Source organism: Pituophis catenifer, unplaced genomic scaffold, assembly GCF_029215685.1.
Source record: "Pituophis catenifer annectens isolate HBS135680 unplaced genomic scaffold, rPitCat1.0.hap2 SCAF_1, whole genome shotgun sequence".
Taxonomy (NCBI): Eukaryota; Metazoa; Chordata; class Lepidosauria; order Squamata; family Colubridae; genus Pituophis; species Pituophis catenifer.
Window position 1 is genome coordinate 92,722,140 of NW_027256881.1, and position 68,812 is coordinate 92,790,951.

General features: G+C 38.5%; 2 protein-coding genes across 2 annotated transcripts; one reads left to right on the forward strand and one right to left on the reverse strand.

The window, feature by feature from the left end:
• The first annotated feature begins 27,903 nt into the window (after nucleotides 1–27,903).
• On the forward strand, nucleotides 27,904–42,687 carry ECHDC1 (ethylmalonyl-CoA decarboxylase 1). Its single transcript, XM_070952715.1, has 5 exons — nucleotides 27,904–28,141; nucleotides 28,665–28,807; nucleotides 33,542–33,594; nucleotides 36,114–36,194; nucleotides 41,688–42,687. The coding sequence occupies exons 1-5, from the start codon at nucleotides 27,904–27,906 to the stop codon at nucleotides 42,091–42,093; spliced, it is 921 nt and encodes a 306-aa protein (XP_070808816.1). The 3' UTR covers nucleotides 42,094–42,687.
• Nucleotides 42,688–46,087: 3,400 nt separating this feature from the next.
• On the reverse strand, nucleotides 46,088–59,398 carry RNF146 (ring finger protein 146). The gene is made up of 3 exons (XM_070952728.1): nucleotides 59,311–59,398; nucleotides 53,707–53,834; nucleotides 46,088–47,816 (listed from the first exon to the last, which is right to left on the reverse strand). The coding sequence occupies exon 3, from the start codon at nucleotides 47,813–47,815 to the stop codon at nucleotides 46,769–46,771; it is 1,047 nt and encodes a 348-aa protein (XP_070808829.1). The 5' UTR covers nucleotide 47,816; nucleotides 53,707–53,834; nucleotides 59,311–59,398; the 3' UTR covers nucleotides 46,088–46,768.
• Nucleotides 59,399–68,812: the final 9,414 nt, after the last annotated feature.

The following is a 68,812-nucleotide window of genomic DNA, read 5'->3' on the forward strand; positions in this document are numbered from 1 at the left end:
CACTGCCACTCAGCCCTTAGAAGAATAAACCAAGTTTATGGGGGCAGTATACTGGCTCTCTATCTTGATTTTGCTTTGTTTTTCCTTCTCCCTTTCTGCGTCATCCAATTTCTCCCCTCAATGTACATTCAGGAAGAAGCAGCCAAGCAAAAGACTTGAGGAACTATTAGGAACAAGAACCAAACATTGGTGTATAACCTTCTCTCACTGCTTATCCTTTAAATACATTGAGACTAGAGCTTCCGTAGCAGCCACTGTCACCACCAGGACAGTAGTTTATCCATGTGTGTCCTCTGTTGGTCTTGGAGTAAAACATTTACTTGATCAGAAATAACCTTGTTTACTGCACAGCTATGCCTCCATAATTATTTGACCTTAACTTTAGCTCAAACTTTACCAACCATGTAGGCCTTTCTTTAATTATGTTAGTAATTTTAGACAGCACTCTAGGTTACAGTCCTGTATTTAAAAATAAAAGTGCTACAGACTGTGAAATTATTGTAAGCAAATGCGCACAAAAGATCTCTGTGCCAGTGTGATGAGGGCTGGGCCATGACTAAGTCAGCCATTTCTCTCAGTCCAGTTTCTACCACACCAAGAACTTCTTTTGGTGGTAAAATGAAGGGAGAGCCTTATTTCTTCACTGCTAGAAATAAAGAGGGATATAAATCTAATGAATAATAACAGTTACTACTAAAGCATAGGGTCAACGTCAGTGGTTGGTTGCTACCGTTTCGCCCCAGATTGGACGAACTGGTAGCGGTGGCGACAGGAGGCTCCGCCCACCCTCCAGACGCTTCTGCGCATGCGCTCATGCATGCACAAGTGAACCGGTAGCAAACTAAATTGAAACCCACTACTGGTCAGCTTCACTGATATCAAAGTAGTGTTTACTCATAGAGTATAAATAAACTGGCTGATAAAACTTAGTGTATTGCCTCCCATTTCCCTTGGCCTATTGGTGTATGCACTTTCTATGTCTGGATCTTTAGTAATGTCCATTGACACCTCTGCTAAAAGATTAGCCAGATAACAGGCTTACATAAGAAAAAAAAGAAGAATGGCAAAATATTGTTTAATCAACCTGATTTCTTCAGTATTTGTTGCTTTATTTTCCCAAACATATTTCCGAAATCCCATTTGACTTTCCAGAATAGTTTAAACATATACCATAAAATAATCAGGGCATATTTCAGGGTAACTTCCCTATTGTCCTATCTGTAATCTGAAACTAAATGCCAAATAGCAATAGCATTGCAATAAAAATAGTTTCCTCACAAACAAGCATAGGTGCTGAAGTATTCTTCAGAGCTGCACAGATGGACATGGGATGGAATTACTGAAAGTGATCAAGTAACACTATCTGCCCAATGCTGACTGGACAAAAAAAATGCAAAAAATGCATGCATGGTGATCACAATATATACAGTGACCATTTACAATATAATGGCTGATTATGATTATTATGATGATGATGATGATGATTATTATTATTATTATTATTATTATTATTATTATTATTATTACTACTACTATTAATTTAATTTGTATACCGCCCTTCTCCCAAGGGGACTCAGGGCGGTGAACAGCCAAAATTAAAATACATACAATACAAAAGTTAAGATAATTAAAAAAGATTAAATCAATCGGCCTCCCATTTTAAAACCCCAAGTCTATAAAATTTAAAAATCCCATTAAAAACCCTTTAGGCTAGGCCGGCTTGCTGGAATAAATAAGTCTTCAGGGCCTTACGGAAGGTCCGGAGGTCCGAGATCAGTCGTATTCCAGGAGGTAGCTCATTCCACAGGGAGGGTGCCCCCACAGAGAAGGCTCTCCCCCTGGGGGCCGCCAGCCGACATTGCTTGACTGACGGCATCCCAAGGAGGCCCTCTCTGTGAGAACGTATTGGCCGGTGGGAGGTTATCGGTAGCAGCAGGCGGTCTCGTAAGTACCCTGGCCCTAAGCCATGGAGCGCTTTAAAGATGAGAACCAACACCTTAAAGCGCATCCGGAAGACCACCGGGAGCCAGTGTAGCTCACGCAGGAGAGGTGTTACATGGGAGCACCACGTCGCTCCCATAATCACCCACGCAGCCGCATTCTGGACCAGTTGGAGCCTCCGGGTGCTCCTCAAGGGGAGCCCCATGTAGAGAGCGTTGCAGTAGTCCAGGCGAGATGTGACGAGGGCATGGGTGACTGTGCATAAGGAGTCCCGATCCAGAAAGGGGCGCAACTGGCATATCAGGCGAACCTGATAAAAAGCCCCCCTGGCCTTATAAGGAACATTCTGACACTGAGTGGAAGTAGAAAGTTTTATTTTATCAATATTGTATCTATATTTTCTGAAGAATAACCCTTCGATTCTTTCTTCTTAGTATTTTATCTTAGCTTCAATTTTGTTCCTATAACACTACCTAGTTGATTTTTATTTTTTAATCTATTAAAAGGCCTTTGAGCATTTTTCTATGATTAAGAGTTTAGGATCAGCACTACATCTAATCTGATTTCATAGTGTTAGTGGAAATTTTGAGTAGTTTGGAGAACTGGCAAATGCCACCTCTGGTTGGTCCCAGAGTGGGGTGGGAATGGAGATTTTGCAGTATCTTTCACCTGGAGTGGGGTGGGAATGGAAATTTTGCAGTATCCTTCCCCTGCCACGCCAACCAAGCCACACCACGCCCACCAAGCCATGCCCACTGAACCGGTATTAAAAAAAACTGGATTTCACCACTGGAGTGAATGCATTGCTAGGTTTGGTGCAGTATCAGTGAAATCCCAATGAAGTTAGCACTCCCCCCCATGACTATTTAATTGTCCTTGATCTGGCATAAAACTATACTAGCTAAACTTTACTGTCCTTACTACTGATTCCTATCCTGCCTTATAACATCAGTTATGGTTTGCCACCAGATAAAAGTTCTCTTGATTACAGGTGTGCAAAGCATGTTAAGCAAAGCCATTTGTGAAACCCTCTAGGTTTGTTGCCATTCCCCTTTCCAAATGTCACTGGTCCATGAGAAACCACCTGCCCAATACAAAACCGTGGTGATTGGCAGATGGCCTTGCCACTTGGGTAGAAATCTGTCAAAACTCAGTATCTATCCATGCCTGCTGAACTGCTGTTCTGGGAGATGAAGGACTGCCCAATAAAACAGAAGAAGCATTAAACCTAATACAAAGAAACAGAAAAGCTCACCAGATGGCGGATAGGGTGAGAAACAGCACATTAAATAGAGGGGCCAACTTTAAGAGATAACTAGCGTCCAGTTTTTTCCCATCCTCTATGAGTCAACTGACTGCCTCACCAATAGAAAATCTGAGAAAGTGCATCAGATTATACATACAGTCAAAAATATGTTGAGTAACTGTTGTTTTAGAGAAAACAGAACTGCTAAGGATAACTTAGGCCTATTACAATAATTACAAATTATTTATGACTATAATAGCGGACAGATTCAAGAAAATTCTAAACCGATGGATACATAAGGATCAAAATGGTTTTCTCCCAGGGAGACAGATTAGAGACAATTTGAGAACAGTCCTAAATACCATTGAATATTATGAACAACACCCTGGAAAACAGATGGCTTTAATGTTTGTCGATGCCCAAAAGGCATTCGACAATCTGAATTGGACCTTCATGATAAACCAAATAGATCTAATGGGATTTGGGACTAATTTTAGGAGGATGATAGAGAATATTTACCAAAATCAGAGGGCAAATATATTAGTCAACGGAGACAGAACCCAGACATTTCAGATCCAAAGAGGAGTCAGGCAGGGATGTCCCCTATCCCCCTTACTTTACATTCTAGCATTAGAGGTCTTACTTAGAAGGATTAGAACTAATGAAAATATCAAATGCTTGAAGATTAGGAAGGAAATATTTAAAACACAGGCTTTTGCGGACGACGTTGCCTTCATAATAGAAGACCCATTAGACATTGGCTCAAAATTAATGCAGGAAGTTCAGAATTATGGAGAAGTCGCGGGCCTTAAACTTAATAAGAACAAAACCAAAATAATTGTGAAAAATATGACAAACCTACAAACGAAAGAATTAGAAGATTTATTAGGCCTCCAGGTAGTTAAGAAGATAAAATATCTGGGAATATGGATTACGGCGAGACTTTCTTCATTAAAAGATGATAACTATATCCCTTTATTGCAGAAAACTAATCAAGACCTTGATAGGTGGAGGAGGCTTAAATTGTCCCTGACTGGTAAAATTGCGGCGATCAAAATGAATATTTTACCGAAATTTCTATTTCTATTTCAAAATATACCGATATCACTAGATAAAAAATTTTTTTTGGATCTGAATAAACATATCAGGAATTTTTTGTGGGAGGGTAAGAAATCGAGGATTTCTCTCAAGACACTTCAAGGGAAAAGAAATTTGGGAGGGTTCGGGCTCCCTGACTGGGAATTATATCAAAAGGCGGCAAAAATAATTTGGATAAAGGAGTGGATCAAATTACAAGAAGGTAGAATTTTGACACTAGAAGGACACGATCTCCTTGAAGGATGGCACGCTTACCTCTGGGATATAAAGGATAGGAAGAAAACTCATTTCTATAAACATAAAATTAGAGAGACATTGATTCGTACGTGGCTGGAAATTAGACAGAAGATATATACCAAGGTTCCTAGCTGGTTGTCGATTATGGATGCTCTAGTGGCCCCAAATAGAAGAGGGAACTATAAAATGGGCACATATAAGGATATCTTGGATGAAGAAGGGAAGCTCAAACCCTTGGAAGTATTGAGGGACCAGGGGTTTATTCTGGATTGGTGGAAATATCTTCAGATTAAGTCTAGATTTCAAGAAGATAGAGATAAATGTGGTATTGAAATGAAATATGGATATTTTGACAAAATTATTTGGGGACCAGATAAGAAAATGCTATCGAAAATCTATAACTTTATATTAGATGAGGATAGAGCCGAGACGATAGCTAAAAATCAGCTAAGCATTTGGGAGAAAAACTTAGGATATGGCCTTAATTTCAATGACTGGGAGATAGCTTGGAACAGAAATCTCAAAATAACGAAATCGGTAACATTCAGGGAAAATCACTACAAAATGTTGCATAGGTGGTACCTAGCCCCGGACAGGCTGGCCAAAATATTTCCAAATTCCTCTGCTTTATGTTGGAAATGTGGAAAGACGGTCGGCACCTTTTACCATCTGTGGTGGACTTGCCCTGAGACCAAAAAGTTTTGGTTAAAGATTCGACTCTGGCTCTCGGAAATAATGGGACAAGAGATAGCCCTGGCCCCGGAATCCTTCCTCTTAGGTATGATTGAAGATGGTCTCGACAACAATAAAACCCAACTGGCAATTCAAATTATTACTGCGGCTAGATTAGCCTTTGCGAAACTCTGGAAATCCAACTCTACCCCCTCTGAAGAAACATTAATAAATAAAATTCTAGAGTGCGCAGAGATGGCTAAATTGACGAGCGAGCTAAAAAATGAAGAGAACTCTAAGTACTACGAAGTATGGGGAATATGGTATAACTGGTTAAAGAATAGGATAAAAATATGATAATAGGCTACGATTTGTTAGACACCCGAAATGGACTTAATTGTATAGAAATGTAGAGAATTGTATAGAACTGTATATTGTATAGTTATGGATGGAATTCACTTAATGTTTGATCTATGAAATGTGTAAAAATTGCACCTCGGATCAAGATTGTGATTGTACATTGTCTTTTTAAAAATTGGAAAATTCAATAAAGTATTTAAAAAAAAACTTAGGCCTATCTAACTCAGGGGTGTCAAACTCAAGGCGTGCAGGCCACATTTGGGGTGCTTAGATCTGGCCCACAGGGCCACCCTGGAAACAGCAAAGGATCGGCCTGCGGTGCCTCTGTCAGCAAAAATGGAGCTTCGGAGGACCACGTACAGCCTCCCTGGGCCCTGTTTTTGGTCATGACAGCCTTCTGCAGCCCTCTGCCAGCAAAAATAAGCTCCGTTTTTGCTGGCAGAGGGCTAGCAAAATAAACTAAAAACAAAACAAAAGGAGAAATGTTTCCCCGTTTGCATTTGAGCATCCAAGAAGGGACAGGAAAGGAGAAAGGGAAAGAGGAAAGACAAAGAAAAAGAAGGAAAGATGGGAAGAGAGCAAGGAAAGAAAAAGAAGCAAAGAGGGGAAGGAAGAAGAAAGGAGAATGAAGAGGGAAGGAAAAACAAGAAAAGGAAGGAAGGAAGGAAGGAAGGAAGGAAGGAAGGAAGGAAGGAAGGAAGGAAGGAAGGAAGGAAGGAAGATTATAATGAGAGGGAAGGAGGGTCTGAGGGAAGTCCTGCCTTAGCACTTGGCTCCCACAGGTACCCTCTGACACAAGTGATGTTGAGCTTGGCACACCCACTCTGGCCACCCCCACCATGCCCTCAAGGGTCAAACACAACCCTGATGTGTTTGTGAAATCAAGTTTGACACTCCTGATTTAACTCATGGGCTGAAAAATCAATGTATTAAATGATTAATTCACTATAGCTGCCCCAAAGACACTGGACAATAAATGGATAATAAATGTAAGAAATAATAATGAAAAAGACCTCATTGGGATATGGCAGAATACTGTCAAGAAACTGATAACATACTATAACTTATAACTAACCATAGTGTGTGGCTTGACACATCACACTTGCCAACAAGCAACTGAACTACCTTATGGTTTAGTATGATGTGTGAACTTGGTGGTGGTGGTAGCTTAGGAAAAACAAGAGTGAATGCTGCAGTGATATTTTTTTTTTTTTGCCAGCTTCAGACAAATCTTTGAAATGCTAAAGCAATTTCCCTGCTTTGCTTCTCCTGTCTACAGCTTACCTTCTGCTTTCACTCAGCAAACCTGTCACCTATAATTAATGCTTCGGTTGCTCCTGTGCTTTCTTGACCTTACTATATATGGAAAGAACACAGCAGCAGCCTTCTTTGTGAGATGAAAGAAATGTTAATAATACTGTCCAGGGAAAGAAAGCTCAGTGCTGCCATGTTTCCATGTGCAGAGTACAGCTGTACGGACTGAACAGCCATCTGGTCACAGACCAGGGTCGGAGTTGGGAAATCCACAGCAGGCAGGCAGTTGAGCTATTTTTGAAGAAGAAGAAAAACCTGGCTAAAATATTAACAGGCATGTTTCTGCTTCTTGTTGGACAGGTGCCTAATTCTGCAATAGCAAAACTCCTTAGCAAATATGTGGGGAACCTGGAAACTAGGAGCTGATCAGATATGCTTAAGCATTGTTTAATGCATAAAAGGACGAATGCATCCTGTTGTTTCTTAGCACATGTAGCACTCCTTTTAACATGTGGATATTGAATTGGAAACAGCCATTTCATCTAAAGTGGCTGCTGAACTGAGAAGATATCTACTTACACTCTGATCTGTCTGTCTGTCTGTCTGTCTGTCTGTCTGTCTGTCTGTCTATCTATCTATCTATCTATCTATCTATCTATCTATCTATTTTGTCAAACATGTGCAAGATAACAGGTATAAGTATAAACATGGACATGAACATAGGAAATGAGTACAAATAAATGGGGACAGTAGGACAGGGACGGTAGGCATGCTGGTGCACTTATGCACGCCCCCTTTACAGACCTCTTAGGAATGGGGTGAAGTATATGGTAGCCAGTTTAAAGTTGAAGCTGTGGGGGTTTGAGGATGTAATAACGGAGTTGGGTAGAGCATTCCAGGCGTTGAGCACTCTGTTGCTGAAGTCATATTTTCTGCAATCGAGTTTGGAGCGGTTTACCTTAATTTAAATTTAATTTAATTTATCACATTTCTATGCCGCCCAATCCCGAGGGAGTCTGGGCGGTTTACAGCAAAAATAATGCGAACAATGAACATAGAAAAATTTAAAAACATTATAAAAACATTTTAAAAACATTAAAAGCCCATGAACAGCATTCATGGCTGGATCTCGCAAGATTGCAACAGTGAGATCAACGGCCCCAGGCCTGCCGGAAAAGCCAGGTCTTCACCGCTTTCTGGAAGGCCAATAGGTCAATATCTTGAGTTTGTATCGATTGTTTGCTCATGTATTATTGAGGTTGAAGCTGAAGAATTCGTTGACAGGTAAGATGTTGTAGCAGACAATTTTGTGTACTATGCTTAGGTCAGATCGTAGGTGGCGAAGTTCCAGGTTGTCCAACCCCAAAATTTCGAGCCTGGTGGCATAAGGGATTCTGTTGTGAGCAGAGGAGTGGAGTACTCTTCTTGTGAAATACCTCTAGATCCGCTCAATTTATTAATGTCAGATATACACTGTGGATTCTAGGCAGATGAGCTGTATTCGAAAATTGGTCTGGCAAAGGTTTTGTATGCCCTAGTTAGCAGTACAATGTTACTGGAAAAGAAGCTTCGCAAAATTAGGTTAACAACTCTTAATGCCTTTTTGGCAATGCTGTTACAGTGGGCTCTGGGACTTAGATCGTTTGAGATGAGTACTCCTAGGTCCTTGACAGACTGAGGGTCGTCTATGAGATTGTATCCACCCAGCTTTTATTTGGTGTTCTGATTTTTGTTGCCAATATGTAAGACAGAGCATTTGTTAGTTGAGATTTGAAATTGTCAATTGCGCGACCATTCTGACACATAGTCAAGGTCTCTTTGTAGGGCAGCAGTATTGTCGGTGGTGTTAAATAGTTTTACGTCATCAGCAAAGAGAACACAGTAATTTCAGACATAACTATTTAATAAACAATGAGTATAGTGCCTGAAAAAAAGTTATATGCTTGATTTTCTTCATCCTTTCTTACATTTGCCACCTTTTAAACCGGACCATCATGTAATAATTTGTGGTACTGGATTCAACTCCCTGTTTGATGAACGTATCCAGATAAAACATTCCTGACTGATGGCTGTCTGGCATTTCCTTAAACATAACCAGCAGAGGGAACTCACTACTCCTCTCGGTGATCTCTGTCATTGGTCATCTGTTTTTACTGGAATATGTTTTCCTGTAATTATTATGCTTATTAAACCATTATGCTGTAAACTGTACCAATAGTTTGCTCTTTTCGAAACAAAGAACCATTATTAGTTTTCATTGGGGAGATCAATCGTGGCTTAGTTTTATTGGGGAGATCGATCCCCAAATGTTTAATTAACTATTCTGAAAATTATCCCCACACTGTTCCGGTTCAGTCAAAGAAATAATTGCAGCAAAAAATAAATGTTTTCCAATCTCATGGAAACTTTAAAGATAGACATGAAGCTTGGGATTCATCCTGTAGTACTAAATTATTGGAGCACGGTTAATGAAAATTAGCATTCTTCTGTATTGTTCTATAGATGAGTCCCTCAGCCAGAAGGCAATTTGTTTTTATTTTAGCATTATCTGTGAAACCACAGATAATGCACACATTATGGCATAGTGTTAAATATCAACCAGGCTATTATCTATTTCTAATGATTTAAGTCCTCCTGATGTGAGAAATACATTTTAAACACATGAGCAAGCATACTTTTCGGGACAGAGAGAAAACGAAATTCCAGCAGGACTAATATTCCTCTCATATTTTGGCACATTCCAGATGTGTTGGATTGGAAATCTCATTATCCCTACTGGAGAGGTTAAGAAAAATCCAAGATGATAGGCAGGACCATGTGCTCAACCCTCCCAATCCCCAAATCTTGATTTTTTTTCTTGAACCTCCCTCCCTTCTGTGAATGCTTCTGATCCCCAACCAGGGGAACCATCATGATTTTGGATTTTTGCTTTTAAGTGCATCAGCATAGCATTTTGCACCTGAAGTACCTTTTAAATCAAAATGAAGCTTTTACACTGCCCTCAGCCCATCTCAGTTATACAGAGGGATTTATTTATTCATTCATTCATTCATTTTTGTCCTTTATTATTTTTACAAATAACTCAAGGCAGCGACCACATTTTCCTTCTCCCATTTTTCCCACAACAACAATTCTGTCAGGTAGGTTGGGCTGAGAGTTGAGTGACTGGTCCAAAATCACCCAGTTGACTTTCATAGCTAAATAGCTTCTAATTTCCATTTTTTTAACCTTCCTCTGTTTTCTTGTTTTTCACCAGGAGCCATCCAAAAAGAAGACACACTGGAATCATTCCACGATGCTGTTTGCCTGGTAACACTAGGATATTTTGTCTTGAAGGCACCCTAATAAATTACTTCTGCTATAAAAATTCACTGAAATGAGATGTTTTCAGTCTGCATTTATCTCAAAGTGTTCCTGCTACCATAGAGACTTTGACAAAAGCCTACTGACTAAATTCTTACAACAGAAGTTATTTTTGCATGAAAGGATATTAAATCCCACCCTTTCCAAGCACACCCACCGGTTTTACCCTACTTGATACTCTTCAGATGTATTAGACCACAATTCTTATAATCCTTCAGTCTGAGCAAAGGAGAAAAAATATGAAACATTCATGGACACTATTGGGTTTGTAATAATTTTAGACTGATGTAGATTTCCATATCATTACAAGAATGTGTCATAGGAAGCAATGTAGGCCTTTTCCCAAGAATTCCTGCAATCCTTCACTACTGCCATGTGTGGCTCACTTATTTTAGAAGAACGTGTGGCGAAATCCTGGGTCAGTTTAACACCAAAATCAATAGTTTTGTGAGGTTTTTTTTCAATATATTCTTTCAAAGTGGAAAAGGTCACAGTAAAATTTACAGACCAGTAGGAGCAGATTATATCAGGAAAGACTTTGATTTTTCTTCAATTTGTATGTGCTTTCATTATCCAGATTTGCCTTTTGTAATTAGATGCCATTGATTCACAATTCTAGTAAAAAACAACCACCACCACCAAAGCAAAATAACATCTGCAATCTGAAGCAAAAAAACAAAATAGATCCAACAAATCTGCCTTCCCTGTATTCTTACAAGGCTGGGTAACATAATCTAATGAATGACCAGGAAGTGGCTGTTTGCTGAGTCAAGTCATAATAATACAATAATCTATTTATCGACTCTCCTATATCAAATACCTCTTTTGTACATTCTAGAATCAAGCGTTTCCTAACTGGAAATTATGCAGATGGAATTAAGAAAGCAGTATTTCTAGAATTCTTCAGTGTTTTTCTTTGAAAGAATGTGTGTGGCCAATTAAAACAGAAATAAGTGATTACCAAGATCAGGTCTATTTCCTGGTGTAAAAATAGAATGTAGAAGTGCTTGATTATCTGCTGACCTATTTATAATTAATTGTTATGTTTCGTGAAGAGCAGTGTGAAATGCGTATTTTTAGAGAATATTCAGGATGTGTGCCTAATTAAAGAGGAACATAGTTCTTGACTGTTGTATTGGTATTGCCTTGGCAGACATGTGGCATCTTTTATGGCTTAACTTTCCTTACCCACCCAGTGTAAAATTCTTTCACTGACTTTCTAGATCCAAGATAACCTCTAAGCCCTCTATCCTCACCCCTCCTCTGGAACTTCCAGCTGTCAAAGAAGTTTGTCTTCTCTATTATTCTTTTCGGTGGTTCTCCTCCTTCCTCTCCGACCGCTCGCAGTTTGTGTTGGCAGGGGGACAGAGGTCGACCTCGAGGCATCTCGCATGGGGAGTGCCGCAAGGGTCGGTCCTCTCGCCCCTCCTGTTCAACATTTATGTGAAGCCGCTGGGTGAGATCATCCGTGGTTTTGGGGTGAAGTGTCATCTGTACGCTGACGACACTCAGCTGTACATCTCCACCCCAGACCACCCCAACGATGCCCTTGATGTGATGTCTCGCTGCCTGGAGGCCGTGCGGGTCTGGATGGGGAGGAACAGGCTCAGACTCAACCCTTCCAAGACCGAGTGGTTGTGGCTTCCGGGGTCCCGATATAGTCAGCAGGTGCCATCGCTGACTATTGGGGGTGAATCTTTGCCCCCCACAGAGAGGGCTCGCAATCTGGGTGTCCTCCTGGATGCACGGCTGTCTTTAGAAGAGCATATGACAGCTGTGGCCAGGGGGGCCTTTTATCAGGTTTGCCTGATTCGCCAGTTGCAGCCCTTTCTGGACCGGGACGTCGTGCGCACAGTCACTCACGCCCTTGTTACCTCCCGGTTGGACTATTGTAATGCTCTCTACATGGGGCTCCCCTTGAAGAGCACTCGGAGGGTCCAACTGGTCCAGAATGCGGCCACGCGGGTGGTTATGGGTGCAACCCATTGCGCCCACGTGACACCCCTCCCGCGCGAGCTGCACTGGCTCCCAGTGGTCTTCTGGGTGCAATTCAAGATGTTGGTCACCACCTTTAAAGCGCTCCATGGCACAGGACCCGGGTACCTTCGAGACCGTCTTCTGCCACCGATAGCCTCCCACCGACCAGTCCGCTCCCACAGAGAGGGTCTCCTCAGGGTGCCATCAGCCAAGTCATGTCGGCTGGCGATACCCAGGGGGAGGGCCTTCTCTGTGGGAGCCCCAGCCCTGTGGAATGAACTGTCCCCAGAAATTCGTAAGATTTCTGACCTCCGGGTATTTCGCTGCGCACTCAAGACCCTGTTGTTCCGCCAGGCTGGGTTAGCAACATAATTTTAAATTGGATGTTTTAAATTTTTGGGGTTTTAAATTAAGCCAAATTTATTTAATATTTTTAAATTATTTTAAATTGATGTTGATTCTGTTTTTAAATAGGCTGTACACCGCCCTGAGTCCTTCAGGAGAAGGGCGGTATAGAAATAAAATTATTATTATTATTATTATTATTATTATTATTATTATTATTATTATTATTATTATTATTATTATTATTATTATTATTATTTCTTTCCACAGTAGTGGAAAGTGCTTTAGTAGTGCTCACCTCCCTGCATATTTTTCTGATGCTTTCTCATACAACCTCCAAATTGTTTCCTAAACCCCAGCTCTTTCGTGGCGCTACCCATTATTTTCTCTATTCTGCTTTACTGGAACTAAACCTAAATACATGCACACTATAAACTCTCATTCCTCTTTCATCTTTGCCTCACTTTCTTCCCTTCCTCCTGTTTTCTCTCCTATAGAATTACAGACCAAAAGGGCCTTGTGGGTCAAAGATCTGTTTTCTAATACTCTGTAAGAATACACTTTGGTTGCTTAACAAGAGCAACAGTGTTCATTTTAGCAAAGATCATAGCTGGCTGTGGGCTAGCAAACTATTGCACTTATAAAGTTGTAGAGAAATGTACATATGCCACCAAGTGGTGAGGCATTGTTCAAACATTCCAGAAATATGACTGTGAAAGAGCTTTAATAAATACTAAGTTATTATTGTAGGCATATTCAAAACACCCTTAAGGTTCGTATATCTCCTTATAAATTGTACTAAGTTAATGAAGCTCTGAGTTCTGGATAGCTGGATAACTTTGTGCAGGAAAAGGTATTTGATCCCTTCCTGTTTGTGTTGGAAGTACTGAGGCATATCTGGGTTGAAAGGATTAGCCGGTGACATCACTGTTGCCCAGGGGATGCCCAGTTGGGGGCTCCTTTCACATCCCCGTTAATGTGCTGATCAAAGTGGTGCCTATCTATCTACTCACAATTACTCGCTTTCGAACTGGTAGGTTGACAGGAGCTGGAGCGAATAACAAGAGCTCACCCCATCACGCAGCAGCACTCAAGTTTCGAATGTGGCTTGCTGATTGTCAACCTAGCATCCTAACTATGTAAGCCACCACGCTCTTATAAGGTGGTTGATTATAGGAATTACTTTATGAAATGAACTCTACAAAGCTGACTGATTTCTGCATGATGTGTAATAGTAGAAGTAGCCTCTTGCTGATATCTTGAAGCTAAGAATGGTTCATTTTTGCCATATAAATCATTTATTTATTTAACAAATGTATAGCTGCACCACTCATAGCTGACATACAAGATAAAAACGATCAAAATGCAATCAAAAGAATTTAAATCCAGTGTTGTCTAAATCCAATCTCAACTGTTATTATACTTGTTAGTCTAGATAAATATATTTGTAACACTATTAATAGAATCACTGATAATAATTGGTTGCTCAAAATGTATTTGTAAGATGAGGTTCTCTCAAATAATAATAATAATAATAATAATAATAATAATAATAATAATAATAATAATAATAATAATAATAATAATAATAATTGTTGTTGTTGTTGTTGTTGTTGTTATTATTATTATTATTATTTGGATTTATATGCTGCCCTCTCTCCGAAGGACTCAGGGTGGCTTACATCAAACAAAACAATCCCAATAAATACAAATTAAAGCAGACTAAAACAGACTAAAAACCAATTTAAAACAGTAGACCCCATCAGTCCTGGCTGGGGCGTTTAAACAGCCAGGTCTTAAGCTCACGGCGGAAGATACAAAGGTCGGGGGCCAGCCGAAGACCCACAGGAAGTTGATTCCAAAGGGTGGGCACGGCCACAGAGAAGGCTATACCCCTGGGGGTCACCAGCCGACATTGTCTAACCGACGGCACCCTGAGTAGGCCCTCTCTGTGGGAACGCACCCGACGATGGGAAGTCGATGCTGGTTGCAGGTGGTTATCCTGGGCCTAAGCCATGAAGGGCTTTATAGGTTAACACCAGCACCTTGAATCTCACCTGGAGGGCAACCGGCAACCAATGCAAGTCGCGCAGGAGAGATGTAACATGGCAGTATCGGGATCCTCCCATTACAACCTGCGCGGCCGCATTCTGCACCAGCTGAAGCCTGAGTGGTCTTCAAGGACAGCCCCAGGTAGAGAGCATTGCAGTAGTCAATCTGGGAGGTGACTAACACATGAGTGACTGTGCATAGGGCATCACGGTCCAAATATGGGTGCAACTGGCACACCAGGCGAACCTGGGCAAACGCCCCTCTGGTCACGGCTGTTATATGCTCCCCAAAACCCAGCCGTGAATCCAGGACACCCAAGTTGCGCCATTCTTCTTCCTTTTTCCCTGGAAGTTTGCAAGCTATAGCCTTGTCTCTTTTATTACTCAGGTGGGACAGGAAATGACTGTATGTGGAATTCTTATTAGTTTAAGAATACTAAAATGAAACACCACAAGACTATTATTTACCAATGGCTAATAGATAGCAAAATCTGCATACACTATCCCATATCTATACATCAAAACCTCTTTAATCAACTTCTTGTCTTCCTCATGGACAGAGCTATATTGAAAATAAACAATATTGATGGAATGTACAGTTGGAGTAGGAATGCATGTGTGTGTGTGTGTTTGTGTGTGTGTGTGTGTGTGTGTGTGTGTGTGTAAAATCTCGGCAATCACCTGGCTTCCCAAGGGAAACAGCACATTCCCAAAAAGTCCCCAAATAAGAGACTGTGCAGTCTCCAGCTGGATGGGTGAGGGTGGGAAGAAACGTTTCAGAGTACCTGCACATTAGAATCTTCTAATCACATGTATTAGGTTATAGCTTTACTCTGGCAAGATTCTTTCTATTAGGTGATGAAGAACTGGACTCAATAAAGAACTGGACCCATTTGGATGTCACTGTGTCATCTTTGGGCTCAAATGCTATCCCGCCTCTTGGGAATCGAGGTAACATTCCACCACAGGCCTGACAACTTGGTTGTGAGAACAGCTGGAGAATAAGATCCATTATTTAAATATGTTAATTCTTTGTGACTCTTGTCTTTTCAGTTCAGTTGAAAGTTTTCTGTTTTCCAACTTGTTTAAAGGTATTGCTGGAACTCACCTCCATATTTTTCAACTCCTTTTTCCCCACTTCTATTGACCCTGTCTTATATTTTTTTGAACCCTGAAATAAGCGCTTGGCCTTATTGCTATGCGCTCAAAAGCCCGATTGGGCTTATTATCAGGGGATGTCTTATTTTGGGGGAAACAGGGTATAAGCAAACATCTTTCAATTATCTGTGCATGAAAAGATCTGTGAATCTGAACTGTTCTTCTCAGAAGAGGGGCAGGATAATGTTTCTTATGGAACAACATTTGTTTCTCCCTTCTTGTAATGTAAAGATTACAAAATTCTCTTTTTGTAAATTTCTAATGCTATAGAAATATAGAAATATATGGACGTGGTGGCTCAATGGCTAAGATGCTGAGCTTGTCGATCAAAAGGTCGGCAATTCGGCAATTCAAATCCCTAGTGCCGCGTAATGGGGTGAGCTCCCGTTACTTGTCCCTGCTTCTGCCAACCTAGCAGTTCAAAAGCATGTAAAAAATGCCAGTAGAAAAATAGGGACCACTTTGGTGGGAAGATAACAGCATTCCGTGTGCCTTTGGCGTTTAGTCATGCTGGCCACATGACCATGGTAACGTCTTTGGACAGTGCTGGCTGTTTCGGCTTTGAAAGAGAGATAAGCACGGCCCCCTAGAGTCAGGAACAACTAGGACATATGTGCAAGGGGAATCTTTACCTTTTACCTTTAATGCTATAGTTCTTGCTTCTTCCTTCTCACTAATGTCCCTTGTAATGATCCTTTTAATTGTGTCACTAGGATCTATTTCAGAACTCAATCCAAAGACTGTAATCTAAAATAGTCTTAGAATGGAGTAAATACCACTGAAATCAATGGCATTCTTGTCTGAGACATAAGGTCTATGTTGTTGTTAGTTGCAAAATTGTGTCCAACCCAGCGCAACCCCATGGACAATGTTCCTCCAGGCCTTCCTGTCCTCTACCATCCTTTGGAATTAAGCTCACGCCTACTGCTTCAGTGACTCCATCCAGCCACCTCATTCTCTGTCATCCTGTTCTTTTGCCCTCAATCTTTCCCAGCATTAGGGTCTTCTCCAATGAGTCCCCATGGACAGTAACCCCATTGACAGCACCAAAAGGGGAAAAAAAAAGGTCTATAAAACCACCCAAACCGCATATAATCCTGAAGTAATAATATGAACTAAGCAACTAACACCATTAATCAACAAATTGAGTTTTGACATTAGTAGGAATTTCTGTAATAATGTTGGAAATTCTGAGCCACTATGGTATGGATTTCCATGTGAAATCTATATCTTAAAAGCCTCTCCAGAAATGATTATTTAAGATTATTTATGTGCATCTCATGCCGACAGAATTACTTTTATACATCCAGTGACATTATTTTTAATTTAGTTCACACTGTAAAAACCTGCTTGCATATAATAAGTATATATATTTCTTTTTCCTCTATGGAGAAAGTATGTGCGAATTTTATAGACAAGTTGCTTAAATCCATTAGTTTTTACTAAAACTGTTTTAACGGAACAGAAATTAAACGGAAAACACTAACAATGCTTATCAAATTATCTGTAATTTTCCCATTATGAGGAAATCGGTTTGTGTTTTTGGAAAAGCACTGTGATACACAATTATTTTTGTTTTTAAAGGCTGTACATAGCATGCTATTACCAAATGCCAAATCACAGAGCTCAAGGGAACCTTCCCACAATTGTTTACGTTCCCTTTTGGTGCTGCGATTTAATTAATGTAAGGGGCAAAATTCCACGATCTACTGAAAGGATGCCTATAAAGTTGCCCCGCTGACATTGATGGACAGGAATTTTGAACAAACTCATGGAGCTCTACTAGGTACTGCTGAATTACAATTCCCAGCATCCATCAGCCTAGCCCTAGGCAATACTGGCTAGGGCTACGGGGATAAAGAATTCATGGATATAACTTCAGATGTCTCATTTCTAATCAAAATAATTATTTTCTTCTCACCGTACCGATCCACTATATGATCCCCCCCCCTCCCCCGTCTCTTGAGCTGAGGATCTTTTTTTTTCCGGAGTGGCGTTTCCCCTCCGGAGCTTATTCCCTGTAACACCAGAGTTTTGCTTTCTGGGAAGCGGCGGCGTGTATTAGAGAAGGTTAGCGATCTGGGCTCTTTCCCCTCACCCCACTCCCAACCCCCACCCGTGGTGGATTCCTCTCTTCTCTCCCATGTTGGTAGCACCTTGTTGCTAGACACTGGGCAGCTTAGATTTTATTTTCTCTTTTGGGCATTATTGGAGATTGAGTCTCAGCTGCCTTTTCTTACTTGTATTCTCTGTTTGTCTGTAGTAGTAGTTTTGCAGGATCGTTCAGTAGTTCATTTAATGCAGAGGTCTTCAAACTTGGCAGCTTTAAGACTTGTGGACTTCAACTCCCAGAATTCTCCAGTCAGCGTAGTTCAATATTGAGCCAGCATCGCTCAATAGCTGGTTAGAGAATTCTGGGAGTTGAAGTCCACAAGTCTTAAAGCTGCCAAGTTTGAAGACCTCTGATTTAATGCATGTAACATTTCTGGTGGGAGGTTGAAAAGAACTTGATCGACTAGACCCGGAGGGGAACAAAGTTTATTATCTTTCGTTTTGAGTTTGTTTCCTGTAGTAAAATCGGGTGTGTGTCTGTGTGACTCCTAGTCTAATAAAGGAGACCAGATTGGCAAAGTCATACTCCGCATAAACTCGGGGAAATAGTTGAAAATTAACCGCTGTACAATATGTGTCCCCAAATTAAGTTTTGTATTCATGAAGGAAGAGAAAGAATTGAGTATTTTTTTCTGTTGGGCTGTGTGCGTGCATGGGTTTGTTTATTTCCCTATATTATTGTTGTGCTTTTTATTCTTGAAGCTTTTTGCTTCTGGTTACAAAAATGTGATTATGCAGCTTAATGATCGAGAGATGATAGATGCATGGAGCTCTGAAGTAGTTTGCATGAGAACATAAAGTTTTTTTTTGCTTTGGAAGGTACAGTCCCAAATTAAATCTAACTCAGAAGTATGTCTGTACTAGGTAAATTTGCCTGCAGATCATCGGGAGACTTTTACAGAATAGATTGCATGGAACGGTCTGTGAAGACCTGATGTTCTGAATCCGATGAACCTAATGACTGAATGAGGTATATAGCAGCTTGGAACCCATTTGATGAGATGTTATCAGGTTGTGATGTACTGTAATAGGATGTTTTATCAAGATGCAGTAATAAGGCATGACATTTATAAGGATCTATATACTTAGGGTACTTAGGAAGCTTTAGTGACACAATGGAACTTACTTAAAAATAAATGCAGATGGGATAACTTTATAATTTGAAGTTTGTCTTGTCATTTGCTCAGGAATTCTTTATACTTCTTTTGTCTTTCTATTAGTTTAAAGATAATTAGAGTTGATGGTGCAAAAATTGGTTTCTTCAAGCATATCCTGAGGCTGTTAACGAAAATCTTTTCCCTTGGAGTTTAATGTGGGAGGATTTGACAGTTAAATGTCTGCATAGGGTGTGCATAGAATTGTAATCACTGTTGGCAAGAAATTCTAATGTTGAATTTTATTATCCAACTTACTGTCAGTCTAATCCATATAAAGCACTGATTATTTCTGAATTGACCGTGCTTTTGAGTCTCATCATAAAACTACCGTATGTTTATAAATATCAGGGGCAGGGAGATGATGTTGAAAATAATATACCGGTATCTAGGAAAATATTTTGTTCAAAATATAATAGGATATACACAAAAATAATATATCTGTTTCCTAGTAAAATAAGATTGTTCATCATTTACTGAGTGTATGAATATATTTTTATATTTATAAAAATGAGAATTTCTGAAAGGTTGCGTTGCTGAAATTTACAAAAGAGAAAAGAAGGTTAGATAATAACTAACATTTTCTATTAACATTTTTGATGTTTACTTATTAAAACATAAATTGCATTTTACCTTGGATGTTTTTGAAAGTAGAGATTTATAAACATGACAATTTTAATAGAAAGAAAAAAGCTGACAATATTGAAATCATTGGCATATTATATATATTGATTTTCTTGGGAATTCTAATAAGTAGATTTTAGAGGGAGATTAATGACTTGGCTGCTGTTTTTGTTTAATAAGTGATACAGTTTCATCATATAAAGAATATCTAAGTTGATTTTAGAGGCTTAACAAGAATCAATCCTAGTTGAACTCTGGAACTGTTTTCTAAAAATACATATTTAAGATAGCATTCTCATAAGGAATATTATGCGCCTAACATTCCCAAAAGTAGGCCATGTGTGTAAACTATTTCTGTTGGCTAACATAGGGCATCATCCAGAAGTTGTCAAACTATTGAGTTCAAGCCCCAAATGAATTTGAAGGGGATTGCAAAATTTGGGGGCTTGCACTCACAAAGCAGGATTCCTGTCAGAACTTGTTCCTGTTTTATCTGGCACAAAATTTGGAATGTATATTAAGAGGGTCTCCGCTTTGGGTACACAAACAGAATATGCTCTCAAAGCTGTATTGCTGTTAGAACTCACTCCTGCGTTGTCTGCGGAAGTTGATAATAAAGTCAAAATTGTATATAATTTCTACTTTAGAGAGCAAATATCAATCTAAGATAAATGTAGAATGAGAAACTGGAATGGCTTTAAAAGAGAGATTTCAGAAATTATGTAAAATTAATCAAGGCCTTCCTTCTATTAGCAATAATGATTTTAAATTTGATTGAATTGTTTATTTTCAATGGAAAAGTTGCATCTTTTAAAGTAGAAATGCCTCATTTTGTTTTAATATATATATTGATTAAACATTAAATATAAAATTAAGTAGTATATTTATTTCTTGCCCATCCCTAGCACTAATAAAATCATTCAGATTCATTTATCATTTTAAGGAATTATGGCATAGTGAAGTTTAAGAAGCTCTGCTACAGTATATATTAATTTTTCTCAAGTTAGTGCTCTCCAGACATTAAGGACTATAACTTCCATTATCCATGAAGATTGTAGTCCAATATAACTAAAGTATACAGTCTTGAAAAAAGCTGGTCTATTATAAGCATTGATTGATTGATTATATGGCATCATAATTGTCAACTCAATGACCATATACATATTCTCCATCATAAGCAATATGGTAAGCAATTAATTTAGTGTAAATTGGAAAACACTTGATTAGCCAACCAAAACATTGAGCTTTTCAAAGTAATGTTTGAAGAACAAAAATCATATGAAGTTAGAGAAATGAACTTACATGATAAGTTTTGAAGGAAAGAAAATTTCATTCTGGTTATGATTACTGCTATTTTAGTATCCCTGTCCCTTACTTCAAAAGAAAGGTTGAATTTGTAAAAAAATATATACTTCTGCACATTTCAGTTCTTATTTGTTTAAGAGCTTAAATATTTTATTATGGGAGTTGAAAGATAGAGTTTTGCTGCCTTCTAATGTAATTTCTATTAAAAACAGTAATATAGTGCTTTAGAAAAAAGTATTTACTGGTTTGAGAGTTTAAGGTATTTCATAGCATAAGGCTGGAACAGAATTATGCTCTTCATTAGTAATTAATTGTTCAGTTATAATTTGAGATAATGTTAATTAAGGTGGAGGTGGCTTTGAGCATACACTTAACCTTCCTGTTCTCTAAAATATCTCTGTGTTGTTGTTTTTTCCTTCTTCCTGATTATTTTTATTCCACTCATATTGCTTGTAGATAGGTATGAAACTGAGAAGGCATGGCGGTATGAAATAAGGTGACCACTTGCAGCCCATTAGATATTGTTATTGTTGTGACCCAGGCCCACGTAGTTGATACTAAATGCAAAACAGTTCCAAAAAACAAACAGATTTTATTAAAACAGTTGAGAATTAACTCATTCTCAGCGTATTCTAAATGAAATGAAAACAAAGTCCTTAAAACACCAGTTTTTAGTTTATCTCTGACCTTGGGATAATTAGGCAAACTGCCAAAGGCTTTTCTTGGCAACAGTTCAGGAGCAGAAGAAATAACTACAGCCAAACAAGAAGCAATTCTCTCAACGGTTGTTTTCCAGCAAAGAGGCCAAGAGCCGTTGCTGGTCTTTTAAGCCTTATGGGAGGGGCCAATCATCTCTTCGCCCTACTCCCGAGTCATCCTCTCTGCTTTAGCTGCTCCTGCCTTCTGGAAGCTCTTCTCATACGTGTACTAGGAACAGGCTCCTCCTGTTCCTCTGCCTCTCTACTGTCAGCCTCTGGAGGCTCCGAAGTCGGCACATTACTCCCTGATGGCCCTAGTCCCATCTCTGCCTCCGATGCAGAGCCCTCATCCGGGCCTTCCCCAGCCTCTAGGACTGGCCCGTGTTCTTCCTCAGCCTCATCGCTGTCTGACTCCACTGCCGACTCCGCAGGCTGCTGGCGGACCACAACAGTTATATCTCAAGGTTCTGTTGTCCATCACCGCTGCCCATAAGTCTAGGAGCTGCTGGAATTAGAATCCAGTAACAATTGAAAGCAACTAGTTTCTCATTTGATAGAACATGTTCTTTTATATGAAGAAACAAGTTAGACCAGGGTTGCTCTATATAAGTTCAAACTTCATCAATATGTTTTTCTTTCTTCAACTGATTATAACATTCCCATTCTTTATTTTTTAATATGAGACTGGGCAACCAGAGCTGTATGTTGCCCCTTAACACTTATTTATGGTTAGAGGGTATACCTTCTAACCATATTTGCAAAAAAAACCCTGGTAACATGTTTCCATATCATGAGATGGGAAATAGAAGGAAACTAATATGAGTAGTAAAAGTGATTTAACATTTTTCAAATAAAAAGCCTCTCATCCACAAAAGTATTAAATAACTATATGGCTACCAAAAAGGCAGTTCTCTCCTCCATTATTGGAAATTAAAAAAAAAAACAGCACAGCTTTGAATCAATAAAAGCAATTAAAAATGATAGCAACAAATCATAAGGAGAACAACTGAAAGATTACAGTTTTTAAAGTAACCATATTGTTGAAAAGTCTTCCAAGATAATCTAGTCCAACTTCCTGCCTATACAGGAAATCCAGTCTTACAGTTCTTTTGATAAGTAGCCATCTGACCTCTTCAAATATTCTAATGATGAAAGCTTTCTTTCCAATACTGAGCCAGTATTCAAAAATCGCTCAGTCAAGCTCCTTTGATTCACTAGGGCAAGGATGGCTAACCTTTTCTGGACCGAGTGTCCAAGCATGCGCATATGCCCGAACCCCCCAAATGAAATGTGTACGTTGCCCCGCACATGTGCCCAGGACCCCGTGCATGCGCATGCACCCCATGCATGTCTGCATGGCCCCCCTGCACGCGCCCCAGCCCACTGTGCATGTGTGGCAGAGACCAGCTGGCCGGTGGGAGGCATGTGCATGCGCGGCAGAGCATGTGCATGCGCGGCAGAGCGCAGCAGAGCTGAACTGGGGTGATGGCTCGCGTGCCCACAGAGGGCGCTGCATGCCACCTATAGCACATGTGCCATAGGTTCGCCATCACGGCGTAGGGTGTAAGTGGGAGGGGAGGTAAAGCATAATAAGGCCTGCAGGATTCTATTGCAGGTAATCCTTGATTTACAACCATTCGTTTAGTGACTGTTCGAATGGCTTGTCCAAAAAATGACTTACAACTGACTGCCACAGAATCCCCACGATCATTTGATCAGAATTTGGGCACTTGGCAACCAGCATGTATTTACGATGGTGGCAGCATCCTGGAATCACGTGATCGCCATTTGCAACCTTCCCAGCCAGCTTCCAACAAGCAAAATCAAAGGGGGAAGTCAGATTTAATTAATGGCCACATGTTTAATTTAATAGGAGCCTGAGTGGTGTAAGAGGCTAATGCCTCCTACTAAGGCAGCATTTAACATCCAGCTGCCTGCAATTACTGCGAGTTCAATTCTCACCAGGCTCAAGGTCGACTCAAACTTCCATCCTTTCTAAGGTGGGTAAAATGAGGACCCGGTTTGTGGGGGCAATAAACTGACTTTGTATAAAATATACAAAAAGTATGAAGGCTATTGCTTAACGCATTGTAAGCCGCCCTGAGTCTCCGGAGAAGGGCGGCATATAAAAATAAATAAAAATGTAAAAAAAAAAATTAAAAATTAAATTAAATTAAATTTATATGCCGCCCCTCTCTGAAGACTCAGGGCGGCTCAGAATACATTTAAAAAAACATTATAAAAAGACATTGAAAAATTAAAAACATTAAAAACATTAAAAACTCATTCACACCATTCCTACCATTCATGTTTCACTTAACTGCAGTGATTCGCTTAACAACCATGGCAAAAAAGGCCATAAAATTTAACTCATTTAACAACTGCCTTGCTTAGCAAACAAAATTCTGGTTTCGATTGTGGTCGTAACTTGAAGACTATCTGTACTGTATCTTATCTTAATAAAATGTAGTTCTGATCTTCCTGTGGAATTGGCTTCCTGAAATGGGAAGCAGTATTTTTATTTTTATTTATTTATTTATTTCATCAAGCATGTGTTAGATAACAGATATAAGTATAAACATAATTATGAATACATGAAATGGATATGAATAAAAGGGAACATTAGAACAGGGACGGTAGGCACGCTGGTGCTCTTAGCAGGAATTTGCAGAAATGCGTTAGCAGGATCTCTCCCCCTGCCCTTCTGAACAACTGACAAATTGGTTTTGTGTCTATTTCCACTATTCACCTTACAATGAGCTAGAGAGGGTGATTATACTTACTTTTCCTAATCTTAATATCCCTCAAAGGTAATGTGATTGTAAAAATGCTTTATTTTAAACTGAAAAGGAATAAGATTCAACATTATGCTTGCTTTGCTCTCTCTTTGTAGGGTCTTAACTTAGATAATGCCGTGCAGCGACTAGCATAATAGAATAATGGGAAAAGGCAATTCAGCAGTAGAATCTGGTCTAAAGTATTTCATTGTGATTCATAGTATCAGTTGGTGTAAAGCCCAATTTATCATCTGCCTTTTCAATTCCCATAGTGATTACCATAGTGATGTTGCTAAAAAGCCTGTGAATCACTGTAACTCTATGTGCATTTTGAAGAGCCCTTCTCTGTTGCAGGCTGCAGTAGTCTGGCCTTATGCAGTTGAGTGAATTCTTCATAGAAATTGAGTTTCATTCCAAACATAGAATGAGTATTCTTGGATTTAATTCTTCCTATAGCCCCTTTTTACTTCTCCAACACCAGAGAATTAGGGAACTTTTATTATACCTTGGTAACTGACAGACTTCTGACATTTCACAAGAAATTGATGCAAATTATTGGCAATTAAACCTACCGACCTCTATAGATCCAGAGATAAGCCTATTCAATATGGGATTGAATCTGAAACAAGAGTTGGAAATTTGAATCTTTATGTTTCTCAGTGGCTGTTATGAGAAGTCTGTGGACTACATTTTTTACTCTCTGTCTCTAGTTTTCAATAAAATTGTGTTCTACTATCAGGTTCTTATTACACCAATTTTCTAACATTGCTGCAGGACTTTTGATTCTACTGTAGTCTCTCTTTAATATTTCTACAATTTTTATATGCATTGTGTTCATCCATATGCACATAAATTGTGATTTTTAAGTTATTACCACACATTGTGTGGAGGTGAATACCCTATGACAGTGACATCTGGCCTGCAGTTCCAGTTGACTTGTTACTGAAAAATATTCTCATGTTATTTAAATATTGGGGAAAACTTCAGCCAGAGGAAGACATAGGGACACATTCAGAATTCTGATTTCTGAACTCTTGATTCAGATAATTGTGAACCCGTCCTAAATCAAGAAGGCTTCTGACTAGATTTAGCCTACCGTTTTTCAGGTACTCCTTTGGATTGGATTCTATCTACATGAATAATGTGTTCCTGGATTTGTCTGTTCAACCTAGACTCCTTTATAAGTATGATGTGTAGAATTAATGTTGCAAGTTAAGAGTTTTTCATGGTAGAAATTATGGTTATGATAGGAGTCAGAAGTAGCCTAGGTCCGAGTGCTATAGGTATAAGAAGGATCTCCATGTTGACAGAGGGCAAGTAATGTGTAAGTGTCTTCAGCCTAGTAAAGTTTTTAGTCGTTCCATATCATTTTGTGGGATTTGGGAGATGTATCTTCCTTGCCATGGTGCTTGTCTGTGGAACAACATACTTCTAAAGATTGTGATGTCTGTGACATTGCTAAAGCTTTGGTTGTTCCTCAGGTATTTGGGCTAGGATGGTAAACACCCTTGATTGATTTGCTGTAAAGGTGAAGATAAAGGTTACCCTGTCAGTTGTGTCTGACTCTAAGGCACGGTGCTCATCTCAGTTTCTTAGTCAAGAGAGCCAGCATTTTCTAAAGATGATTTCTGGGATCACATGGGCAGCATGGCTATATGCCAAAGGGGCAAGGAATGCTGTTTTCTGTAGTTTCTCATTAATTGTAAGATGGAAAGATATATTTGTTAACCAGCAGAATTACAGTACTGAGATGGAGAGCCATAGAAATAGTTTAAATCAGGGGTGAAATCCAGCAGGTTCTGACAGGTTCTGGAGAACCAGGAGCAGAAATTTTGAGCAGTTCGGAGAACCGGCAAATACCGCCTCAGGCTGGCCCCAGAGTGGGGTGGGAATGAGGATTTTGCAGTATCCTTCACCTAGAGTGGGGTGGGAATGGAGATTTTGCAGTATCCTTCCCCTGCCACACCGACCAAGCCACACCACGCCCACCAAGCCACACCCACAGAACCGGTAGTAAAAAACATTGGATTTCACCACTGGTTTAAATAAATAAAAACCAATGAAAATAATGAATCTGGGTAGCTTCTGCTGAGTTCAGACAGGGGTCTGATCTGTCCATGTCACAGCCAGTGCAGCCTCTCTGACCCAGGCTTGTGCTGGAACGATAATAGAAAGTATTTGACAGCCGGGAAGACATATCTGAGCAGCCAGTTCTACAGGTCAAAGCAGTCCATATAAAACTCAGGACCTCCTGGAAAGTAACAGGAACAGGAAGCAAAACAGTGAAAGTAGTCACAACAGTTTCATCTACTGTAAAAGTGGGATTTTAGCCAGCTTTGTTCCAGCCATGGTGACAAAACTGCATGGGTTGGGATTGGGTGGGTTTGAGCCACCTACAGTAGTGACCAAAATTGTGGAAAACTTTTGGGAAAAGTGTATTTTCTAAAACTAGCTAATAACACCACTTTTTTTTCGGAGTAGTACCATAAAATTATATATCAATGGAAAGATAATTTAATCAAGAATGTAATGCAATAACTTTTATGAAGGATTTGCTATTAGAATAGCAGTTACAGTATAAAGAAGAAAAGTGAAACAGCTAGAAAAAATGAGATATACAAAAATTATCACCATGTCAGTTGGGTAATCTTTAGCATGAATCACAGCCTTACAACATCTTCCCATGGAGTGAACCAAGTTTTTTAGTTCTGCAGCTTTTATAATGTGAAACCAAGATTGAACAATTCCTTCTATTAACTGGATTTTATTGCTGGGTTGCTTCTGACTAACAAGTTTCTTTAGTCGGCTCCATAGATTTTCAATTGGGTTACGGTCTGGGCTATTCGCAGGCCATTCCAGCAGTACAACAGGATTATCTTGAAACTCCAAAAAAAAAAAAAAGTGGCGTTATTAGCCATCAAACCTCAAAAATACATTTTTCCCAAAAGGTTTCCACAATTTTGGCCATTACTGTAAGGGGAATTTACACCTGAATTTTAAACATTAAACAAAAACAGGTGTTTGCATATAAAATTATCATTGCGCACAGCTCTCTGTAAAAAGAATTCACAGAGAGGTCTAGTATGGAGTTATTAAAGCTGATCGCATCCTTCCATGCACTCAATAGACTGAGGGTTCCTATATAGATTTTTCTTCATTGTGTGGATTATAAAGGGCTTTGCTTTCCCTTAGTCCTTTCCATTGATGGCTGAATTTGTTTCAACTGATAACAACAAGGGCAGCAACAGTGTAAAATCTGGACTGTTCTCGGTGACCAAGAACTCAGAAACCTGCCTATTCCTAGCATGTTTATCCTTAGCCATTTGCCTATGTAGAAGATAGTCCTTGTTTCTCCCCTGATCAGTTCTCCCTATTAGTTTGTACCAGTTTCTGTTTCTTCTTTGTTCACTGTATCTAGGACTGTTTTGAGACCTTGTTATTAAGTTGAAGGAGATGTTGATTTTCTTCAGCAAATCAAGTTGCTTGATTTGGAGATACATTTGAGATACACAAGATTGCCACTGCCTGCCTATGTATTCCTTTTCAGATATGAATATTTTATTATGGAAGAATTTCCACAGGGTTCCTAAGAGCAGATTGTTCCAGCAAAGAATGCTGTGTCTGTATAATAATACTCATGGTTTTGAAGAAGTTGAAATAAAGAAAAAGCTTCAGCAGTTTATGGGTGGCTCTGTCAACCTATCCAAAGAAGATGATGGGATTGGAGTACTTACGCTGAACAATCCAAGGTTTATGAATGCATTTACAGGTAATAACAAAATCTGACAGCAGGCAAACTGTGTGAAAAGTGACACCTATAAATTAAGGGGGGGTGGAATTTAATCATTCAGTTGTGTGATGGCATTCTGACTTGAACGAGGACAGAATAAAGTCTCTCTCTCTCTCTCTCTCTCTCTCTCTCTCCCTCCCTCCCTCCCTCCCTCCCCCCCCCCTCTCTCTTTCTCTCCATCCCCCCTCCCCCTCTCTTACACACACACTCACAAACTTTCTGGAGTTTGCAAGAGCATCTGTTTTTCATACTCAGATCTCAGCAGTGTCACTTGCTGCTGGCAGTATGTTGTTTGATGTGTGGATGTAGCCGACAGTTATACTGCTTTGGTGAAGAAGCTCTCCTCTGTCCCTTTGATTTAAACTTTGCCTTGCAACTTTCCTTCCCAGGAATAATAATTGCATTTATAAAAGGATAAATTATACATTTATATTCAATGGCTGTTATAAAGCTGTACCCTAAAGATGTTATTTGACTGCTTTTTTTCTCCTCTTAACGGCAGGAACAATGATGATAGAATTACAGGAGAGAATTACTGAACTAGAAGATTGGAAGGATGGGAAAGGACTTATTATCCGTGGTGCAGAAAATACTTTTTGCTCAGGATCTGATCTGAACGCAGTGAGAGCACTTTCTACCTCTCAGGCAAGTGATGGATTAGTTTAAGAAATTAATTTACAATACAGACCTTAAACTTTGGACACATTTTTTCCTTTAAAGAAAGTTGGCCCCATAGTTCTGCAAAAGGTAATAACAACAGAACAGAACATAAAAATTGCCCTGATTTTGTGTTTGGTTTGCTAAGTTTGCAGTTGGCATACCAACTGCGAACAGACAGACAGACAGACAGACAGACAGACAGACAGATAGATAGATAGATAGATAGATAGATAGATAGATAGATGGATGGTAGATAGACAGACAGACAGACAGACAGACAGACAGACAGACTTAGTTTAATCTCTCATACCATTCAGAAATATAAAACTCTGCATATCAAATGATTGATTTCCCAAGATGTCAAAGATGATTGTTTTCCTTAAGTTGCAATTCAGCTCATGGAAAAGAAAGCATATTGGAGAAAGGGAGATCTCTCCCTCTGAAGAGAGAGATAATTTTTCCTCAAAAAGAATCTTGGAACACCTTCCGCACTATTGAGGGAACCTCCACAGACTTTACTGTATCAGTCAATCCTTGATGTTCTGAAGTGAGAGAAAAGATGACATAGACAATTTTGGTGGCTGTTTCTGAGATTCCAATAAAGGAGAATATTTGTAGCTCAGGGTTGAAATGAGGGGTCCTTGGTGCTCTCTGAGCTTGTTTTGTTTTCTTGCAGACATTTCATTACCCTATCTACCCTGTTTCCCCCAAAATAAGACATCCCCTGATAATAAGCCCAATCGGGCTTTTGAGCGCATGGCAATAAGGCTAAGCACTTATTTCAGGGTTCAAAAAATATAAGACAGGGTCTTATTTTCGGGAAAACATGGTAGGTAACATCATCAGACTAGCCCTTATGATGTTACCTAGATAGGGTAATGAAACGTCTGCAAGAAAAAAAAAAACAAGCTCAGAGAGCACCAAGGATCCCTTGTTTCTGAGATTGCATGGAGTAGCTTTTCAAACAAGAATACTATTAAACCTCCCCAAAAGCATTCAGATTTATGTCTTGGATTGGTATACATTATTTTTCTCCCATTGCTTGTAGTAGTAGGATAAAAGAAAGATGGAAACATCAGTCAGGATCTGACAACAAATATAAACTCTGGGATAGGCCAGTAGGGCGTTTAATATTTTGGAATTCCATGGGGCAACATGGTTACCCTGTTAGTTAGAGTGTAATCCTGTGACTTTTACTTCAGCTCCATTAAACTGAATGGAACCTGATTTCTGAGTTTTGTAAAGGTTTGTTAATTCTAAAATTAGAGCCCTAAGCATACCTGGAAATAAGTTCTATCTTGGGAATTTTTTTTTCCTTTTCGTAAATATCATAAATCCAGGAGAAATTGTCCTTGAATACCAGCAGGTATTTTATCAATTTTCTTTTCAAGCACCTCTTTCTTTCTGCAACTATATTCAGCCACTGTCTTTTGTTTACATAATTGCAGGAGCAATGAGGGACTTGGATGTAGACAGCTGAAAGATACTCTTGCTGTTGAATGCTCCACCCTCTGCAGTAATGTGACAATTAACAAAGGATTGCAAGCTATGTGGGAAAGTGCTGTTTTTCCTGAAGCCAGTAATGTTGGGTTGAGCAAAAAGAAATCTGTTCTGTTTATTTGTTTAGGGAGGCTCTGAGCCTTGGCTTCAGTCTGTTCTGATCCCTGCTGCTTTAGGCTCAGTTTGCAAAATATGAGAGTTAATATAAATATGCTCCCTTAACTCATTAAGTTACCATCATCCAAGTTTCACTGAAACTCATGTACACACACACACACACACACACACACACACACACACACACTTTCCAATGAATGTAACTGCAGGTAGTCCTTGACCTATGACCATAATTGGGACTGGAATTTCCATCGCTAAGCAATGCAGTTGTAAAATGAGACATATGTGACCGTTTCACCTAGCAATGGCAATCCCAATAGCCCTGGTTGCCTTCATATGTCCAGACACACAGATGGTTAAGTGGGAAGCAGAGGGAGTGCTCAGTGAGGAGTACAGAGGGTGGGAGGTATGCAGGAGTGTGGGGAAGGGCTTGGGAGGACCGAAACAGGCCTGGCATGAGTTGCGGTGCTGCAGTGCGATGTAACCAAAGGGAGGCCAAGGAAAGAATACATTGCAGCTCAAGGACATTTTGGTCTTCTGTGATTCTGGGGTTGTAAGAATTCTCTAAACAGTAGCCAGCAAAAAGCCACAGCTGCCCCCAGAAGCTTCAGCTAGCCCAATCTAGCCCAGTAGTGCAACATAATACTCTGTGACTGCCAAATGTCATGGAAGCTCCAATGGCATGGTGCAAAGCAGCCTCCTCCCCACAGGAAGCTCCAACTGCCCCAGGAAGCCCCATCCCAGGCACCCTGGCCCAGCTGCACACACTGCACACACTGCCCTGCACTCTGAGACCCCTGCCGGCCTGCTCTCTGCCATACCAGCTTCTTCATCCTGCCACTGTGGCTAAGACCTGCCTGGCCTGGTCCTTTGCAAAGCAGCTGCTGGCATGTCAAGCCTCATTTCCAAGGCTGTTTATGCCATTCTTCAAATGGCTTATGGCCTTGTCCAAATCACGTGCAGCCTCTTTGGAAGGCTTCAGAGCCTTGCAAGAAGGATTCATTCATTCATTCATTCATTTCATTCAATTTATTAATAAATTCCTTTAAGGTTCCTTTAAGGTTTGACGGGTAAAGAGCTTGAAAGAAAATTTGGAACTTTGTTATTACATTTACTATAACAAAACTTTGTGAGAAGGTTGCACATGATTTGGACAAGGCTGCACATGGCCTGTGGAAGGCCTGGCATGGCCTGCATTTACCTCAGAAAGGACCAGACCGGACATACTTAGCAGGATGAGCAAGAAGATGGCGAAGGTCAACTAGGGTGGCAGGGGCCATAAAGCGCAGGGAACCAAAAATGCTTAGATACCAGAGAGGGGAGATAGGCAGTGGCAGGAGTTGAAGTGATTCTGCATTCCTAAGTGAGTGGCAGGCACCCTAATTTTGATTAGGTGACCATGGCTGCTGCAGTTTTTGTAACTTTGGGGACCAATCATAAGCCCTTTTTTTCAAATGATTGCAGAATAAGTGGCTATTAGTTGAGGAGTTACCTGTAGAAACATTAATTCCCTTTTGCTAATTATCCCAGCATCCATATGAGATTTCCAAAGGGTGCAGGAGCGAGGGCATGGAAAGCATAGTTGAAGTCATACTGTATGATTTCCCACTTATCGACTGCTTTGCTTTACGACAGAGCTCCCAATAACTACTCGTAGACTGCTTGGCCATTATGTTCAGAATAGTTTGCCCATTTCAAAGGTAAGGGCAGAATATAACATATTAAGTTTGGATTTAACATCAGACCATAGTTTACATGAAAACATAGGAGCAAAAAAGCATATTACATAGAACTCACCCATATCATACACTGACAGGTAACCTACTGGCCTGTTTGACTACTTTGCTAGCCAATAAAGCAATAACGGTACAGGAAATCACTGACAGGAGTGTTGTTTTCAGGAGTTAATGAGGGAGCTTATAGGTTCATTACTCTTTCTGCAGCTTGGAATTTGGCTTATTGCAAAGAAGCTATATTGCAGCCTTTCTCAACTTGGTTGCCTTCCAACCAAATTAGGCTACAGTCCCCATTCTGATTGCACAGAACTTTAGGGCACCAGGCAGCGGTGAAATCCACTTACTTTCGCTACTGGTTCGGGAATGGGCTCGCACGCACCTCTTCTGCTCATGCACAGAGGGTCAAAAACGGGACGTAATGACGTCCCAGTGGGTGGGCGGAGTCTCCTGCCACCAGCGCTACTGGTTCGTACAAGCTAGATAGATCCGGCTGGATAGATACTGGCACAAGGTGAAGGATGACTGCTGGATAGGGTATGTATAATATGACTGTTCTTAATTTAGGATAAAGATTTCTATTCTAAGCTGCTTAGAGTTCAGGCTGGGAGTGGAGATAAACCTATTATCAAGTATTACAATGAAGAGTAGAAACACCTTGCATACAGAAAACAGAATGCCAGACTAGGTAGGACTTCGCTCTGATCAAGTTTCTATTTGTACAGGGTTACTTTTAAAAAAGAGAGAGAGAGAGAGAGAGAGAACAGCACTATAGTATATGTGAAAATGTTCTGAAATTCTTTGAAAACTGTATTTTGTAAATTTAGACTACATAATGTATAGATTCGTATCTTGATTTCACTACAAATTATCAAACATTAGTTTGGAAAAGTTAATAAATCCTCATCATAATATTGCAGAATTACAAAATAGCAACCAAATCAGGGAAAAAGCCAACATAAAAAAAGAAAACAAAAAAGGATTAATATTATGAAATAAAATTCAAAGAAAAACAGCAGGGGCTTAGCAAACCTTCATGATATTGTGCCGCTTTCTGTACATACTTCTAAAATTGTGCAAGAATAGAGAATCTCTGCTAACCGATGGACCTAATTTTTCTCAAATTGTTCGCAATAGGAATAGGAGAAGAAAAGGGGAGTCTCCCTCCATACCTCTCTTTCAACAAGAACCCAGTTCTCCTTGAAAAGTTATTCTGGAAAGGATGAATAAATTGAGCAGATTGTTTGAGAAACGTATTCTTTGCATATTCACTGAGAATCAAGATACTTGGAACACTAAATATACCAAACAGCTTCTTCCATTTTTATTATTAGAATATTTCTTGATATTTTGTTTCTCTATTTTCTAGGATGGGATGAACATGTGCATGTTCATGCAAAACAACTTAACCAGACTCATGAGGTAGTTATGTTCAGTGTTTGTTTTGTGTATTTTTCCCCCTCAAAAGGTATATATGAAATTTCAGCAACATCTAATAATATTATGGTGCACTTTGGTAGTTTCAGAAATATTTGGAAACAGAATAATTGATTCTTATAAAAAATGTCTAATTTTTTTAGAATTTGTTGATTTGTCTTTTTTTTTTAATAACTACTTGGGAATATGCCCTTTGTAGACATCAAATTCCAGAAACTAAGACATGTCGAAGTCTTGTAATATATACATACCCAACTTCTACAAATCCATCTTCCCTGTCATAGAAGTCAGTCATCTTGAAAATTTGGCAAGACGTCTTTTTGCAACCTACGTAAATCATGAATGGAACACATGCAGAGAATAAAATATGAATTTAATCCACCATCTGTTATCTCCAGGCTTCCACACAAGTAGATTTTACTCTTCAGCTTCTTTTACTATCTATTGTAGTGATCAGGGATCCCTATTACTCTTGAATTATACTTTATATCATATTTCTGACTTCAGTTTTATAAAGGCTGTTGGGGAAGGTTTTGATCTGGTCACTTGGAGCTGTGGATAACATTATAGTCTTTGATATTTAATCCCATTCCCATCATTTAGAACATTTCTTTAACAAGCTGTAGGTTTATCACTTCCATGGACTTAATAAAAGTATTGAGTAATTCCTGTTCAAGGTCACACAAGAATTATGAGAAAGTATTCAATGGGGCAATGAAGTACACACAGACAGCACACAGTGAAGAGAATTAGGAGAAAATGCTTAGTAAATTAATTTTGTGCTGTGCTGAAGGGCTAGGCCAAGACCTACAATGATATACAAAGGACAAGATGACCCTCAATCTCCCAAGGACAAAAGCCATCTGAATTGGCATTGGAAAGTTACTTTAACACTTTAAGAAACACACCTAGTTTCTTTCTGAGAAGTGTGTATTCTTAATTTCTTTCTATGACTAGGTTTAATAAGCACATTGAAAAAAACAACCTAAAATTGAATTTTGTATCTGTTGCTATGTCACATTTTTTTTGTCCATTTGCACTCCAGTGATTTAAAAATGGCAGGGGAAAATGTATTAATTTCTGGATATATTCACATATTCATAATTTAGGTTAGGGGAACAGTACCCTAAAGGCTTCAACAATGGAAGTTATCTTCTCATATTTATTTACTTGTGCCACAGTATTTATATTCTGCTCAAATTAATAGGGAGTCGGAGAAGCACAACTAGAGATCCTTAGAAACCCCTAACGCACATTAAAACAACAATAATAAAGAATGGCTTTCTTATAACAGTACATTTTTAGAGTTTTGGGATGACTGTGATGAAGAGTATTGGGTTACTACTGGCTTACTTTGCTTTAGAACTCTCGGGCTGGGATCCTCAGTAGACTTACTCTATTTATATAAAACTTTGATTGGATGGTTCAAGTGCTCCCTGACGCATTTCCAGTCTTCCTTGGATTAATTAGTGCATACATCAGAATTATGAGTATGTTTAGAAAAATTATGCATTATTGCAGCATATATTGCTGCATTATTGCTCCATGGCATTGGACCTGGATACCTTTGAGACCGTTTTCTGCCACCAGTAGCCTCCCACCGGCCAGTTCGCTCCCACAGAGAGGGTCTCCTCAGGGTGCCATCGGCCAAATTATGTCGGCTGGTGACACCCAGGGGGAGGGCCTTCTCTGTGGGAGCCCCTGCCCTTCGGAATGATCTGCCCCCAGAAATTCGCAAAATCTCTGATCTCCGTGTGTTTCGCTGTGCCCTCAAAACCATGTTGTTCCGCCAGGCTGGGCGATCAATGTAAAGATTTTAATTGGTTTTAAATGGGATTTTAAATTTGGGGTTTTACAAATTGGGTCTATTATTTAATAATTTTAATTATTTTTAAATTTTGTCTGTCTTTGTGTTTTTAATTAGGCTGTACACTGCCCTGAGTCCTTCGGAAGAAGGGCGGTATAGAAATAAAATTAATTAATAAATAATAAAATATTTAGAATGTATTTGATGAAATGGGCTTTGAATGGATTTTTAATCTAAAAATATATATAAACAGGTTTTCTCATAGGAAATATTACTGAAATGTGAATGCAAGATTTGTATATATTATAAGGATATTATTTCTTGGGATCATTTAACCCCAAATCAATTGATGCCTTTGTCTTCCCACACTGAATAAAATTAATATATCTAATTGACCTCACAGAAGCATGGAGAAGGTTTTTTTCCTTTAACAAATACATTCTCAAGAAATTCTTAATTTTGTTGGTTTGGATTGCACAGCCCCATTCAGACTTTTGCTACTAATTCTGGATTTCTAGTAGGGTTTCAACCTCACTGAAATATTATTTCCACAGATCTTGTGCAGTTGCTAGTCTTCTGCTTGAATTGCTTGATAATTTATTCGAGATGAATAGGCCGATTTCTGCTTATATAATGTTGTGTGTTTTCAGGTTTGTAATGTTTGAATTGTTTCTTTTTGATTTCTCCTGTTATGTAGGTTACCTCTAATCACAGCTGCATTAGTTCAAGGGAAAGCTCTAGGTGGAGGAGCAGAACTAACTACTGCATGTGATTTCAGGTAAGCTTCAAAGTATCACTCATAATTCTGGGGCTCCATTCAGATGCTATTTCCTCCCCAAATTGTCCCAAGAGGAAATGTAGCAAATCCAGTGTTATCTTAACTCTTATTTCCTTCCTGTCTAATCCTGTTCTGCTATGATATATTGTAGTACTTTTCTTTAGCTTTATTATTCTCTCTCTCTCTCTCTCTCATCATCCATCCATCCATCCATCCATCCATCTATCTATCTATCTATCTATCTATCTATCTATCTATCTATCTATCTATCTATCTATTGCAAGGTATATTTTAATGTATGCACTTTACTTTTTAACTGTTTGATTATTTAATTTTATTTTGTAAAACACTGACCTAAGAGAACTCTAACTTTAACAAAAGAACTCTAACTTTAACAAAATGTGTATTATTTCATTGGGCTATCATATAATTCAGAACTCATATTCCATTTAGTTATAACCACCATTCATTGTGGTTATAGGCCTGATCTTTGCTGATTAAAAGTAATGCACCTACTAATATTCTCCATTACATAAGGTTCCTTTCATATTTCCTAAGTATATATCAGCCGAAAACTCTAGATGATGATTGTTCAGTGTTTACTGTTTAGGAAAACAAAAAGAAAACACTATTCCTCTAGCTAATTTGTTCCATTGCCAAATTATCTATATTTGTGTGTGTTTTAAGACAGTCTCCTTTGAGTCAAGCTTGAGTCAAGCAGACCAACATGCCTACCATCCCTGTCCTAATGTTCCCTTTTATTCGTATCCAGTTCATGTATTCATAATCATGTTTATACTTATATCTGTTATCTAATACATGATTGACAAAATTAATTAATTAATCTTCATGGGCACATCCATATACTTTGTGTGGGATAGTTAATATAGAAGTTCAGGCAAGCTATATGTTTTCCCCACCTCCCCCCAAAGCCTACATTATAATCCAAGTTTGAAGGCTTGGCTGCTGTAGTAAGATATACCAGTTTGGGTTTAAGTTGCTGGAAGTACAATTTAAATAGGATGGGCTGTGGCAGGGACCCATCACAGTTCAAGCTTCTTCTCTTTTTATAGTGCAGAAAATTGCACCTCTCTATTTAAAATGACATCATCGATGTGTACTGAAATAGGGTAGAGATTTGTATAAACTTTTGGCACATTCTACTAATTCCCATTCCCAAATCCTAAATTTACATATACTTAAATTGTGTGCTCTTCTCACTATCTTTCTCCTGATTTCTTTTTTCTTTTTTTTATTGTGTCTTAATCTTCCCACAACTGGAAAAAGACCAGGAGGATTTTATGTGCATTTATACATGTGTGTGTGTGTATACTGTCTATGGCAAATGTACTTGGCAAGAATGGTAGGAAAGGAAGATTTGAATAGAGGTGTATTCATATGTAGGCATAGCTCTGTGTATCCATGCCAACCGTAGAAGTGATGCTCAGCATGCCAGTGGTTTCTTGTCCTCTTCTGGCCCAACTGTTTTTTTATAGGAGGCCGAGAAAGGGGTGCAGGAGACTGATTTTCACTGATTTAATAGAGATACCATTTGTCTTACAACAGTCTGTAAGTGCAAAGCATAGTTCTATGATGTACACTGCCCAGAGTCACTTTTTGAAATGGGCAACTATAGAAGTAGAGATAGATAGATGATAGATAGATAGATAGATAGATAGATAGATAGATAGATAGATAGATAGATAGATAGATAGATAGATGACAGACAGACAGATGATAGTCTTTTCAGTTGTGGCTCTCCTTTTTTTTAAAGACCAGGTAAAATCCATCACTAGAGGCCTTTAAAATATAGAGAGATTACCTTATTCAGGTCATTGTTACCTGATGTAGCAGTTAGCATACATTTCTGCCTGCAATCTGTTTTTGTCACCTGGAACCCATATATTGATATTTTGTCTACTATTTTAAAATAAGTCATCATTATTATAAAATGCATTGAGCTCCCCTGCATAAAAGAAAAAAAGGGTCTGAACAAACCAAACAGGAAGTCTGTGGCGAGGCCTTTGAATAGTAAACGTGACAGGATGCAGGCGTTTGTCCTGCCTGACTCTTTTGTCAAATCATGCCACAATTGTCTATTCTCAGGCTTGTCTTCTTCCCTGATGAATTTCACATTGGTCCCATAGTTTTATACTTGCCTCCCATGTGTAGCCTCCTCCCGTCCCTTAATGTGTATCCTCACTTTTTTCAGGCCCATATGCCCTTCTCATTTCCCCTTTTCACCATAAAACTGCACCACTCCACAATCCCAAGCACCACACAAGCAAATGTTGGAGAAGATACGAACTGTGGAGACATGTAGCTACTGTCAGAAGTAGATATTTACACTGGCATGCCTATTCAGGTCTTTAGTTCTATTCCAACACTGTTTAGCAGTGTCATTAGCTTCCTGGGAACTGTGCTAGTTCTCTTCTGCAGTGTGATATTAGCTTCAGGATTGTATGGTAGGCTGTATTATTCCGCCCCTTTTTTTAAAAAGCACAATAAAGAATGACAGTATATTTCCACAAAGATGTGATAAATAGCAGTCTTGACTACAGTTGCAATTAGCCATTTCCTACTACTTTTCCAAGGTGTAGATTAATATCACCATCCATTATTACTCTTATCAAAGTTTGCCTGGCCTGTCCTACTTACAAATACTGCAGGCTATCCAGTTTCCTCTCTGAAGTATCACTTATTTGTTTCAGTTAAATACTTTGTATGGCCTACTTTTTTTTCTATTAACTACATGAAACATTAGCCTTCTTTTCAGTGTACATCACTGTCTGGGTCAGTTTAAAATTAATTCAAGACCAAGAAATTACATTTGCTGTTGTGATATTACAATTCTTGTATGTGTGTGTTACACATGTCACATACTATATTAAGGACTTTGGTTTTATGGATCTCCCCTATCTATGCTAGATTTCTGATGCTATATATCTGGAGAGATTTTGAGACTCTAGTGATCCTATACTTTTCTGGATATATTTTTCAATACTATTCACTTTCTTAAGTTTATGAAAGTAAATATTTTCTAATTGTAGCTTTCATTAGTAGAACATGGCTTTTAGTTTGCTGCTGAACACAGTGAGTTGTCCTTGCTTTATTGAGTGTAGCCAACAATGAATTGGATTGATATTTTAGAGTGCCAATTTCTTTTTGAAGAAAGAGATTAATAACAATCTGTCTATTGAAAGTTTTCCTAAAGTCTAATGTGGTTTCCTTTTAAAAAAACCTCAATGAATAAATAATAGATTCTATGCGCCCTGCCCCCACGCATGCACGCATAACATCCCACCCCCCCCCGCTCCTGGCACGTTATGGCACGATGGGCCCGTTTTTGCTTTCCTGTCTCCAGAGCCTTTCTAGGAGTCTGGGGAGGGTGAAAACGGCCTTCCCCCCCCCCCCGGAGGCACTCCAGAAGCCAAAAATGGCCCGTTTGTCAACTTCCAGTCTGGAAGTTAGCAAACAGGCCATTTCTGACCTCCAGAGGGCCTCCGGGGGGGTGTTTTCACCCTCCCCAGACTCCTAGAAAGGTTCTGGAGGCTGGGGAGAGAGAAAAGCGGGCCTTCCCCCCCCCGAGGTCCTCCAGAGGCAGGAAACAGCCTGTTTCCCTAGTTCTGGTGGGCCCAGAAGCCCTGAAAACCAGTTGGCCAGAGTGCGCATGCGTGCCGGAGCTGAGCTCGATATGGCTATGTGGGCCCCCTGTGGCACACGTGCCATAGGTTCACCATCATGGTATTAAACAATCCATTGTTTAAAAGCATAGCCTGCCTCTGTGCATGAGTTTTGGTGAAAAACAAATATTAGAAGCTTTTGTGGAGTAACTGGATAAATGTGGAGTATAGTACTAAATCTGGTGGATTTAAAACTGTTTAAACAACCACATCCAAAGAAGATTCATAAATAGATCTGCATTTACCTGAAGGAAAAGACTCTTTTGAGTTTTCCAAAGCTTTGTATTCTACCCAATGTCATTCAACATATTTAAAAATGATCTACCTGATACAATCGAAGGGATGCTTATCAGATCTATAGATGACATTTGGGGGAATTAATGCATTAGAGGGCAACAACACAATTCAAAATCATTTTGACAGATCTGAACACTGAGCCAACTTGACCTGGTAGGATGATGTTCAGCTGTGATATGTGTTGTATGGTCCCTTTAATTTTAAATGCATAGATATAGGATTGAGAAAATCTGGCTTAATGAGAGTGCGTGTGAAAGCAGGAACAAAAAGTGCTAGTGGGCCAGCAGCAGAATATGAGTAAGAAGTCTATTTTGGGGTTTTATCAGCAGGATTGCATCCAGTTCATTGGAGGTAATAGCTCCCTTGGACTACATTTATTTATTTATATGTTGCCTGATTCCTGACAACTCTAAGCGGTTTAAAATTGAAAAAGTATTTTTTTAAAGACCATGAGTAGCCCAAATTCAATATAGCAAATAAAAATCAATTTTCTCCACTCCTACCCACAAAGCAGGGATTTAACCTTCAGCCAGTTTCCAAGCCTAGGAGAGAAGTCAGATCTTTAATAATTTTAACGTGGACATAAAGAAGTTACAGTAAATTCAAAGGAGAGCTATCAGAATGATAAAGGATCTGGAAACCAAGCAGTACAGAAACAGAAAAAGCTACTTAATTCATAAAAGAGAAAAGGAGAGATGTGGTAGTACTCTATAAATGCATATGAAAGGTTGCTCCATGGAAGAGGTATCTGATAAAATTTTTCTCTGACAAAATTGTCTGCAGTCCAGCAACCAGTGATTTGAAATACAATCTATGATTTCATATATTCTAAGTTTAAATCTGGAAGGGAAGGGTTTATACCTGACCTCTCAAGACACTTCATGATGACCGGTTTGTATGCATTTACTTTGGGAGTAAAACAGTAGTGGATTGGCAAGAGTACTTGAGTAGGTTTTCATTTAGGTCTTCACAGCTCCACTGCCAACCACAACTTGTCTGACTTGTCTGTAAGATCAGCCAAAACTTTTGGATGGGTATTGTGTATGCTTTCTTCCGTTATTTCCAGCATATCTTTTAATTTTCATTTGAAAAAGAGATGCTTGTTAATATTGTAATTTCTCCCAATACCTTTGTTGTTAACAGTGTGATATGTGTTTGTCCGCTGCAATTATAATTTTTAAATATTTGCAAAGGTAAAAGTAAAGCAGGAGGGAAATATTTGAGCAAGATATGCTATGATGAACATGAACTTTAAGATCTTTCTAATTTTTTCAGCCAGAATGTCAACATTAGTTCTAAAGAATATTTAGATATTCACTTTAAATGATCTCTTTGTTTTGTATTACTTAGGATAAAATTGCAGCAAATCAATTTTCTGATACTTGATTGTCTAGTATTAAAAGGTGTTCATTGTCAGCAACTTTTATCCAGAACTGTGATTTGCATTGAAATGAAGCTAAGATGGTATCATTGCAACACTTTCAAACATAATCTTTTTTTTTTTCATTGACAGGTTAATGACTCCAGAGAGTGAAATTAGATTTGTCCACAAGCAGATGGGCTTAGTGCCAGGCTGGGGTGGAGCCGCCAGGCTTATCCAAATCCTTGGCAGCAGCCCTGCCCTCAAGTTGCTGAGTGGTGCTGTGAAACTGGATCCACAGAATGCCCTTCATATTGGTTTGGTAGATTCCATCTTGTCCTCGTCTGATGAACATGAGTCTCTGAGAGAAATGCACACATGGCTTAAGCTATATACCACAGGTCCTGCTGAAGTCATTCAGGCTGTGAAGAAAGTTGTTTCAGCAGGAAGAGAGCTACAATTAGAAGCTGCCTTGAGAAGAGAAAAAGAGATATTTGGAAGAGTTTGGGGTGGTCCTGCTAATTTGCAGGCATTGGCTCAGAGAACAAAACATAAATGAGACAATTTTCATCTTACTTTCTTCAACTAAAACAGCTGCTGCCAAAAACGACTGCTGGGAAACCTTCCAAACATTATGAACTCAGTAGGTGTTAGCCTTATTAGGACAGCTCTCCTGGAATGCCACTGGCACTGCACTGACAATTAACTAGAGGTGCCACCCCAGGTTTTTTTAAACAATACTCTCATTTTCTGGTCTTGTTTTTTTTTTTACAGACTCCCACCCTGATGGTACCACCTGATATGAACCCACTTGGAAATTAATGTGCATAAAGTGGCATGTGTAAGAACCGTACGACTTGAGAAAATAATTTTCCTCAGAATTTTTAAATGCTGGCATTATGTGTGGTTTGTATATATAGATTTTGTGTTGAGAAGCTGCCCCCTTTTTTTAGACAGGCTTAGTTGACACTGGTAACCTCAACTCTTAAAGTCTTGCAGATGATCACAAATAATTTACGATTCGTACATGTCATACCTTTGAATAACTAGCTCACTGTGAATTGACTCACAACCTCAAATCGAAACTGAAAAATGCCAAATGCTTTTTCGTTGTATTATAAATCGTTCCTTCTATATTTATCTCTAAGCAAAGCTCCTGCCTTCAACCTCACATCTAATTACTGGGTTCTCGTTCTACGAACAGAGCTCTTGGAGACATTCCGTTTCATTGTGAACTTCTTACCTTCACTTTATATATTTATAAAGTTGAAGTAAGGAGGAAATATTCACTCAGATGTATGGCAAAATTTGACATTTTTTATATTCGTACTACTAGTTGCCACAACTATGAAATTTATTTAATGGCTTGAAGTCTGTGCAGCACAATGGATAGTACCAACAATCTAAAGATAACATTCCATTGACCTTACCTTGCTAATTAGCTTGTATGAAGTATCTTGGATGAACCAGTGTTTTTCAGATGTCCATATGCACATATTTACTCGACATATCTCATGGTAGAAGTAAAGTTACCTGCTGTAGTTTTCAGCACATTCTACATACACCATGTTCAACTTACGTTAGCTGGTCAGACATAATAGTGTAAACAAGACTATGCAATATTTCTGATGCACTTCCCAAAATGCTTTGGAGTACACGTCGTAGTAAACAGAGCACTTGAATATGAATTTTTCCAACAGAAGTTCATTTTCCCAGCATAGTGCAGCAGTTGGGTTCCTGTTTTCTGAAGGACTCAGAAAACAGGAAACTTGGAAATCAAATCCAAACAACTGCATAACTTTAAAATTAATTTTGATGAATAAGCTTAAAACTAGAATAGTACATTCAACAATCTAGGCACCTGTTGAGGGAGTAATGTCTTTGCTTATTAGCTGACACAGCATACAACACAGCCGCATACATATCTACCCTGATGTATCGGTATATTCCATTGAACTTCCTCCTAAAAGGTAAAAGTGTATAGTTACAGCTGTGCTCTAGTCCTTAGATATCAAGGTTTGAAGTAGTGGGTGAATTCATCAATCTAGATTGCCTTAACAGACCTCTCTTAAACTATGTTAACTGCTTTTGCTGAAGAAAAGGACTTCTTTGCTGAACTTGCCTTTATTAAGTAATTAATTTCTATACTTTTCTTGAGATCAGAGTAGGTGCTCTTCCCAGCTGCAGGCAGAAGCATGAAGAAAGTGGCAAGGCCTCAGAAGCAGGAGATGGTTTTGTTCTCTTAGTTCACAAGATGTGATACCAAAATAAAAAAATCTTAACCTTCCCTCTGGACGGGGGTGGGGGGGGGGAAGGACTATGTTCCATCATTCACCATTCTAATTAAAGTTGAACATATAGTTAAGGACATTAGAGCAATTTGGGAACATCTACAGCTGGGAACTGATCTCTGCAGACTTGTGTTTATTGCAGTAGCCTTGATGAATCTGTTGAAATTAAGGCCTGGTACTATCTCGTAAGCAGAATTGAGCATTTATTTCTTGATTGCATACTCACTAATTCACTAGTAAAAACAGAGATATGGAAAGGAGAATTTTAAAAATCAGTTAAGCACATTCAGTTGTTCACGAGTCAGATATTTTCTTCGGTAAAATACATAATTGGGATGTCTACTTTTAATTGGAGTCCATTATGTCTCTAGTCTCATAAAACTATTTCACATGATGTGTTAAATAAACATTAATAATATTAAATATTTAATATTAAAATTTAAGTTTCTTGTGAATGTGAGCAAAAAAAGAATATGAATTATGTAATTGTTCAGAACCTTTAAATGTTTTGTTCAATTCTGTAAAGGAGATCTATGGGCAGAAATAAATTATTTAAATAACTCCATTGCTCAGGTTTCCTGGTTATTGGCAAGTAGAGTAGGAACTGGTGCAATTTGATGAGCCAAATTTGCTAATAACAGAAACAATAATTATGTATGTTTTAATGTTTTTTAAAGTATTGAGCATCTTGATCTATTGCATATAATCTTGTATCTACAAAACTCTAAGATGTTTAGAAGCAACTTGGCTAAACTTTTTAAGAGCTATGGTTCATGTCCCTTGGTATGTGACAATTGCTTTCCTGTGCCTGAAATCCAGACTAGCTTTTATAGATGCGTGTGAGAGACTATGTTCTTTAATATATGGGTTAAAACATACTGTATCTTTATGGGGAGATCTTTGCCCTGCTTGATCTTCATGGATAATTTTGCATCAACCTGGAGGAAGATACAAAATAAGAAAAGTGTAGATTCAGATTTGGGATACTAGTGTATCCCAGGCCAATATTTTCACTTCTTAAGGGTTAAAATGTTGTAATCTAAACATTGTGTTTTTTGAGCCTGATGTCTCTGAGAAGGCTGGAGTATCTCTTATTACTGCAGAGGTTAAAGTAAATGATGTTTGCACTAGCCAACTATTCTAGGTGTAATAACTGGACAAGTTGGGTAAGGAAATTTTGGGGTAGGTGATTAGTGTTTAGAAATCTGCAGACTAGTCATTAAATTCTGGTTTACTGCTATTGCTGTAAGGTAATAATGGGTGGAACTCAGGAATTGCTAGTCTAATATGAACTTATTCTATTGTCTGAATAATTTTATATTTTTCCTGTTTTCATCTACATGTATTGGAAATTTGATTCCTGAATTAAATACATTTACCAGATTGCCATCTTAAACAAAATTTTAGGATAGAAGTAGCATACATAGTGCATCAAAAAAATAATTATGGAGCTTCAGACACTATTACTTTCAGTTATTAGGAATAGTTTTGTTCAACCTACGTTTGATGGGCTCGTAATACAAAGTACATATTTTTATATGTATTGCAATATATCTCGGTAAAGAAACTACAACTACAGTACTTTGAGATTAAGCTATAATCAGGTGGCCCATTGCATGCTAGGACTTCTCAACTACATTACTTTAAAAAAATCATTTAATTATGCTGCTGAATTATTAGAGGGTTTTTAATTTATTTTTTAGCTTGCTTTTATTATATTTACAACTAATACAAGGCAGTGAACCTATCTAATATTTCCTCCTTTTCTCTACAAAATATCAACAACAGTGTTGGTGGGCTGGGCTGAGACAGTGTGAGTGTCCCAAAGTTACCTAGCCAGTTGGTACCTAGCCATATGTAAGGCAGGACTATAACACAGTGTCTTCTAGTTTCTAGCCTGGTGTCTTAACCACTAGACCAATCTGGTTCTATTGTAAATACATGTAAAACAATTCCTGGTAAAACATATTTTAAATAACACACTAAGTGAAAACAAAATTCTGATAATTTCAATATAAAAATAATTTTCTAGCATCCTGTTTTAGAGAAACTAGGAGAAGCAAATGTTACAGTGCCTTTTCTATCGTTCTCTTCAACTATTGTAATCATCTTTCCATAGGAGCTTATTGTGCATCTTTATTTTTCTGCTCAACATTTATTCTAGTCATCTTGTTCTGCAGTGCATTTTGTTATTCTATTAACCAAACAAAGGCAGTGCATATACCTCTTTCAAGACATGTCTTTAGTGTGACATGGGTTCAATTAAGATTGTTGATAAAATGTAGTTTATTAAATTATAAATCTTGTAACAAAAACGACACAAGAAAGACGCAAACAAGCTACAGGGACTAGACAGAGAGCCAATGAAGACACCATGACTTCTTTACAAGCAAAACTCTGCAACAGAAATTATTTTACATTTCATTTTCAGGATGATTTATCTCTCAGCTTCAGTAAAACATCTGAATTTCAGGAGTCACAACTATTTTATGTTAAAATTAAGCATCTTGCACATTTCCAGACTCTTGATCATTTCCAGTTTTAATATTCCTTCCATACATCAATCCATGCAGATAGTTACTTAAGATACTTAATGCAACAAATAATAACAGTTCCAAGTTGTACAGTGAATATACATTTGTCAAAAAAGGAGAATGGGTTTTAATATGGAGAGGGCATATACTACAAAATAAAAGCAGACATTTTACAAAACTGAGTGTTGCTAAACAGCTTCCAAACCATTAACACATGCCCAGATTTTTAAATGTTCAGTGTTCCAGACAAATTAAGAGACAGCTTTTAATGTTAGATGATCAGGTTTCCTTTCTTCCCCTTCTTCTCATACGGAAACACTTTAAAATAAGACTGCTAGGCTGGAGCGCAATGTCAATACAGACAAAATGTACAGGTATAAGACTGAATTTTAAAACCATGGCTCTAGAATTAGACTTCTGTTATTGTGCACTGTCCATCAGGCCTTCTCGATCTCACAGTGGTATTTCCCACCCCACTGCCTGCCACTGGTCTATCCAAGGCTGGCTGATTTCCATTCAGATGTCTCTGCTGAGCAGAGGGTACAGGCAGCTGAAATTGGGCAGACAAATCCTCACTATCACTGCTAGCATCCGATTCTGTTTCCTCTATGGAGGTGTCAATAACTTGCATCCTACCAGAAGATAGTGATTCATGGTCTTCCTCTCCCTCACCCCTATGGCTCCTTTCAACCAAACTGTCTCCATTGATTTGCAAGTTGGCAAGAGAGTTCTCTAGAGTACTGTCCTCAGGTGATGGTGTTGCAGGACTCGTCAGCTGACCATCTAGTGTAGGAAGGGGTCTAACAGTTGCTGGAAGCTGCCCAGCAGCAGCAGCACCTAGCGGTGGTATACTGTCTGCACCATCTGCAGAGCTCTCTCTTGCTAGATTGATAGCAGTAGAGTCACAGTCCAACCTAAGCCCAGCCACTCCCTTCTTTGGAATATCTATTATGTCCCGTTTTATTTTCCTGCGACGTCCATGCTCATTTCTCCTATACTGAACCATGTTCTCAAGATCTGCCACATATAAGAAACCAGCAATTAACATTTCAGTGCTCTTTTTACCTTTAGAAAATGCATCTTCCAACTCCCTACTAGTACGTTCGTCATATTGCCACCAGCCATTTCTGCCTTCATAATACCAAGCATATTCCCCATTGCCTCTACTGGCTGCTTTGAGTTCCTCAGGCGAAAGCAAAGTTGGTTTATCAAGAAAGTCCTCTGGAATCTCCTGCCGACAGAGTGCACACCGCTTTCCCAACCAGGAAGCTCCTTTTACACACAGATAGCAGAAGACGTGTTTGCAGGGCAGACTCACAGGGTGGACACATGTTTGCAGGCAGATAGCACATTCGGGAACCATAAGAGATGGGGTTGCATTTGAACATGATTCGTTTGTCTTTTTGTTCGTTGGAAGCATATTGATTGAGTGATCAAGTTCACCACAACCAGCCATCCTACAGAAAATCAAAAATACATTAATTTGATGAGATACAACATCACTTGTTTATCCTGTTTTAGAATACCTGAATCGTTTAAAAAGATTGAAAATGAAGCAGAACTTTCTAGACTGTGATGCTATCTACTGGCAAGGAGAAAGTTGTTACAAATAGTTCTTGAATAACCACCAGTCAGCAATCATTCAAAGATAGCGCTAAGTGAGTGGTGGTTATGACTGCTCCTCAAAGTTCCAGCTTCCAGTGTCCACTGTCACACAAGGTGGGCAACTGGTTTGCACGTACGACAGTTACGGAGTTTGGCAGTAACATGATTTCAATTTGCAACCTCCCTGCTAGCTTCCCACAAGCAAAGTCAATAGGGAAGTCATTAGGGGAAAGTTGCAAGTTGCCACGATTCCCCACCTACTCACACGCCCTCTCCCAACAGGCAGCAGCCATCACTGTGCTTACACCATGCTTCCCTAGCCATCCGTACCACCAGGCACTCCCTCTCCCGTGTGGCAATTTTGGTCGTTGAAAGCCAGAAGATAGTTGCAAGGAGGTGGTCACTTAGCAACAATGGGGGCCGCAAAGAATTGTCATTGCTATACAATCCAGTCACATGTCAAAGTGGTTTACAACAGCATTGTTTAGCAAAGGAAATCCCAGCCATAATTGCCATCGTAATAATATTTGTATATTGTGGGCAGTAGTCCAAAAGATGGGAGGGGCCATATACATTTCTTTAGATAAAAAGACAAATGAAAAAATTACTTATGCCTCTTGTTGGTTAACTGTTTTAACTCAGAACATTTAATTGTTATTACCCAGTTCCATTTACCGTTTCCCTATTTGCTTCCTTGCATATTCACCAAATACTCAAAATCAAAATCAGCCATAGTAATGCTTGTTTATCTCTTTCTATGACAGCAAAAATTGCCCAGCTACAAGATGCAGCGTTCCTTCTGTGAGATAGTATCATTCATTTACACAGAGACTAATTTTAGTATGAGGGGGAAAAATAGTGTTCACCACAGAATATTGAAAGCAAACTGCTAAAAAGAAATAAAACTCTTCAGTTTCTGTTTTCAATGATAGGTGAATTCAGAAAAGAAAAGCAGTCAGAAAACAAATATTTAATCTGCTGTAAATAGAAATCCACTTAAACCGCAAAAGCAAGAGCTTTTAAAGCAGAAATCAACAGTATTTCAGAAGCTGAAACATGGCTACCAAACCTTTCAGTGGGACACAGAAGGGTAGGGATAATGATATACGAAAGGATGGCACGGACATCTTTTTTCTTGCTTTGTCAGGGTAGGGAGGAGGTAAGCGTGGCAGTAAGAACAGGACACTTCTAATAAGCAGACAGCTTTCAAATGCTAGCTCTAAAAACTCTCCCCATAAGAAAATAAGCTAACAAAATCTGGAAAACCATGTCACTCATTTTGGTAATTTTGGCACACTTTGGGATTCTTTTCACACTTTTAAGACATTGAGTTTTCTTCCTATTCCCGTTGTTAATGTTGATTATTTAATACCATCAATGAAGCTGGTATTAAATTAATTTGGCACAACAGAAAGACCAAGATGTTTTCTCGAGCAACGAAGAGCTAAAGGTACTCTTAATCATGACAAGTAAGAGTATCACTAATATTTCTTCAATTTTTGTTTTACTAGTTGAACAAATTCAATTTGGAATCTCAAAATGTACTGTTATAAAATAGTGAGAACATTTACCTGAACATTGTTAAATATATATACTGGTGTAAAAATGGTTAATAAAATTAACCATTTCTTTTATCATATCATCAAATTCTTTTAGATGATGTGATTATCTACCCATTTTTACTTGAGTTAACAACTGGTTGGCCCTATTTTTCCTTATTTTAGTTAGACTGGTATTTTGGGACTTCTCAGGACCTTTCAGCATATATTACTTAAGTGGCAACAATGCATATTTTTAAGTGGTTTCAGTATTTGTATGCCTAATAATAGGCCTAGTCAGCTCTTGGGAGTTACACTATATGGGTTGAAAAGGATTTCATTACCCTCCACATTATTTTTAGCAGGTAAATGTAACCTGAAGGTGAAACCTGCCAGCAACAGCCTCCCACTGGCCAATACGCTCCCACAGAGAGGGGCTCCTCAGGGTGCCGTCGGCCAGACAATGCTGACTGGCGACCCCCAGGGGGAGAGCCTTCTCTGTGGGGGCACCAGCCCTCTGGAATGAGCTGCCCTTTGAGATTCATCTCATCCCCAACCTGCGTACCTTTCGCTGCGCCTTGAAGACCCTCTTGTTCCAACAAGCCGGCCTGGCCTAATACGAATTTTAGAATGGGTGTATGTGTGTTTTAATCTATGGGCCAAATTTTTATATATTCAATTTTAAATTGTTTTAAATTTTGTATATTTATATGTGTTTTAATATGGCTGTACACCGCCCTGAGTCCTTCGGGAGAAGGGCGGTATAGAAATCTAATAAATCCTAAATCCTAAATCAACAAAAAAATTTAGATTCAGATGAAGTAGAAATTTCACATTTTAAATGTATGCTTTAGATAAAGGATGGACTAGATAAATGTTGTTAGTGGATAGTTCACATAGGTAGTACTGAATTGAATTGAACTGAATACTTTATTTGGCCAAGTAAGTTTAGACACACAAGGAATTTTGTCTCTGGTGCAGAAGCTCTCAGCGTACGTGTAAAGCAACCAAGTAATGATAATAATCACCCTAATCGTACCAATAAGAGAGGGGAATAAAGAAAATAATAAGAAAGATAAATAATAATACAGGTAGTCCTTGATTTACAACAGTTCATTTAGTGACCATTTAAAATTACAGCAGCACTAAAATAAGTGACTTATGACTGTTTTTGCATACTTACAAGTGCTGCAGCATTCTCATGATCATGTGATCAAAATTTAGATGCTTTGCAATTGGTTCATATTTATGACAGTTACAGTGTCCCAGGGTCACATAATCGCTTTTTGCAACCTTCTAACAAGCAAAGTCAATGGTGACGATTTCCGATTCACTTAACAATCATGTAACTAATTTAACAAATGCAGTGACAATTAACAAGTGTAGCAAGAAAGGTCTTAAAATGGGGCAAAATTCATTTAAGAAATCTCTCAGCAACAAAAATTTGGGGCTCAATTGTGATTTTAAGTCGAGGACTACCTGTAATACAGCCATACAATATGGCTAAATATACGGAGACATATACAGCACTGTGAGAATTAGGAGTTCAGCAGAGTGATGACATGAAGGAAAAAACTGTCCCTACATCTAGTTATTTTGGCCTGCAGTGCCCTGTAGTGCCATCCTGAGTGGAGGAGTTGAATATTTCTCTGCCTAAAGTCAGAGGTATGCAATTTATTGGCTTTGTATAACCCATTTTATTGACAGAAGACTAGATTATCTGCTGCAACTGCTGAACAGATATAAACTAGTCCCAATTTTCCATGTGTTGACAATATTTAGGTTAGACTATTATAGATATAATGCATTTGGGGATTTATTTAAAAACTGTTCAAAGTTCCAACTAATAAAAAATACAGCAGAAACTAGGACAGATTAGAAACATTCTTGCCTCTGCTAAAAGGTTTCTGCTGATTAACAGTTCATTTAAATGCAATTTGCAACACTAATCTTTGGAGACCTACACAATGTTGAACATGAAAAAGTATGTCATTCCATGTTCATTTATGAGTGCAATAAAATCTTCAAAGGTCCTTTTCTTAGGTAATGCTTCTCTTAGATGGCAAACTAGTTAAAAGCTCCCTACCCTTGCTTGGGGCATCCTACTTATCGACATGTCTCCTCAGGAAGGCTTGTCAAACACTTTAAAGTCCTTTCAGGTCATAGGGGTTTATTTTTGCATGTTTATTGTATTTTAACAATTTATATTTATTTTGCAAATTATCTGTGTGATTTTATTTATTTATTTATTTATTTATTTATTTATTTATTTATTTATTTTTCAATTTATATGCACAGCCAGAATTAAGAACATAAACTACAAATATTAAGAACAATTAATATATATATAAATTTGGCCCAAAAATTTAAAAATCACAAACCAATATACTGAATGACAGCACATAACAATAAAAGATGGAGAAATAAATGTGTAAGATGGCTAAGCAAGCTGTTCATATTGTTTAGCTGTCAATTTGGAAAACAGCTAGCTTGAACATTTTTCTTGCCTGTTGTTGGAAAAAAGAATGCATCGTTTGTCTTTGTGTTGAAGATTCTAAAGTTTTCTTTATATCAAAGCTATATAGAAAAACACTGTAATTCCATTTGTAATTTGCATTAGAGGACAACAGATGTCTGTGGTGGTGATTTTCAGTAACACTTAAAGATAAGAACATTTTAAAATAAGTACAGCTATAACTAGGATAAATACTAAAACTATTTAGTCTCCAAATAATCCTAATCCAGTTCTACACAAAATATCATTTTCCATTGGCAGACTCTTTTTTTTTCTGGAAAAAGTAGTGAACTTGAAGTTCTAATATATATATGGATGTCAATATCCAGATCAACTAAGGTCTGCTCCTTGCTCTGAGTTCAAGGACTGTTTTGTATCTGGACCTTTGTTTCAAGATTGATTAAAACCTGAGTAAGTGTAGCTGTACAATGATCTTTTTCCTATGAAAACCTGATTTTCTGAAAAAATCTAATTTTGGCTGTGTGTTCCAGTGCTGAGCAATATACCTTTAATGAGAGAAGTAATATAATTAGCCACTAACTCACAGTATCATAAAAAGTCACAGATGAATCCTCAAGTCACAACACTTTGGGGGTGAAAAAAAAACCTGAACAAAAACAGTCACAGCCCTGGCAGATTATAGATGCAGTGTAAACCTGAGTTCAAACAGTGCTCTCTCTCTCTCTCTCTCCTATCTATCTTCCTATCAATCTTTCTATCTATCTATCTGTCTGTCTGTCTGTCATCTATATATCTATATTGTAGTATATCATAAATATTAGAGCTGTGTAAAGCAATTAAAATTCTTCAAATGTCATGTCTTTTGAGACATATTTTTCAATTTGCCTTTCTTGCCTATATGAGTTTTCTTGGTACTTGCCAACCAAGTACTAATCAGGCCAACACTAACTACCATATTTTTCGGACTATAAGACGCCCCAGTGTACAAGACGCACCAAGATTTCAAAGAAGTAAGCAAGAAAAAAAAAGTTTTTGCTTCACCAGCCCCCTGGAGCACTCTGCAGGCCTCACAAACCCTCTGTGCGCCCCATTTTTGCGAAAAATGGGCCTGTTTTTCACAAAAATGAGGGTGCTTTTGCCCTCACCAGCCCACAGGAGCACTCTGCAGACCTCCCAAAGCCTCTGTGCACCCCGTGCACCTGTTTTTCACCTGTTTTTTGTAAAAATGGGAACACTTTTGCCCTCCGCAGCCCACAGCACTCTGCAGGCCTCCCAAAGCCTCTGCGTGCCCTGTTTTTGCACGAAAACAGGAGGTGCAGGGTGGGGCTTCCGGAGGCCAAAAATGGCTGTATTTGGTGTATAAAAACACCAACATTTCCACCCTCTTTTAGAGAGGAAAAAAGTGTGTCTTATACTCTGAAAAGTATGGTAATTTTTCACAATCAACCAAGACAGGACAGGTGTCGCTATGTGCTTTGACACACTCTCCAATTCACATACAGAACATCTTTTATTCATTCAGAAAACTGAACTATCCATTACTATATTCTATTCTCATCATATTCCCTTGCATCTTGTTTATGTGAGATTTTTTAAATTGAAATCTTGAAGCCAATGTTTAATGGTTCATATTTGAAAACAGCAATGAAAATCTTTTTTAACAAAAACAAAACAAAACAGGAAAAATATTTGAAATAAAATGTAGGTACAATATATTGACATTCTTACCTTTTCTTACTATTATTAGCTATTCTTGTAACATGTTGTAAAATTAATAGGCCATCTTTAAATGCATTAATCAAAGCAGAATGTTCTGTTTTCCAATTATAAGTTTATTCTTGCATGCTGCTGTTCGACTGAAAAAGAATAGGAAAATAAAGTATTATTAAAACCAAAGTAGCCAGTTACTTATAAATATATTTATATTTCATCTTCTATGTATGTATTCAGTGGTTTATACTTTATGGTTATAACAAAAAAGTCAGGCAAAAGAAAAATTGAATAAGGAAAAAAATAAAAGTATCAGCAATTTCAATATTGTTCAATTATAATTAGGTTGTTGTTCACTACAGAAACTCCATTCTTTAACATATTTTACTGTAATACTAGAGCAAAAGACCTCAGTGCCTGCAGAACAGAACAGAACAGAAATGTACAATATTCATGCCTTTCTAATTTGATCACTACTTATCTTTCATCTGCTTTACCTTCACAATATTCTTTTGGAAAACATGATAACCTATGCTACCAATTGAAACATTTGCTGTTTTTTGTAGTTCTTATTTTTAATAATACAGCTAACTAAAAATAGTACATTTCATTTGCATCTCTCTCTCTCCCTCTCTCTCTCTCTCTCTCTCATGAAGTTTTTCAATTGCCTTGTCAGATTTGTTAAGTGAATTTTTACTGCATAAATTAGGCTTATCTCATATATAGGAAGCTAAATAAAGTTAGGAAACTGATGAGTCTTACAGAAAGGTTAATTGTAAAATATATATAATTAAAAACACCCTTTAATACTGCTTTCCATGCTAAAGTCTCTTGTGTACTATATGGAACTACTTAACAATCATGTATGTGTATGTGTTTTAAATAACTAGTATGAAGCAAACAAATGTTATATTTATTTTTCTTGAGGCATTTCTGTTCTCTAAAAAAAAAAAAAAAAGCCTAACTCAAATCATCCAGTACTACTTTTATATAATTAAATAGGACCTACTATTATGTTATTTTTTAATGCAACACTTTGTTCTTTATGTATCATATAATTTACATTACTCTCTTTTTTTAAATTCAATTCTATATTATTTTCAGCATAGACAGGAGGTACAGTATTTCTCATTAATATTTAATATTAATTATTTCTCAGTAATTTGTTGTCCAGTACAGTTATAGCTCTTGGTTGCTGTTTTGTTTTTCTGTCTCACATTGCTCTCTTTCTAAAATCTCTGTGCTGGAGATTCAGATCAGAAAAACACATTATAGAATTTCAAAGTAAAAACCAATCACAGTTGTGAAGTTGACCAAATCAATAATGACTTGTTTAGCCAATTCCTAGTTTTTCATCCTTTTATAAATTGCTGTATTATGATTCAAGTAATACTTTCAAACCAGTGGTGGGTTGCTACCGGTTCACCCCGGATCGGGCGAACCGGTAGTCGCGTGTGTGCTGGTAGCAATAGGTTTTGAAACCCGCCCCTGTTTCAAACCTAAGGTTAACAGCTTAGGAAAGAAGGGTACTGGAAATAATTCATTTATTTATTAATAAGATTTATAAGGCCACTCAACTGAAACAATATAATCCTAAATGGCAAACAGCATAAAAAGAAAAATGCATTAACATTAAACATCTGTAACATGTAAGTAATATAAGGCTGACTAAGCAACAGAACAGAGCAATCTGTCACTAAACTGGTCACTAATTCCTCATGGAAGAACCAGGTCTTAATGGCTTTTCTAACAAGCAAAATTGGGGCTTCTCGTGTATCAGAGATCGTTCCGGAGAACAACGGCAATGACAGAAAAGGTGCGCCTCCTAGGTTCCATAAAATCCCAAGATTTCAAGAAATCTTATGTAGTTCTTGACTTGCTTCCTGCATCTGTGGCTCACCAAACACTTGGCAAATCTGCCTGCTCAATATCTGAGGATCAGCAATCTCTGCAAACCAGATGCTCTCTTTCTAAAATCTCTGTGCTGGAGATTCAGATCAGAAGGCACTTGAGACAGACCATTATATCACTCCTGCCCCATATAAGTCATGGGAGGCAAACTAACTTGAATCAGTATGTGAGATGACCACAACAAAAGCAAAGGACATTTTCTTAATATCCAAATAATTTTAACATCTCTTAAGGCTAATATGAGATCTAATATATGATCACTTACATGTTTGGGGGCCATGTAAGTCCACAATTGTGATACATGCCATAAACTCCTAAGCTTAACCAGATCCAAACAGCAAGATCCTTACCTTCTTCCTATGACCCATTCTCACTTTAATACCTCAGGAGCATTGTTGATCCCAGAAAAGGGTCCCTAATTATCAATGTCATCATTCTACCCTGCCATAGTATGGAGAGTGAAGGGCCCAAAACATGATGGTGTAAATTTTTAAGTAATGGCTCCCCAACCCAATCAGATTTTGATAATACATGCCAGATTTGCCAGTTCACCCAAACTGTGTCTTTATAGACACATCTGGTATTCACCATCAACATCTTGAGGCCACTTGCCCCAGCAGTCCAATAACCTGGCCCCTAGGATGGGCCCACAGGATTAGAAGTAAAGATTGGCACTAAATGGGATTACTTTCTTCCTGGAACAGCTCGCCTATTCCCTCACACTACTGTAGAGATATTTTAATGTTGTAATGCGTACTAACAAATGGTTCTAGTAACTAACTCTAACTCAGTATTATCCTATCTATATTTTTAAAAAGATAAGAGAATATAAGGCCAACAGCCAAGTTACAAAGTTGGAAATATTAAACTAAAGGGGAAATTTAGTAGTTCTTGTAAATTCTATTTTCATAGTTCTGTAAGGATATGGCCATCAAAGACTAATTTACACTTTGTAATCCAGCAATAATATGGAACTTCTATTAGCATATCTGTACTGCATAAACTAGGAAAATGGAATACTAAGAATGAACTATATTTTCTACAGCTAAGGTCTGCAGCAGGCATGCAGATGCTTTCTATTTTTATTGATCTAGTTGATAATAATCTGCATTTTAATTCTGGTAAGCACTCAAGTGCCTTACAATATTTAGCTTTATATAACCATTTATAAAAAGATAGAGTCTGTTGAAAGAGCTGCAGCTTTATAGATCTCCTGAACAATAGATGAGGACCAAATAAAACTCTCAAAGGAGTATATTACATAGTTGAGGAACCACACAGATGAAGGTAATTTCCTTCCTTTCAAACAGACAAACCTCTCATAATAGAGGCTTCTTCAATCATATAGGTCAAATCTATGATTATGGATCCAGGCACTTCCATTTTTTTTTTGTCTTCAGCCAGTACTTACAGTGGATAATAAATCATTTTAATAGCTTCCAGACTACACGATAACATTCTCCCCGTTTATTATTTAATTTGATACTTAAGCACTTATTTTCATTACCAATGGGAGCATGGTTGGGTTTGCAAACGGTATAAGCCAATTCATCTTATATCAATCTTTATTACTGAATAAACCACAATGGCTATGTATACCTAAACCTAAAACAATATTTATAAACCAGAGAGGCTGGGTTCATAACACCCCAAACTAAATCAAGAGCAGATTATGTTTAGGTCAGGCATGTACAATCCATGGTTTCCATGTGGCTCTGGACAGCTAATAATGTTTCCCCACAACATCGTAAACTTTTAATATTATGTGATTTATATATATTAATTATATTTTATATTCGGCCAAGACCATTTCTCTTCACTCAAGGCAAGCTAGGCAAAAGGTTGGACAATCATGGTTTAGGCAGGGTGTGGATCCTGTCTACATGTCCATTGTACCCATGCATATTTAAAGTTATAGCACTCTTCCCCAGCCTTCATACCCTGTTTCCCCCCCAAAATAAGACATCCCCTGATAATAAGCCCAATCGGGCTTTTGAACGCATGGCAATAAGGCCAAGCACTTATTTCAGGGTTAAAAAAAATATAGGACAGGGTCTTATTTTTGGGAAAACATGGTAGTTACTCAACTACAATATCAAAAGTGTCCGACTTTGATGCACACTCATTGGGAAATCTGGGAGGTAATTTGACAATTACATGGAGGATACCACATGTCATTGATTTCTTCAACGAATGTATATGTAAATATAAAATCAAATATGTTGTTGTATGGAGGGAGGCAAGGGAGGGGGAGGGAATTCTTATTATATATATATTTCAAGTCAACCTTCCCTATGATGCTTTCATTTAACCTCTAGACACTTAGGAGAAAATGCATTTATAGTATGCTGTTAAGTATTTTGTTACTTTTACCTAATATTTACTGCTTCAAGTTTCAAACAGCTTTTCAATCGTAGTTCAACTTATTTCATACAAATACTAACAGATGCAGTCCAGTTTCTCTCAATTTGGGATGTTTCCAAATACATACATACATACATGACGGCATTTTATTTCATATTGCAAATATTTTCTAGCCTTAAAAGAAAAATGCAACTGTAGCAAATCCATAAAACCATTTTCTAAAGGGAACATACAATCTTAAAAGTGGAATATCAAATATTCTCGGTAATGCAGTTCTTTGTTCTATCCTGTTTCACTAAGGTGGTGCCAGGGATAACAGGAGAATCAGGACATATTCCCCACCACTACCATCTATACACTATTCAGGTGAACCACCTTTTATCTCTTTTTAATGTACCAACAATGAGAAAAAGGTCGGGAGCTAAAAGCTTCTCCAATGAAATCACACACCGACCAAGTTGCCAATCTTGCCTTCCTTCCTTCCTCTCCCTCTCCCTCTCTTTCATCTATCTATCTATCTATCTATCTATCTATCTATCTATCTATCTATCTATCTATCTATCTACCTACCTACCTACCTACCTACCTACCTATCCTATCCTATCCTATCCTATCCTATCCTATCCTATCCTATCCTATCCTATCCCCATCTATATACAACCCTCAACAAAAGGTCTTTTACCCACCATCCGACTCTTCTTTCCACCCCCCACCCAACCCCAAAAAACACCGAGAGAAAAAACATTTGCGAGAGTTGCAAATTCACCCCTGCAAAGTCAAAAATTAAGACGGGCGCAGTGACGGGAGGGGGGGGGAGAAAAAAAAACAACCGCTGTCCAGAAAAGAGCGCTTGGAGGCGGAGGAAGAGCCCGCCCTTCCGTCCAGGTTCGCTTGGCCGGAGGGAAGGATGCAGCAGAAGCAGAAGGGCAGGTTGGACTCCCAATCAGCGACCCACAAACTGGTGGTGGTGGTGGGGAGGTGGGCACTCGGGGCAGACTCGCGCGGGCCTGGTCCTTTCGGCTCAGGGCGCGGAGCGGGACGACGACGCCGGGGCCTTTGTTTGAGTCTTGTCTGCCGCTGCCCGGAAGGACCAGGCAAGGGGGTTGGGGGCAAGGCAGAAGCCAGAAGCGGCTTTCCTTTCAAGGAGGCCTCGGCTGCCCCACAGCGGTAGTCGCCTTCGCCGGAGTCTACCCCCACCTCAGGGAAATTTTGCCCCCCCCCCCGTCCCCGTATAAGGCGGCCATCAACTAATCAGTCCCGCACTCATCTCTCCTCCTTCCCCCCTCCCACCCCCAACGGTCTCCTCTCCTCTCTCCCCCCCCCACCCGTCAAGACTCAGGCCAATACCTCCGAACCTGCTGCTACTGCTGCTGCCGCTCGCTCGGTGATTAAACTGCGCCGCCGCGCGCGCGCGCGCGCGTGCTCCCTGCTCTCCCCTCCCACCAGCACCACCACCAGCACCACCCCCGTTTGCGTGAGGACGCGAGCAAACGTTTGAACCCGAGCTGACGTCAGGACGCAAAGGGAGGAGAAGGTGGCGGAAGAGTGGGGGGGGGGGCGGGGGGGAGGCGGAGCCAGGAAGAGGCTTTTTTCATTATATATATATATATATATATATCTATGTATAAGTGGCTCGGAGCGACGCTGGAACGGGGAAGGCGGAGGGTTTTTGGCGCGAGCTTTCTTCCTCCCTCCCTGGGGAAAGCTGACGCTCGTGCTTGCGGGAAGCCTTTATTATGCGATGCGACCCCAAGGAATGGGGTGGGGGGTGGGGGGTGGGGGAGGGAAGGAATCGAAAGCTTTCTTTTCTTAAATGTAGCCTAGGCCAGGGATTTCCAACCTTGGCAACTTTAAGCCTGGCGGACTTCAACTCCCAGAATTCCCCAGCCAACTTTCTGGGAGTTGAAGTCCGCCAGGCTTAAAGTTGCCAAGGTTGGAAATCCCTGGCCTAGGAGAGATATAATAACTTTTTAACCTCGAATGTCTCTACAGGCATCCTTAGAAGGATCCGTGATCTGGATACGACCAGTCTTCCAGGAAGGATGCATAAATTGCAAATTAGCTGCGACGTGTTGCAAGCAGGCGTGTGTGTTTGCCCATGTGTTGTTTTTCCAGATCTTGTCCCAAAGGTGCTTTTTCAAAGAGGCAACTGGACTTTCTGGTGGGGTTTTTTTTTTGCGGGGGGGGGGGGGAAGACATTTCACTTCTCATCCAAGAAACCTCTTCAGCTCTGACTGGAGGGGGAATGAAAGGATGTATGCCTTGTACGTTAGGGAAACAGAACAACCACTTCACAAACGCGTGGAACAACATCAGGAAGAACAAACCCATCAGGACTAGATTCGGCAATCCATCTGCATTTAAAAGACAAAGGCCACTCTTTTGAAGGCAGCAAAATCCACATTTTGGACAGAGAGGACCGCTGGTTTGAAAGAAGGGTCAAAGAGGGTATCTATGTCAAAATTGAACAGCCCTTTCTCAACAAAGAAGGAGGGATATATATCATCTATCTCAAGTCTACAACACAGTCCTTTCAACAGTTCCAAGAAGGCTTCATACCCACTTGCACCACTCAGGTGACCCTGACAGATAAATCTCCAGGTGGCCTTAACAACTCGACTCGTTAAAAGAATGCAAATGACCAGCTGTCTGCAAGGAGTATAAATCCATTTCCATTCTCCACCATCCAATCAAAGCTGAAGAAGTTTCTTGGATGAGAAGCAAAATGTCTTCAAAGAAAAACAAGAAACAGTGTCTCTTGAAAAAAGCACCTTTGAGACAACCATGACCTGGATGACTGAGAATTTCCATAGACATTTTCCAGATCTTGTTTTTTTATAACTAGAATACTAAGTTTTGTGGTATTGATGTTAATTTCATATAGGTTTGCCTACAATGGGAGGCATTTCTGTATTTAGACCCTTGCAAAAATGTGGGGATATTTTATGGCTGCCTGAACTCACAGTTATATCACAGTCATAAGAACCAAATTGAGTTCATGTTTGTAAGTTCATTGTTAGTATGGTACCTTGAATGACGTTTATATTCAGGGACAGTTTCTCAGGTGATGAATGAATAAAAGACTCACAAAAGAAAAAACAAAATTAGTATGCCATCCTTGAGTCCCCGATGAGTAGCATAGTAATAGGGTCATATTACGACCTGAAGTTTCACAGGGTGGGAATAAAGAAAATGTAAACAAACAACTGCCACTTAGATATGAGGGTAAAAAATATAAGCCGGTTACCTGATAGGCAGGGCATCAGATCTGAACCAGAGAAGAACTAAGGTTGGGACTTGGCCTCAAATGTAAGTGTAGGAACTGCAGCTGTAGGCAACAGTTAATTTCCAGTCTTCCCCTAATGTTTTCTTGCTGTAGACTTGCTGTATCAGGTTACTGAAAAACTTCATCAAAGTTTAAGTCTTTCTTTAGGGAATCTGACAATCCCCTAGAAGAGGGGTCACCAACCTTTCGGACCTCAGGGACCACTAAATTCATAATTTTAAATCCTGTGGACCACTAATATGAATTTTTTAAAAAGATAAATAGTATTTAGTGCAATATAAAAAAATGCAAATAATTTTTCTGTGGACCACCAAAATTTTCTCTTGGACCACCAGGGGTACACGGACCACTGGTTGGTGACCACTGCCCTAGAATAGGGGTGTCAAACTGGTGGCTCACAGGCCAGATGCATCACACGCAGACCACACTTACCCCAGCTCCGCGAAGAGAAAAAACATCAAAAACATCGTGAAACGTCACATGGCAAAGTTTGACACCTGTGCTCTAGAAGGAAATGTGAGTTTATTAACCCCTGAGTCTGCTAAGAAGTGAGGAGGCTTTCTGTTGGAGAAGAGTTCTGATGAGTTGAATTGAATTGGTTTGATTTTGCAATATTATTCATAGATTCATGTATTAGAAGATGTCAAGAGAATGAAATGCTGTAAGATCTTAAATATACTAATCCCTCCTTTTCCAAATTGATCTCCCTCCCTCCCTCCCTCCCTCCCTCATCATATTTCCCCTTGGTGTCTCATAATTACTTTAGCTGCCATAGTTACAGATATAATTTGGTAGCACAGCTTTTGAGTCACGTTGATAATTGTTGATGTGCCAAGGAGAGGCAACTTAAATGGTTCTCTATCTGTCATACCAACTCTTAGGGAAAAATAGAGCTACCTTGTTAAGAGAATGAATATTTAAAACCTGTAATGGGATAAGAAGCATACATTATTTAAAATTAGCTCTTCTCTGTGACCTAAAGATAATATTAGTTTTAAGTAATTTTCATTAGTAAATGCAAAGTAAAAATACTGTACATTTTCAGAACCTGATTGCATTACCAATAAATAAGAATATTTGTAACTGCATGAAGCACTGATGATATTACCTAGTTTTGGTAATGAAATGTCTGCAATCAAGCTCAGAGAGTACGAAAGACTCCCCTGATTGTATTACATAGTGTTTTCATTATGAAAATACAGCATCTGCCAAAATGTCACAAAAGTTTATTTGACTAATCTATTATACAATAAATAGTAGCATTGATACAAATGATTATTTTGACATCACTAGGAAGGATCTTCTATGCCACTGCAACAAATTCAAGAAGGAAGGTTCTACAATTGCTTTTTATAATCTTTTCAAAGACTATATATTTCTGTGGGAAGTCGTCTTTGTGACCCAAGCTGTATCTTAATTAGGTTGCTGCCATGTCCATTATCAGTCTGACTTTTTTGAAAATATTATGATTTCATCACTCTGTGGTAGGAATTGTAACTGAGTGCAAAATTAGAATTGTTTTTGTTTCTATAGCCACTCTCCACTCCTATATGGTTTAGTGCAGGAGTGTCAAACTTGTGTCATCACAGTGGTGTCACATGATGTATCATGTATCATGACCCTTTGCTAAACCGGGTGTGGGCGTGGCCAGCGCGTGACCCATGCAGCCCATGGGCTGCGAGTTTGACAGCCCTACTTTAGAGGTTTACCAATGGTTTACCAATCAGATTTTGTTTTTGTTTTCAGTATTAAAATCAATTAAATACCACTATAGAGACATTTTTAAAAAAAGTTTTTTATTATGAACACATTAAAACAAGATACATACAACATTTATATGCATATCACTTTTTTACAGCTTTTTCAAAGTGATTCTTTCTTACTTTTATACATATTTACACATATTATAACCTTATCTTACTCTACCTTGTTTACCATCTTTCTTATATCTTATATCTTATATCTTGATCTTCAACATTTTTTTCCCTCTCTCCTTTATTCCTCTTTCTTATTTTTCCTGTTTTCCAACCATTCATACCTTCTACACCACACTTTGTAATACTCTGTATCCTCTTTCTCCTTAAGTTCTTTTGTTAGGTTGTCCATCTCTGCGCATTCTCAAAATTTTTTAATTAAATCTTCTGATAGTGAGTCTTGTTTCTTCCAATTTTGCGCATAGACTGTGCTGCTGTCAATATATGCAATATTAAATATTGTATTTCCTTTGTATAGTTTTCTGTGGGAATCCCTATTAAAATTGCTCTGGTTTTCCCTTTGTTGAATTCTGTATTATTTCCCCTAACCACTTTTTAACTTTGGCCCAGAATTTCTTTGCCACTGGGCAGGTCCACTATAGAGATACTTTTATTAAACAAATAATATTGTATCAATGTGAGCTGAATATTCATGCAACTCTTTTCTCATAATAAATTTGGCAACTGACTTATAATTTTGTCTCATCTACATTAGTGTCTTTGTTTACAAAGACATATTTACGAAAATATCCATTAACATTTGTTTTAAGTATCTTTTTTGCAATTCAGATGTCAGTACTCTTGTCTTTTACATCTTTATTCAGCTTGTAATTCAAGTTATATTTGCAATTAGATGTTTCCAGGAAAAATATTAATGAGCAAATAGTAATAAACAAAAAAAAGAAAAATGTTGTTGGTATATGTCTAAATTTAGACTTCAGTTTACTACCAGTAATTTGCTGATGAATCACTGATTTGTATTGTAGAATTAGTAGTGATACAGATTTTGTTGTTGTTGGTTGATTTGTTCCTAAAGTACATGAGATATCAAAAACTCGCAGCTAGAACAATTCTGGTTTGTAGACTCAGTGCCTTGCTGAGGAAGCTTGTCCTTTTATATTAAACTTCATATTTTTCTAAGTGATGAGAAAAAAAATATTCAAAATTTATGTAGCTATAATTACAGTTAAAAGAACATGAACAGATTTGTAAAAAAAAATATATCTTAAGTGAAAAGCAGCATGAAGATCAGAAGAGATTGCACATAATGGCAGCCTGTGGTTCTTGGCCATTCTATCTATACTGTGGAGTCATAGCACAGACAAAATGCTTCAACCTCAAAGCGCTATTTCACATACTCCAAGCTTGAAATAAAACATTCATGTTCAGAGAGTTTTCTTGTACAGTTGGGACAAAAAGCAGTTTTGTTTAATCTCTGAACAAATCCCAGCTATTTCAAGCAGCATCATTCCACTGTTCCAAGTGCTACGATTTATAAGCTGTTGCATTATTTCCTCCCAAAAAAAACTTATCTAACCTAGTCAGTACAGCAGCAGGGAAAAGTTGCTGCTGTTAGTTATGGAATTCTGGGGCAAAACTCAGTTACTTAAGTACATGGCTGAGGGCTAAAAGACCAATTGTGGCTTATGCTTTACTGCTGGAGAAAGAGGACCAGGACTTCTGAAAATGACGCCTGCTTGCTACTGTTAAATGTGTAAGCTGGAAAGACCATTATTAGTACTCTGCTGAAATGTTTTGAGGGTGGTTTGCTAAACATCACAGTATGAAATCACTTTGTGCTTTTATCTTATTCCTTATTGTTGAGTTTCAGATGCATTTAAATATGAATATAATTATGTTTCTTTGGTTGATTTGTTGAATGTTGGCTGTAGTTGATGAGCCTTCAGAATGCATTTAATCTTTGATATTGTAGGCAGACCTTGACTGAATAGTACTTTGTTGTGTAATAGTTATAACAATTGCGGGAGTTAGCCATGCAGTAATACCTCTGCACTCCTTTTGGGGAGAAAGTAGCTCCTTTGTTTCATAAAATGTTAGGCACCACAAAGAGCATAGTAGTTGCTAGATTGCACCAAAAACAAACACAACAAAAAGATATGGCAGATATGTGACTTCGGTTTAATACGAAGGAAGATTAGGGTCCATATTCACTGCTGCAGCCTGTCAACTCATAGAAAAGTTGATTGTTTAAAAACATAAAAGCTATTGGAAACAATGAGTGTTTGACTAAGACTTAAAAGCTGCTTCCAGTTTTCAGCCCAGGAAGTGGTCATTGAAAAGACAGATTTTTATGATTAGTAAATAGAAAAATGTTAATGTGATTACTTGAGACTTCTAGTTTATTTTAAGAACTGAAAAGAAAAATCCAGAAGGTTTTCTGGCAACAGATTCTAATTTTTAATATCATCATCATATCATCATCAATCATCATCATCTTGTTTCATTTCTTTGGCCATTTTCTCATAAATTGGGTGCAAAGAAATAATCACCATACATTTTTACTCTATGTATTCTTCTGGTGAAAAATAACAAAGCAAGTTTGAATTTCCTTTGCCTTTTATTGCAAGAAAACTTGTGTGTATATTTGTGTGTGAGTGTGTGTGGAGAGGGAAAGAGAGAGAAAGAGAGAATTTTGTGTAATAGTTAAAAGTGTTGTATAGAAACCAGGAAACAGTTCTTTTCCCACCTTAGGGACATTAACAAAAAATGAATGAGTGCTTTTGGTCCAGTTGTTTTCTCTCAACTCAGTATGAAGGACTAATATATGTTTATTATTGTGAATTACTTTTATGGTAATAAAGATGGGATTGTAAAAAAATAAATTTTAATAAAAATTAATCTAGCATTGCTGTTGAAAATCAGCTGAAGATTATGATTATGAAGATCAATATGAATGTGTAACAAAGGCTTTGTGTTGAGTGTTGGTCTACTTACTTGCCCTAGCTATATATACATCCCATATGTGCTTCTCTGGAGACCAGTCCAACTGCCATACCAAAAGCCCAAACTCCTTTATATTGAAAAACCTGACACTTTGGTTTAAACGTAGTTTGCTATGAAATAAAAAACATGTCTTCTATAGTATATGAACTTATGGGTAAACTGAGAATTTTAAATGCCAAAATGCACCTAAAACAATACTTTTGTTAAGTATGCATGTTTCCTGTATATATTATAAGTCATCTGTGGATAACATCGCTGTGGAGTTGGAGTCGAGGAGTCGGAGTTGGAATTGGGGGAAATTTTGGGTACCTGGAGTCGGAGTCGGAGTCGGAAGTACAAAAACTGAGGAGTCGGAGTCGGAACATTTATCTCCCGACTCCACAGCCCTGGTGGATAAGCAGACCCTCAGGCCTTCAGTTTTCCAGATTGTATAAATTCTAAATTTGGAGATATAATTCTCATGTAAGAGCCGTTCCTCAAATCTGCTCCTTCTTTAATTCCCCCCATTTAAAAAAGGCTCTGTTTTGCAAATATCTTTGTTTTCCAACACTGCATTACCATTTTACGGAGCATACCTTTTTATGGAAGCAAAATAGAACAGCCATTTTTACAAACGTACATTTTTTATTACAGTGCTGAAAAGCACTAAAGGGATCTAAATAAGGGATCCTTGCTCACAGTCACTCATGCCTTAGTCACCTCTGATTTGGATTACTGCTGTGTGCTCTACACAGAGCTGTTCTTGAAGATAATTTGGTTTAGAAATTAGTGGCTGCATAGTTTTGCTTGTTCCATTGTTCACATGAGTTATGTCAGTACAGTGTGAGCTGCACGGGCTCGCCCTTGCTTTCCAGGTGCAATTCAAGGTGCCAGTTATCACCTTTAAAGCCCTACATGGCACATGACCAGGTTATTTGTGGGACCATCTCTCCATCTTGTCATCCTATTCAGTTAAATAGGGTGGGTGAGCTCCCTTAAATGTTATCACCTCTTGCAATCTTGGAGGTATTAAGCTCTTAGCCACCCCAACTCTTCCTACCTGACATTTGATGTATCCCTATTTCTGGAAGGTCATGAAAATCTGGCTCTTCCCCCAGGCCTTGGGCTCAGACAAGGGTTGAGCGGGCAGGCTATTTAGTCTTTCACATTGACTGCAATATCCCCTGTATTGCTCTTCTCATTGGTTTCATTACTAACACTGGAAGTTTTTAAGAAGAGATTAGATAACCATTTGTCTGAAGTGGTTTCCTGCCTAAGCAGGGGGTTGAACTAGAATACCTCCAAGGTCCCTGTTATTCTATTCTATCTCCTGTCTTATGCTGACTATTCTGATTGGATTGGATTTTTTTCTAATTTATGTGTCCACTTCATCCTCTATGGTGCTACCCTGTTTTCCCCAAAATAAGACATCCCCTGTTAATAAGCCCAATCGAGCTTTTGAGCGCATGGCAATAAGGCCAAGTGCTTATTTCAGGGTTCAAAAAAATATAAGACTCTCTTATTTTCAGGGAAACATGGTACATGTTTTATGGTCCTGTTCTGTACTATTTTTTTTTCCTGTAGCACCTCCTTTTGTCCCTGATCTCTGAACGTTTAGTTCGTTTCCTTACCTGCGGCTCCATTTTCCATCTCTGTCTATATTTTTATTTTATATATCGCTGCAGATCAGTGGGTTGGCTTGAAAATTCCAGTGTTCATGGAAATCTAAAATTTATGGCTGCTGCATAAATTTCATAAAGATTTTGTTACTAAATTGCTAATAGGCTAACTTCCATGAACATGTCTAATTATTATTTTTTTTAAAAAAAATACAGATATAAAAAGCAGAGTGCATTTAAAAAAACCTTATTAAGTTGTTAAAAACATATTTGCACTCTTTAGAAAAGAATTATAAGACATGGTGCTTCTAAAAAAAAAAGTCTGATGAAATCTTTTGGTTACCAAAATAAATCTTGAAATCCTAATTAGACATGGCAGTTTCAGTCTCTGGAGTCCTGTATAACACTTCAGATGTCTGGTGACATAAAGGCTGGAGAGTTTTGTCCAAAGGGAATCAAAGGCAGGTTAGCAAAGTCAGCAAGAAGCAAAGCATCCGAGATTTTCTTTTCAAGAATTGCCAACGACTATTATTAAAAGTATCCAGGGCTACTTGGTCCATTCATTTCCTTGACATTCCACTGGCTCTTGTTTTTTAAAAGTAATAGTGTGACATGTAACCATGACAATGATGTTTTGCCAGTTATATTGGTTATAATTAAAAATGAGAAACATCTGTGGCTGTTTCTGAGGTTGTTTTCAAGCTCTGTGTCTCTTTGTAACATTGATTCAGTGGGACTAATTAGGATGCACTCATGCATATGCAGTATGTTGCACAATAGGACAAGAAACCTTAATTATTTTTTCCAGTTGCACTTACTGGATCAAATTAATATATCATGAAGCATTCATCGCGGGCATTGATAGAAATGGACTGCTGTCCATTTTCCTGTCCTTAATAGGCCATAATTGTTTTGTCCTGATATCCTTACTAATCTGTATTTGGTGATAGTGATGAAATATGATGAGTTTGGCACTAAAGTAATGTTTCTAAGGCATAATGACAAAGTAAAACTCTGTCCTTGTATTTGGCATATTGTTTGCTGTAAAGCTTGGGACACAGAATGCTGTCTTTGGAAGCCAGTCATATTTAAGGTTTTAATTTCCAGTTGGTTTTGTATTCCTTTGGCTTTTCAGCTGATCTAAGTTGACAAAATTAATAATATATAACCTTTTGAGGTCTCATATATGGCCTAAAATTGCAGAGTGTATATAGCAAGTCTTATTGTCATTGCTATTTCTTTAGGAA

What these genes read in the sequence shown, in the direction of transcription:
- RNF146 (XM_070952728.1), bottom strand. Translation starts at nt 47,815, where the DNA reads ATGGCTGGTTGTGGTGAACTTGATCACTCAATCAATATGCTTCCAACG.
- ECHDC1 (XM_070952715.1), top strand. Translation starts at nt 27,904, where the DNA reads ATGTATTCCTTTTCAGATATGAATATTTTATTATGGAAGAATTTCCAC. An exon ending in GAGCACTTTCTACCTCTCAG is followed by an intron (nt 28,808 to 33,541) that starts GCAAGTGATGGA and finishes TCTATTTTCTAG; the next exon opens with GATGGGATGAACATGTGCAT. An exon ending in AACTTAACCAGACTCATGAG is followed by an intron (nt 33,595 to 36,113) that starts GTAGTTATGTTC and finishes CCTGTTATGTAG; the next exon opens with GTTACCTCTAATCACAGCTG.